Source organism: Mirounga leonina, unplaced genomic scaffold (assembly GCF_011800145.1).
Source record: "Mirounga leonina isolate KUSES-001 unplaced genomic scaffold, KU_Mleo_1.0 Mir_173, whole genome shotgun sequence".
Taxonomy (NCBI): Eukaryota; Metazoa; Chordata; class Mammalia; order Carnivora; family Phocidae; genus Mirounga; species Mirounga leonina.
The window spans coordinates 74,934,845-75,006,118 of NW_023270447.1; the positions used below are offsets into that span (position 1 = coordinate 74,934,845).

At 47.2% G+C, this 71,274-nt stretch overlaps 1 protein-coding gene across 1 annotated transcript; it reads left to right on the forward strand.

Moving 5' to 3' along the window:
• Positions 1-12,216: 12,216 nt before the first annotated feature.
• PAFAH2 (platelet activating factor acetylhydrolase 2) lies at positions 12,217-42,881 on the forward strand. Its single transcript, XM_035019433.1, has 11 exons — positions 12,217-12,299; positions 18,624-18,764; positions 19,741-19,894; positions 20,466-20,562; positions 24,824-24,892; positions 25,266-25,407; positions 26,378-26,491; positions 30,532-30,623; positions 32,849-33,019; positions 34,804-34,958; positions 41,318-42,881. The coding sequence occupies exons 2-11, from the start codon at positions 18,675-18,677 to the stop codon at positions 41,410-41,412; spliced, it is 1,179 nt and encodes a 392-aa protein (XP_034875324.1). The 5' UTR covers positions 12,217-12,299; positions 18,624-18,674; the 3' UTR covers positions 41,413-42,881.
• The last annotated feature ends 28,393 nt before the right edge of the window (positions 42,882-71,274 follow it).

The window sequence follows — 71,274 nt, forward strand, 5'->3', positions numbered from 1 at the left end:
CCCTTACAGACCTCGCCTCGTTTAATCCCTGCCACCACCAGAAGAGCTAGGTGCTTGCATCTCTGCTTCCAGATTAGGGAAGGGGGATGCAGAGAGATGAAATCACTTGTCTAGGGTCACCCAGCTAGTGGTGGTAGAGCCAGGACCAAACCATGATCTCTCCGACATCAGACCTGCAGGACTTTATACTTTCCCTTATGGAAGAAAAAACGGTCTGTTGAGTACCTACTATGTGCCAAGCACCGTGTCGGACATTTTATTTCTTTTTTTGAGATTTTATTTATTTATTTATTTGAGAGAGAGAGAAAGAGTGAAAGAGAGAGAGAGAGCAGGGGGATAGTGGCCCTGAGCAGGGAGCCCGATGTGGGGCTCGATCCCAGGACTCTGGGATCATGACCTGAGCCGAAGGCAGATGCTTAACTGACTGAGCCACCCGGGCATGCCGGACACTTTATTTCAATCTCTACTCTGGAAGTATCATTTTCTAGAACGTCTTTACTGTGCCATTAACATCAGAAGAATGAGACAGTACAGTCCATGACTGGAGGAGGAAACACAGGCATGAATCCCAGAAATAAGGACAGGACGGCCCCCTGGCAAGTTGCCTCTTGTAATCCCAACAGCATCCTCATCAGGTCCCTCAGGTCCTGTTGGCCCCACCTCCAAACACACCCTGACACTAGCCTGACTCCCACCCCCTGCCCCCACCCAAGTCCAGGCCGCCATCATTTTGGGTCTGGAGCATTGCGTTGACCTCTGGCGTCTGCTTTGCTCTCGTCTCACTAAAATACTATTTCCTCACGGAAGCCAGAGGATCTTGTTAAAGTGTAAACTCCATCCCTCCTTGGCTGTAACTCTGTATTAACCATATCTTTTAATTTTCTGTACTTTGATGCTATGACATGGAGGGAGTGGGGGGCTTGCTGACCCCCAAGGGACTGCCCCTCCCAAGGCTAGCCGTTCCTGGAGATAATAAACAAGACACTCTTTCTTCTTCTTCTTTTTTTTTTTTTTAAAGATTTTATTTATTTGACAGAGAGAGAGAGACAGCGAGAGAGGGAACACAAGCAGGGGGAGTGGGAGAGGGAGAGGGAGAGGGAGAAGCGGGCTTCCCGCAGAGCAGGGAGCCCGACATGCAGGGCTCGATGCGACATGCAGGGCTCGATGCGGGGCTCGATGCCAGGACCCTGGGATCATGACCTGAGTAGAAGGCAAACGCTTAACGACTCTTAATGACTGAGCCACCCAGGCGCCCCTAAACAAGACATTCTTGAGCTCACCTTTCAAATGCAAGCCGATCAGTCCAGAGTCCATACCCCCAGACACCTCCTGGAGGGCTCTCGGGCACAGGGCCACTCTCCCCCTGCACTATTCACCCCAGGGCCAGGTGCTAGACAACTGGGGACTGCCCCTCTCGCTCAGAGCCTGCGGACATTATTCATACTAGCCAATCTTAAACCACCTTCCCCTACTTTATCCATTCCTCCCACAGAAACCACAATAAAGGCTCTTGCCCAGGCTTTCCCCTTGCCCCCTCTGCCTCCTGACAGACCTGATGCTTCCCCATGTGACCCCCTGGAGCATGTCATGGCTCCTTCTCTCGGGATCTGTGAGTTTCACAAACCGTCTTTTCAATCGTAGTTGTCTCCTGATCTGTTGGTCTTGCCATACCTCAATAATAAAACCTTTTTTAAAACAAACTCCCACCCAGTGGTTTGCATCACACAGAGTAAAATCCAGGCTTAGGCTTCCTTCCACGGCCTAGAAGGCCCTGTGTGATCTCACCGCTGCCGACCCCCCCAGGACCTTGTCTCCCGCCCCTCCCTCGGACTCACTGCACTCCAGCCCCCTGCCTGCTTGCTACTCCTCAGACCCAGCAAAGCCACTTCCCACCTTGGGAACTTTCCTTGGCTCTTCTCTCTGCCTCGAACATTCTTCTTCCAGGGTTCAGCATGGGTTCCCCCATCCAGGGCTCTGTGTACACGTCGCCTTCACGGAGAGGCCCTCTCTGAACTCTTGCCATCACGGAATCATAACAGTCGCGCTTCTAGGGTGTTTTCCACAGGCCAGGCACCATTTCACACATTTCCCATGTGCTCACTCTTTGAATCCTCATGACAAGCCTCTAAGGTAGGTGGTATTATTTCCATTTTGCAAGTGAGGTAACAGGCTCAGAAAGGTTAAGTGACAGGACCCAAGTCTCACAGCTAACAGGCAAGAGGGCTGAGACGAACCCGGCAGCCTATTTCCAGAGTCCACATCCTGAACCACTGCACCTTATTCTCTGGTGCAGAGTCAGTTTGTAATTAGCCATTATTGTTGTCATTGTTGTTAACAGAGGCTGCATTTCACTCTCCAATTTTCTTTTTTTTGTTTTTAAAAATTTATTTATTTATTTGAGAGAGAGGGAGCGTGAGCGTGCGAGGCGGGAGGCGCAGAGGGAGAGAGAGAGAAGCAGACTCCCAGCTGAGCGCGGAGCCCAACCTGGGGCTTCATCTCACAACCTTGAAATCATGACCTAAGCTTAAATCAAGGGTTGGACTCTCAGCCGACTGAGCCTCTCCTATTTTCTTTCATGGAATTCAAATTCCTTTAGGCAAATCACTCTGTCCAGTTTGCCACCATCCTTCCCATTCCCCAGCATCTTACAACAATTCACTTGACTTGCTTGGACCACGAAGTCATTCATGTTTCCAAACCCCCTGCTCTGGGTGTCTCTTACTCATTCGCTCATTCTCTTAACCAACACCCACTGTGCCGGGTGCTGTGCTAGGCCCACAGAGAGGAATAAGATGGCATCCTTGTCCTCGAGGAGCCCATGGCCGTGTGGGGAGGCAGACTTGTCACGGGGATGTCGATGCGTGTCTGGGAAGCACCCAAGAGCACAGGGGGGTTCAACCAGGATCCGCCAGAGGAAGTGACATCTCTGCCGGGTTTTGGAAGACCAGACAGGAAGCAGATGGGAACGGTACCGCAGGCACAAATGGAAACAGCCTGAACCACGTGGAGGTGGCTGAGCACATGCATGTCTAGGGACCAGACAGTCTCTTTGTAGGAGAAGGAAGAGTGAATCTGACTTGCTAAAGGAAGCTGACTCAGATCTTGAAGGGCTTCTGGGCTTTTTGGTGAGGATGGTAGGATTAGTCACAGAGGCTGAAAGCAGACCTAGAAGAATTTTGAGCAGGGACTGACGTGGCATTCATTATGTTAGTAAGGGTTCCATCCCTACGCACTCCCATTATCCCAAACCTGCCAAGAACCTGGTACCCACCAGGCCAGCTCATGTTCTGCAGGCTGGCCAGTCTTTACCAGACATTTGATGGGCTTGATGATAACAAGGCTGGGGGCCAGGAAGAAAAGATTGAAAGTGGGAATTCAGGACCTCCTTGGCCTCTGGGCATCCCTGAACTGGCCTAGCCTCCAAGAACCATTTTTGATGAGAGATTCTGGGAAGCAGGCCATTGCCAAGGCCAAGTAAACTCCTGAAGGCATAGAAGGAGCCAGGAAATTGAAAGGGTAATGCCTTCACCAGTTTTCCCCCTCCCAGGTGGGGGTGGGCAAGATGCTCAGCCCCTTCCTTCGCAGGAAACCCCCTCAGCCTGGCCTCCTTCCTCTGGGCTCCATAGTCCCCGAGCCTCTCAGTTGGCACTCTAGGGACTGCCTTGGGGGTTGTCCCCTTAGCTGCAGAGTTAGGTCTGACAGAGGGGAAATGTCGGAACCACCTCAGAGACCCCAATGCCTCCCCATTCCCTCCAGCCAGGTACCAGGTAGAGTAGCAGAAGAGCTAGATCTGGGTTTTGGTCCTGGCTTTGCCAGTCATTAACTGTAAGACTTTGGGTAAATCACCCAGCCTCTGTGAACCCTGTTTCCTGACCTGCAAACTGAGAACGGCCCTACTGACCTCTCAGAATTATCGTATCAGTGGAATGAGATCGGGTGTGCCAAGCACTGGGCATAGACGTGATTCTTGTCAGTGCTGGGCACTTGCAGCTGGAGTTCATCAGGTGGAGGGCGCAGGGATGGGTGAAGGTAGACGTTAGATGGACCACCGTGGGTGGCTGAGACAGGGGACACAGCACTTGCCAAGGCATGGAGGGTGGCAGGGCATGGCCAGATTGGAGAATGTGATATCCCCAAGCAGTTTGCTTTGCCGGGAGCAAGAGGTGGCTGAAAATGAGGAGACGACAGGAGCAGGGAAGGTCAGGACGGGAAGGGTGCGGGGTGGGCCTAAAGGGGCTTGGGCTCCATCTTCAGGCTCACTGTCCCCTCGCATAGTGTTTAAGACTGTGGAATGTGATCCATGTGAACCTGAATTCAAATTCCAGTTCTGCCACTTGGTTGGGCAGCCTTGGGCGAATCACTCAGGCTCTGTCTTAGCTTAAGTCCCCTCCAAATCAGGCCCTGGGACTTAGGTGCTTGTAGTCTATTTGGGAGGTGATTTCAAGAAGCAGAAGTAAAGGCATGGAGGCAGTGAGTCGGGGAGAGGAGCTAATCCTGGCAGGGCCCATTTGTGGGAGGCTTGCTGCCATCAGCCCCTGGGTTCAGTCCCCCTGGGGACTCTCTGAGAGACAGTGTAAAATGCACCTCAAAATCATCTTGGCTCAGGATGGGGAGGCACCCACTTCCTTGATGGCTGAAGGTTGCCCTTGGGGTGTGACACCCTCTCGCCCTTCCTGGTTCATAGATCCCCAAGAAAGCCCTTGGGGCAACGAAGCAGGCAGAAGGAGGAGCTTGAGTGGATGGGCCCTCAGCGTGCTGGCAGGGGACCTCAGAGAAGGGATGAGGGGAAAAGAGGCAGGTATCAACGCTCCTGTTACATTTTTGAGCCTCTTTTTTTTTTGTCTGAAAAACAAAGACTATGACATACTTCCCAGGGGGATTAGATGAAGTAAAGTATTTGAAAGTTGCTAACGACACGTCTGGACATAGTAGACAGTCGAGAAACGGTGGGTGTATGGTTGGGCTCCCCACAAATGCCAGCTCGTCATAGAATCCTTCCCAGACCACTGTTCTCCACCAAAGCATCCTGTCTGTTTTCTGTAGAGCGCTTAACATAGCATGTGATTATCTCGGTTACATGTTTGTTTATCTGCCTCTCTCCACTAGAATTAAATCACCGTGTGGGTGGGAAATTAATTTCTCGATTCACCACTTGATCTCCATGTTGAGCATAGTGCCTGGAACATACTAAGGGCTCGGTATTTTTTTTTTTTTTTTAAGATTTTATTATTTATTTGACAGAGACAGAGACAGCAAGAGCAGGAACACAAGCAGGGGGAGTGGGAGAGGGAGAAGCAGGCTTCCTGCTGAGCAGGGAGCCCGAAGTGGGGCTCGATCCCAGGACCCTGGGATCATGACCTGAGCCGAAGGCAGTCGCTTAACCGACTGAGCCACCCAGGCGCCCCCAGGGCTCGATATTTTTTTGAATGAAAGATTCGTTATGTTAACAATAATGGAGAAGGACAGTTACTATTCTTGACCTTTATTAAGCATCTGCTCTATTTGTTAACAGGACATTAGACCTAGCTGGATTCATCTGGATTCCAGCGGGGGCCCAATGCTGAAAAGAGTAGGTGTAGCTATATTCAGAGGAGGACCCTTTGACTCCTCTGACAACAGCCCACTAACTTCCAGGCTGTAAGACAAGAAAGAGCTAAGAGTACTCGAGCAGGTTTCAGCCAGGACAAGGGTGTTTGGGGAGAGCTTGTTTGAAGGCAGCGATTCGAAAAGAATGAAGCTACTGCATAATTTTGCCTCTTCCCAAAGTCAGAGTTGTAGAGAGAGTAATGAAGTTTAAACTTTCGAGTCCCTTCAGAGGCCCTGGAAGGGGATCTAACAATGTGTTCACATGGCCACATGTTTTACAAAGCTCGAAAAAGTAAGATATCGAAAGTTCTTTTTTTTTAATAAAGATTTTATTTATTTATTCATGAGAGACAGAGAGAGAGAGAGAAAGAGGCAGAGGGAGAAGCAGGCTCCCAAGGAGCAGGGAGCCCGATGCGGGACTCGATCCCAGGACCCTGGGATCATGACCTGAGCCGAAGGCAGACGCTTAACCATCTGAGCCACCCAGGCGCCCGAAAATTCTTTTTTTTTTTTAAAAGCAGTCTCTCCAAATTGTATAAGCTTCAAGCGTCACTAAACCTGGATCCACCCCTGCCCCCTATCAGATCCAAGCCATTTAAGTAACCAGTGATCCGTGGATAAGCTCGCTTGATCCTTGCGTCAACTCTATAATGTAGATGCTATTGTTGTCCTTGTTTACAGATGAGCAAACCTAGGCCTAGAGAAGAGTAGCTGCCCAAGATCTCAGTTAGTCAGTGGCAGATCGGGATTTAAATTTCATAGCCAGGGCACTGGGTGGCTCAGTGGGTTAATCATCCAATTCTTGGTTTCGGCTCAGATCATGATCTCAGGGTTGTGAGATCGAGCCCTTTGTTGGGCTCTGTGCTCAGTGGGGAGTCTACTTGAGGATTCTGCCTCTCCCCCTTCTCCCCGCTCTCTCTTTAAAATAAATAAATAAATCTAAAAAAAAAAGGTTCATCGCCTATCTCTGGGGCTCAGACCCTTAACTAAGTGCCTTCCAGTGTTACATATTTATTCTCTTGTCCATTTTCCCTACCAGCCATGAGATCCCCAAGGACACGAAGGCAAGTGATTTCTATACACCCAGAATCCAGCCCAGAGCAGACATTAACATATGTTGGTATATAAGAAAGAAGGAAGCAGCCCCTGATCTCCAGGAGCTGGCCTGGGACTCTCAGTTGAGTTCCTAAGCTGAACAGAAACAATTTCACAGAACATCAACATCAGTGAGGCCACCATGTCCGTGATGGATCAAGATACAAACAGGACCGTGGCGCCTGGGTGGCTCAGTCAGTTAAGTGGCTGCCTTCCGCTCAGGTCATGATCCCAGGGTCCTGGGATTGAGCCCCGCATCCGGCTCCCTGCTCAGTGGGGAGTCTGCTTCTCCCTCTCCCTCTGCTGCTCCCCCTGCTTGTGCTCTCTCTCTCTGTCAAATAAATAAATAAAATCTTAAAAAAAAAAAAAGATGCCAACAGGACCACTCCGTAATCACCTCTGAACATAGACAAAATGAACATTGAACATTGTCCAAGCTACAAAAAACACCAGCCAGCCCCTATCCTGGCTAATAAAAGAGACTATTGCTTCTTACTAATGGCAGCTTTCACCTTAGTGAAATCTTCCCTCCTTCTAGATAAAATTAAGATCCCCAGTCATAGACACATGAAAAAGTGCTTAATATCACTCGGCATCAGGGAAATCCAAATCAAAACCTCAATGAGATACCACCTCACATCAGTCAGAATGGCTAAAAGTAACAAGTCAGGAAATGACAGATGTTGGCGGGGATGCGGAGAAAGGGGAACCCTCCTACACTGTTGGTGGGAATGCAAGCTGGAGCAGCCACTCTGGAAAACAGTATGGAGGTTCCTCAAAAAGTTGAAAATAGAGCTACCATACGATCCAGCAATTGCACTACTGGGTATTTACCCCAAAGATACAAATGTAGGGATCCGAAGGGGTACGTGCACCCCGATGTTTATAGCAGCAATGTCCACAATAGCCAAACTGTGGAAAGAGCCAAGATGTCCATCGACAGATGAATGGATAAAGAAGAAGTGGTGTATATATATACAATGGAATATTATGCAGCCATCAAAAGGAATGGGATCTTGCCATTTGCAACGATGTGGATGGAACTGGAGGGTATTATGTTGAGCGAAATAAGTCAAAAAGAGAAAGACATGTATCATATGACCTCACTGATATGAGGAATTCTTAATCGCAGGAAACAAACTGAGGGTTGCTGGAGTGGGGGGTGGGGTGGGAGGGATGGGGTGACTGGGTGATAGACACTGGGGAGGGTATGTGCTCTGGTAAGCGCTGTGAACTGTGCAAGACTGTTGAATCTCAGATCTGTACCTCTGAAACAAATAATGCAATATATGTTAAGAAAAAAAAAAGAAGAAGGTAGCAGGAGGGGAAGAATGAAGCAGGGGAAATCGGAGGGGTAAACGAACCATGTGAGACGATGGACTCTGAAAAACAAACTGAGGGTTCTAGAGGGGAGGGGGGTGGGAGGATGGGTTAGCCTGGTAATGGGTATTGAGGAGGGCACATTCTGCATGGAGCACTGGGTGTTATGCACAAAAAATGAATCATGGAACACTAAAAAAAAAAAAAAAAAAAAATCCCCAGTCATAGAATTACCCCTACTTCTGGATAGCATCCAATCCAGAGCAAAGCCCTGCTTCCTTCAACCCTCCCTGAGATCATCTAACAAAGCCCCAATTCTAGTCTTTTCTGATACCCTCTTTCTGAGATGGCCCACAGTTCCTGATCATGTCTGCTCTCCCTCACTGCAATGAGTATCCAATTTATTCAATTACAGCTCTGTTTCTGGTGGTCTTTTACTGCAGGGCATTTACACAGGTATCACCCATTGATGGGTCGTTGAGCATGAAACGTCACTGTCAAAAGTTACAAAGTGTTGCTCACTCAAAACTAATTGATGATGATAGAAAAATCGTGGCTCCCTCTGGGGGATGAGTGGTTATAAACAGGGAAGGTACACGAGGCAACCTTTCAGAGTATTAGAAATGTTCCACATTTCAGACTAAGTGATGATTACATCTATTTTTTTTTTTTTACAGATTTATTTATTTTAGAGAGAGAGTTTGGGGGCAAGGAAGGGCAGGGGGAGAAGGAGAGAGAGAATCTTGAGCAGACTCCCCACTGAGTGCGGATTCCCGACTCTACTCAGGGGCTCAATCCCAGGAGCCTGAGATCATGACCCAAGCCAAAACCAAGAGCTGGATGCTCAACCAACTGAGCCACTCAGGTGCCCCTATTTATTTATTTGAGAGTGAGAGAGAGCGAGAAAGCGAGTGAGCTCATGTGCACGTGAGGGGGGAAGGGGCAGAGAGGAACAAGCAGACTCTGAGCTGAGTGCAGAGCTCCACTTGAGGCTCAATCTCATGACCCTGAGATCACGACCTCAGCCAAAACCAAGAATCCGACGCCCAACTGACTGCGCCACCCAGGTGCCCCAACCTACATCAAATATCTAAAAAAAAAAAAAAGATTAAGCTGTGTCCACTTACTAGTAGTGCACTTTACACACTCTATTGTATATATATTATAGTTTGATTTTAAAAAGTGTTGTCCAACAACTTTGACAGGTAGTGGAGAGAGCAGTAGATCCAAACTGGTCACTTAAATATCAATTTAGTAACTTAGCAACAAGGAGAAGGCTGGAGTGGGATAGTAGCCAACTGGAAGGGAACCTTGGGCTGTTGGAGGACAGGATCTATGATGAAAGCCTGGAAAATCAACTGCTTGCTAAAAGCTTAAAACATTTGGGTTGTTTATCCCAAAAAAGACTAGATTGGAAGACAATGCAATTGAACTCGAGCATTCTATTTTGCAACAGGAGTTTGGGCCCAAGACGGATCTTCCTAACAGTGACAAAGGAGGTAAAGGAGGCTGTGACGTCCCTGTCCCTGGGAAGTTTAAAGTCCAGTTGCCTAGCAAATACCCCCACCATAGGCTGGACAGAGGAGTGACCCCAGCTGCTCCTTTCATGACTGGGGACTCTCGTTAGTCCTGGGTGTTCTGGGCCAGCTGCAAAGTACCGATCAATTAGTGCCGAAGAGAGCATTCTCGGATGTGTGCTAAGCTTTTTATATTCTGCTGTCACTGCCACTAACCACAGCTTTAATTAAATCTGGGGCTTAATTACCACTGTCTGGTGCTGCCATCACTCTTTCCTGATGACTTTATCGTGGCTCCTGGAAGGATGGTGGGGGTGACAGTGTCAGGAGCAGGGGTGAGCCTAAAGAAGACCCAAACAGGGACTCTGGACCAGCGATCTGAGGGTAGGTGAGACGGGGCTGGGTGGGGATCACCTGTAGGACTCAGCACCTGACCTCAGAGAGCTCGCAATTTCTTGCAGAGTTAAGACCTGCCACCTAGGAGATGGCACAAGGCAGTGTGAGGTAAGCCCCCACATGAGAGGTACACACAAATATCCCAGCAATTGAGAGGGGGCAGAGGTCCTCTGGGACTGGAGGAATCAGGGAAGCTTCACAGGGAGGAGAGCCTAGCTGACTTTTATTTATTTATTTTTAAATTTTATTTATTTATTCATGAGAGACAGAGAGAGAGAGAGGCAGAGGGAGAAGCAGGCTCCCAAGGAGCAGGGAGCCCGATGCGGGACTCGATCCCAGGACCCCGAGATCATGACCTGAGCCGAAGGCAGACGCTTAAGCATCTGAGCCACCCAGGCGCCCAGCCTAGCTGACTTTTAAAGAAAGAACAGGATTAGACAGGCCACCAGGCAGGGCAGCATCTAGTGGAGGAAAGAGCATGAGTAAAGGGTTGGAGGTAACAACAAAAACCCGATACATCTTGAGAATGGCGAGGAGGTGAAGGTAGCTGGAGGCAGAGCAGAAGAGAGGAGATCCCTGTCAGAGTGAGCAACACTTCTGGGGAAGTAGTGGGGGGCCAGGTTGAGGAGGACCTCCAATGCCAAGCTGAGGCAGGGAAGCCAAAGAGATCACGTGAGAGGAAAAGCTGTTTTTTTTTTTTTTCCTTTGCTCCTTTTTGGGCTTCTATTCTTGCTAGACCTGCACCCCCGCCCTACACAAACATGCTTTATCGTATGTATGTCCTCCTTGTAAGGCACAAAGAGTTAATGATATCTTTGGAGTCTTCCAGCACAATAGATAATATCTAAGGAACTCCTGGGCAAAGCCATCATGTGCATATTCCAGACCACTGGCGCTAGACATCTCAACGCCAAGACCAAGGAGTGAGTGACTCCAAGGAGTGAGTGACTTAGGATGGACATCTGGACCCTGACCTTGTTCTGACCAGTTCCTGGATGCCTGAGAGGACACGTGCATCAGACCATGATCATCAATAAATCCCCCAGATCCCAGGCAAAGATAAGACTCATGCTCCTTTCCTTTCTGAGTCCCCCAAATGTTCTGTATCTGCTGTTTCTATATCCTCAATAAACCACTTTCACCTCCTGCTGGATCGAGTTTGATTTCCATCCTGCATGAAGCCAAGGACCCTCTTGGCTAGTCCTGCAGGACCCCCTTTGGGTCCTCAGACCCCGCTTGCCTGCATCAAAGCGAAAGAGTTGGGACCTCATTCAGTAGGTAATTGGAAGCTGTTGAAAGTTTTTAAATCGCTTGAATGATCCAAATTTCTTACAGAAGCTTACAAGACTCTTGAGGATGTGGCTCTACCTACCTCCTCAGGTGTCTCTCCATTCCATCCCTCACCCTTCTGTGCTCCAGCCTGAATATAAGACATTCTTCACAATCCCTGTACTCCTGGCTGAGTCCTATCCCTCAATTCTCAATTTTAATATCTCTCTAAGATCTCTAAGAAGACTTGCTGACACGGTCCCATTTCCCAGAAGCCTGCGCAGGTGCCCCCTTTCAGGGTTCCCACAACCCCCTTTTCCCCCTCTTAGAGCGCATATCGCTGTGCTGTAATTCTTCATTTGTCGGAATCCTCCGCTAGGTTGTGATTTAATTTGAGGCTAGGGACAGTATCTTGCTCACCACCGTGTCCCTAAGAACCAGCACAGGGGCAGTAAAGTGATGACGGATGGAGGGGCTGGGCTGGAGGCCGGGAGGACCGGTGATCACTCAGGTTCCTCCCCGTTCTCTGTCGGCGAGCTTCTGAAGGACAATGGAAAATCACAAGTGTCAACAGGTATGGGTTGGTAGAAAATGTGCGCTGAACTTGAATGACCAGTTTCATATTCTCACAGAGCGCCGAGTGGGGGTAATCAAAAAAGGCTCAGACCTTCCCCCCAATCCCCGGACCTCCCTGAAAATAAAAAGAAACCACGGCTATTTGTAGGCACGCCCGGGGATTATTTGAGGAATGGTGAGGCGGAGGGTTACTAGCCGGAACTCTAAGCAATAGCCCTCCGCCCGAGCCTTGTAATCGTGGCGGCGACGCCTCAGACCACCAGGGGGAGGAATCGCGCCGCATCCCGGGCCTTCGGCGGTTTCATCCAACAATGAAGGGCCGCTTGGAACTCTGGGGATTGTAGTCTTAGGGTCGCAATGCTCCATCTTGCGCGATGCACCTAGGGAATTGTAGTTCCCGGCGAGAGGAGGGGAACGCTTTTAGGCGTCAATGATGAGTTCTGGAAACTACACCTACCAAAGGGCCACGAGCACCGCAGTAGTTTCTGGTTTCCGTGGAGTTGACCTTCTGGGTTACTTCTGAGGGCTCAACTTGACTGGGTAAGTTGGTTTGGAGAGAGCTCTTGTTCTGAACTGAGCTATCAGCCGACTTTTTCATCCTCCAGCCGGGTTTGGGGGCTGCTCGTCTCATTCCCAGTAACTCCGCATTAATCCTTCATCCTTTTCTGTTTCCTATTCAGACACCTCCAGTATCTACCCGCACCCTTAACACTCCCACTGTCAGCTCGCGCCTGCACTGCCGGCGCCCCTGGACTCCCACCGTGAGCTCTGGTGGTAGAACCCAGCCCCCCACAGCCCCAGCCGCAGCCCACAACGTGACCTCCGCGAAACCGGGGCTTCTTAGGCACCACGCCTCCTGTGGGCTGCTCTCTTCCCTTCACTTTCCGCTGTTTCCTGCTAGTGGAAGAAGGGTCGCCATTCCTTCTTTCCACTCCGTGGAAGAGCCCGGACTCAGCCGACCCGGGGTCTAGTCCACCTCTGCAGCTCACTCGCTATGTGACCTTGGGCAAATCAAGCAATCTCCCTGGGACTCCGCTCTTCATTTACAAAATGGAGATGGCAGTTGCTCTGTCAGTCTTAAGATGAGGCTCTTTTGCGGAGCCAATAAGCTAATATGTATGAAAGAGCTCTTTTAAACTGTAAAGCATCCACAAGCGAGAGAGGGTTTTTTTTTTTTTTTAAGATTTTTATTTATTTATTTGAGAGAGAGAATGAGAGAGAGCACATGAGAGGGGGGAGGATCAGAGGGAGAAGCAGACCCCCCGCTGAGCAGGGAGCCCGATGCGGGACTCGATCCCGGGACTCCAGGATCATGACCTGAGCCGAAGGCAGTCGCTTAACCAACTGAGCCACCCAGGCGCCCGAGAGAGGTTATTTTTATTATCATTATTAATGCTCTCGAACACTCATCTTGGGTCCTTTTCTATCTCTGCCCCCTTGTTGCTCAAGCCTGCCCCTTGAGTGCTTGGTGTCTCCATTATCCAAGAGCAGGATATTTCCTTACTTCTTCCAGACTAATGAGCTTTAAGTCTCCAGAGAGCTTTGTCTGAAAGGAAGCCCCCGAGAAGTGCTTCTCTTGGACTCTGTCCTGAAATAGCCAGTGATGAAAAGTGCACACAGCTGGTGAAAGGGTGGTTGGTTTCAGCCCACTGGAAACAGGACCCTGGCAGGAGATAGGACACAGCTGCATGGTAGGCACTGTCCATCTCCTGGTCTCTTGTGGGCCTTTTTAGTACACTCTGACTTTCGCTGCGGTGTTTCAGACTCAAAAAGGCTGGGAGGAAAGAATCCATTTTGTCAAAGGGTTTTTTTTTTTTTTTTTTTTTAAAGATTTTATTTATTTATTTGAGAGAGAGAATGAGATAGAGAGAGCATGAGAGGGGGGAGGGTCAGAGGGAGAAGCAGACTCCCCGCTGAGCAGGGAGCCCGATGCGGGACTCGATCCAGGGACTCCAGGATCATGACCTGAGCCGAAGGCAGTCGCTTAACCAACTGAGCCACCCAGGCGCCCGTCAAAGGGGTTTTAATACAGAAAAAATGGAAGAGACCTTGACCCCTTGGCCGGGTATGATGCAATAGCATTATTAATTAATTTCTAACATTTTTGAGCACTTAAAATGTACCAAGCCCTAGACAATATCACTTTTCTTATTTACTTATTTTTTAAATTTTTTATATATTTCCTCATTTAAATTTAACTTTTGAAGTGTCATCATTTTACTTATAAGGAACTTAGGCTCAGAGAGGTCATGCTATAACTATTGTAGTTAGAGCTACCATCTCTCGTTATAGTGCCTTCTACATGTTAGGGGTTTTATATACATTATTTCATTTAATCCTCATCGACAACTTCATGAGTGCTATTATTTCTGTCATATGGTTAAATTCTCAGAGGCTTAGAATTTAAGGAACTTGCTCAAGATCGCAGCCAATTAAGAATTGGAATTCAGACTGTCACCAAAGCCTTTTCTTTTTACACTATACCATATAGTGTTATTTTTGGGTAAAAAAGACAGATTAAAGAATTGAGAGGGTTTAAATCAAAGCCAAGTAAAGGAGCATTTCGTGGGTCCTTACTATATAAGAAAAGCATGAAGGTAGATGGTTGGGCCTACAAAGAAGTATAAAACACAGCCTTTATATGGTATGTATATCCAAATAAATGAGGCATAAGTGTGTAAAAATTAAATCAGATTCATTGGATAAGTTAATTATTGAGACCAGTTCTATGCAGGGCACTACATTAAGCCTTGTGACTGGCAGGAACATGCTTCTAGGTGGCCATGGGGATTGAACCAAGTGAAATCATAGTCATTATCATTTCATTACTATAAAATGGTGGGCTGGAACATTGTATACACTTAGTAAATGTTTGTTGCATGGATGCATCTCTGAATAAAAAGTCCTATGTAACATCTGGACCAGAGGTTCTCAGACCTTGCTGGTGAGAAACATGGGAAGCTTTTAAAAACTGACCTCTGGGGGCGCCTGGGTGGCTCAGTAGTTAAGCGTCTGCCTTCGGCTCAGGTCATGATCCCAGGGTCCTGGGATCGAGTCCCACATCGGGTTCCCTGCTCAGCAGGAAGCCTGCTTCTCCCTCTCCCACTCCCCCTGCTTGTGTTCCCTCTCCGCCTGTGTCTCTCTCTGTCAAATAAATAAATAAAATCTTAAAAAAAAAAAAAAAAACAACTGACCTCTGGGAATGAGGGCCCTAAAATCTATATTTTTGAAAGTTTCCCAGGTGACTGTGACAATAGACTCAGGAGCCTCTGAACTGGGTTCTACTTGGACCACTTGTAGGCAAGTCACTGATTGAAAACTGCTAGAATAGGTAATTATCCAAGAGCTATCCTAAGGCAGCCCATGATTGGTTAGCAGATGAGGGATGGGGACAGTGCTTATAGTTGAGAGGAGGGCAGGTGGAAGGACTTGTTAAAGCACAGAGAACTAGAGATTTCACCGGGCCTTGATGGGTGGGGCAGGCTTGCATGGGTGGAGGGGCTTCTAAACAGGTACCACAGTGAATTGTTTGGATGAGGTGAACAAAAGAAGGTAGAGACACGTGGGCTGATTTCCTTGGAAAATTCTATGGCATTTATTAGAAATGACTCTGGATACTCTGGGTGTGTGTCTCTTAGGCAAAATTGAATTTTCCCATCTCCCCATCTTCCTTGGGCATCAGTTAATGTGAGCCCAGGGAATGCAGATTCATTTTTGTGCATGCCTCATTCTGGCCAATTATAGTTTGTATTTATTTCCAAACTTAAAGATTCTTCCAGAAACTTTCCAGGAGTACTAGAGAGTTCTACTCCCTTCTGTTTAGCCGTTTTTTACCTCCACTCATCTTGATTCCTATCCCAAGCACTGTTCTCTATATGGGGTAAGACTGAAATCTCTTCCCATAAGAAGTTACTATCATCTGGTCACCCAATCCTGAAACCTGACTCATCTTTGGCTCTTCTGTCTCCCTTGCCTCCCCAAATCCACTCATTTGCCAATTCCCATTGTTTCTACTTTTTCACTCGATCAACAAATATTTCCTGAATACTTCATGAGAGCCGTACTACACGAGGTGCTTTAAATGCATTATTTCATTTTATCTCTTGAGCAACCCTACGAGGATGGCTAGTTTCCTATTGTACCCATGAGGAATCAGGTTCAGTGAGGTCAGAGGATCTGCCCAAAGTTAAAGAGCTAGGCAGTAAAGGAGCTAGGCTTAAACATGGCTCCTTCAGACTTAATATCGCCCGTTTCCAGGGTAGATTCCAGCTCCTTAGCCTAGCGCTAGAGAGATTGCTGCCCTCTAAATCTCTCACACCTTTCTCTTCTCACATGTGCTTTCTTAACTCTGTGCCTTAGCTCATGCACTTTCTTCTACTTGAAAGTCAACTTTTGCCATCTTCCTCTGCCCTCCGCTGCCAAGCTACAGAAGAAGTGTGCTTCTCAGAACTCCTGCATCTGATCCTCTTATCTGACCCTCTTTTTTGGCAGTTAGAACTTGGAGCTGCTTCATTGTCATGTGCGTGACATGCATCATGCGCCCCTGCCCTAGGTCTTCCATGTGTGTGCCCCCCAGTGGCGAGGGGTCAGGGTTTGAGACTAAGCAGCACATATTCAACTTCACTCTGGCTAATCAGTCCGCTGACTGCATCAGGATCTTAGTTTGTTTCTTTCTCTTTTTCTTTCTTTCTTTCTTTCTTTCTTTCTTTCTTTCTTTCTCTCTCTCTCTCTCTCTCTCTCTCTTTCTTTCTTTCTTTCTTTCTTTTTCTTTCTTTTTTAAGATTTTATTTATTTATTTGAGAAAGAGAGCAAGAGAGCACAAGAAGGAGGAGCAGCAGAGGGAGAGGGAGAAGCAGACTCCCCTCCCCCCGAGCAGGGATCCCGATGTTGAACTCGATCCCAGGACCCCAGGATCATGACCCGAGCCAAAGACAGATGCTTAACGAACTGAGCCACCCTGGCACCCCAAGCTTGGTTTCTTTTTACAAAGAACTGCGTTCTACAACTACAGGGTAGTAGAAAGAAAGTCATTTGTTATATTCCAAAGTTAAATAGAATGATGTTCAGATTATTGGTTATTTGGGGTTTGCCACTGGACCAGACAGTTCAAAGTTGGCAACCAGGAGATCTATGTGTAATAGTAGTTCTGCTTGTGATGTTGTGCAGCTCCCTTGACCTCTGAGGACCTACGTGTAGTGGGGAGGGTGAGAGATGATTCTTCACAAATATGACTCCATATGTTTGATTCTCTCTGCTCTGCCATCCTCCGTGGGTAGCTTCATCCTCGAGGTAGCAAAGCGGCTGCAACATTTCAGGGCTTCCTATCTGCACATCACTCTACCTCAGAAACAGAAAGAACGTTTCCATCTTCAACCATCAAAGTCCTGGGCTTTACTCTGAATGGATCAACTGTGTCATGTGCCCACTCTTCATCTAGAGACTGACCAGGGGACACAAAGGGCTGATCGGTTCAGGTCAATGAAGGCCCAAGTCTAGAAGTTGGGGGGGCACAGTCAGCCCCATCCAAGTCAAAAGGGTACTGCATAGGAGGGCAAGATAGACTGGATATGGAGAAGTTTGGCCATATTCTCCACTGTTAGAGCCACGTTGCCCACGATCAAATTCTGGCTCTGTTAGCTGTATGCCTGACTTTGTCAAGCATCAATTTCCTCATCTCAGCTTTTCAATTAATAATGTATTGAAGCACTTTGTGTAATTCCTGGCAGTCCGTAAGTGGGCCGCTGCTGCTGCTGGGAATGATGAGATTGAAGAGGGATAGAGAGCAATGGCATTGGCCCCAATTTAGGGAGCAGACAAGTTACAGGAATGTTGGCTAGTTAGGAACACGCACACCTGCCATGTCGAAGGCTCCTGGTTGATCTAGAAGGCTCCTGGTTGATCTACTGCCACATCATACTCTTCCCCATCTCTGCCCTTTCTTGCTCTTGTGTCCTGTGTAGAAATGTTCTCCTTCCTCTCCCCGTCTCTAAATCTTCCTCATACCTCAAGGCCTAGCCTAAGTGCCACTTTTATAGTAGTTTAGGTCCATGTTTGTGTAGACCTATATCTGAGTCTCCCCCATGAGCAGGATCAATAGGGGTTAAGAGCTTAGGTCTGGATGAGACAGACCTGGTTTTGCTGCCCCGAAGCAGGATAACTTCAGGAAAGTTATTCAACTATTCTGTGCCTTAGTTTCCTCATCTATAAACAGGGTCTTCATAGGACCTTCCTCAGAGAGTTGTGGAGAGAATGAAATGATGTACTGTATGGAAGGAGCTTAGTTCAGTGCTGACACAGAGTGAATAATACATCTTATTATTATTCCTGGCCTCATGAGGATATGGTCTGGGTTACATTCTCTGCAGAGGTTACTGCCACGCTGGGCATGTGGTAGGTGCTGAACACTTTGCAGTGGGTTTTTTTGTTTTGTTTTTTTAAGATTGATTTATTTGAGAGAGAGAGCGTGCGAGGGGAGGGAGAGGAAGAGAATCTCAAGCAGACTCCCTGCTGTGTGTGGAGCCCGACATGGGGCTTGATCTCAGGATCCTGAGACCATGACCTGAGCTGAAACCAAGAGTTGGACCCTCACCTGACTGAGCCACCCGGGCGCCCCCTTGGCAGTGGGTTTTGGGGGGCATGGAAGCTCTCTTTCCCCAACTGTCTTCACCTGCTCCCAACAACAACAAAGCAGCCCTTAAACCTTGGCAAAGTCAGTGTAGCAAAGCAGATGACGTGGAAGACGGAGCGAGTTCCTGGCAGGGAGATGGGGTGATAAGGAGCTGTGGACACGGGTGACAGATAACACAGAAGCAACAAGAAGCTAAGAGGAAACCAGCAAGAGGCTCTTCTGTGTTCTGCCCTCAGCCATCAAGTTCAGCACTGCCCAGTTCGTTGTTTGTTTCAACTGGTGATCAGATGGGCGTGAACCAGTCCGTGGGCTTCCCACCTGTCACAGGACCCCACCTCGTAGGCTGCGGTGATGTGATGGAGGGCCAGGGTCTCCAGGTAAGTGCCTCCAGCTCCGTCCCTGCACATCCCTCCTGCTGCTTCTGCACCCTGACTTTGCAGTAGCCAGTCTGACGGTGTGATTGTCAGCGGGGGGGAAACTGAGTTACAGCTGGTCTGGATTTGGTGCTAGAGCCCTCAGGTCTGTCTTCCCTGACCACCTTCTTCCTCTTTCCAGGTAGAAACCTCTCAGTAGCCAGAGAGGGGTTGTTTTGCCAGCTAGGAGGAAAGGGGGGCTCGAGCTCCAAGGGTAGCTCTCAATCCCCTGCCCGGTCTTAAGAGCAGATGCCTGATCTGGAAAGGGTTTCCGGTCTCATCCCAATTTGAAGGTGTGCGAGGGGGAGCAGTGGACCATGTGCTGTTAGCCTTTGACTCCCCAGCCTGGGTAGGAAGACCTGCTCCTCCTTTTCCTCCCCTACCTTTATGCGTTTTCCTCCTGCACTGGTTCTGGACTTTGCCTCCACCAGTTCCTAGGTGCTTCTCTGCTGGCCCTTGGACTCGCCCTGTCCCTTGTGAGAGGCACATACTTCCTGTTAGCCCATCACCTACTCCCGTGTGAAACGAGCATGTGCTGCTTCCTAAGGGCCAGGCGTGAGAACGGACCCGGGGGACCCCCGGCTGCCACCCCATCCGGCCTGCGGGCTGATGCATTCCCAGGGCTCCTACAGGCCTGGGCACCGGGCCAGATTTAAGTCTCTCTGATCCAAGCGCTGAAAATATTTTGGTGTCCCCCAGATGTCATTTAAAATACAGTCGGCTATTTGAAATAACATAAGCCTACGTGCATGCTCAAAATAAAATTGCTTCTTTCTGGATTTTCTGAATGCAAAATTCAGGTGTATGAATTGAAGCTTAAGTGCCCCATTTCGGTGGCCTGCTTTGCTGGCACCCCACGTACCCACCGGATGTGTCTGTTGGGAAACCTAACCGAGCTTGGGCTTCTTGCTCTGAGCAGTTGCTCTCTTCTTTCCTGTAGGGGAGCTTCTTTCGACTCTTCTACCCCTGCCAAGAGGTGGAGGAGACCATGGAGCAGCCCCTGTGGATTCCCCGCTCTGAGTACTGCACTGGCCTGGCCAGTTACCTGCGCTTTAATAAGCGCTGGGGGGGGTTGCTGTTCAGCTTGGCTGTAGGTAAGTGCTGGCCTCACCCCCAGATGCTTTCCCAGCTTCTTGGTTATGTTCCTGGGAGATCCCTAGGCAGGCACAGTACTGTGTAGCTGGCATCATCCAGCCCTCTTGTAGCGGGGCGTGCATTAGCCAGTGTGGTGTGGAGAGTCGGGAGAGGATTATATACACGAGAGCTTTGGTTACAGCATTAGGTTGTCCCGGATTCGAATCCAGACTTTATCATTGATTCCTCCTTAGCTCTCCTCTCTCCGGGTAAAGTCGCCTTGACTCATCCACTTCCCCCGCAGGCCCCACCATGAGGAACTCTAGCCAACTGTCTTGGCATCTCAAGATGGTTTTCCCCATAGTTCTTCAGTACTTCTTTGCATTTATCTTCCCATTTTCTATCATATTTGTACTTTCTAGGGAAGATAGGGGTAAAGGGAAGGTGATTGATTGTCCTGGGCTGTTCAGGGGCAAAAGGTGCTTCTCCATTGAGGAGGGGCACATGTCCCCACCGATGCCTCTGTCCAGGCTGCCCCTGGGATTACGGCGTTGGGGCAGCCAGAGATTCTATAGCCCCTGTCTCTGTTAGGATCTTGTCGCCTGCCTGTTAGCTGGAATGGCCCCTTTAAGACAAAGGACTCTGGATACCCCCTGATCATCTTCTCGCATGGCATGGGGGCCTTCAGGTAAGAGCTTCCTCCCGCAGACCTTGTCCTAGTCCTTAACTAGTGACAACTGCGGAGAGGGCAGAGAAACAGACATTTCCATCCCCAGCTGTCTTCTCCACCACCTGCTTCATTCCGGAGCGCTGGGTCCACCTCTCCGTGAGGGCTTCCCCAAGCCCCTTTCACTTGGTGGGGTCTTTCCGCGCGGGCTTCACATCCTTCGCTTCTCATGTTCCTGCATTGATAAATAAACCTGATTGATTTTATGTTTGTGTTATATTTAAAAATAAGTAAACATTTATAAATAAAATCAACACTTCTGGTTCTCTTTCCATATAACAGCACAGAAGTATCAGAAGGAGCTTGAGCTTTATAGCCAGAGTCATTCCTTCAGTGTCCGTGGATGGACAGCTCTTCTGTGGCGTGCATGTAGTGGGTGAGGTGGGGCTCACTCCCAGCAGGCCCACAGCTCAGCCTCACCTGGGAGGCTCAGCCACACCGCCTGTGCTCCGTGTGAGCTCGGGACAGCTGTAGAACTCTCTGAGCCTAGATTTCGTCGTCTGTCAGATGGGGATGCTGCGCCCTCCACATGGGTTGTGAGGATTCGGTTAGACTGGCACCTAGTAAATGTGCACACACACAGTGCTCTGTGTTTCTCTGCATAAGGAACACGAGATGGTGAACTGGAAGACTTTGGGACACGCTGCCTGATGTTGTAAGAATTCTGAATTCTTCCTGGGGATCCCGATTTCTCCACCTTGCTGTGTTATACAGCTTAATAACTAGTCCATCTGTTCCTGTTGAACTTTGTGAATATTCTGACTATATGTTCATTACCAACATGTAAGTCTAGTTTATGTCCTAGAGTGTCACACCTCCCAAAGGTGTCTGTTTTTGCCTCCCCACTCCCCAAACCATTGTCCACACTGGAGCCAGGGAGATCTGTTTTTTGTTCTGTTTTTTAAAGATTTACCCATTTATTTGAGAGAGAGAGTGAGCGTGAGCAGGGGGAGAGGGAGAGGAAGAGAGAATCTCTAGCAGACTCCCTGCTGAGTGTGGAGCCTTATGTGGGGCTCGATCCCAGGACCCCGAAATCATGACCTGAGGCCAACCAACTGAGCCACCCAGGGACCCCCAGGGAGATCTGTTTTAAAAGCAAATATGACCTTGTCATTGCAGCACCTAGAACAGTGCCTGGCGGATAGCAGGTGCTCAATAAATATTTATTGAATAAATGAATGAATGTTGCTTCCCTACCTGGTCTTTTTAATAGCCCTTTGAACTTATTTCAGCTCCTTTCATGGTCTTACCTGGATGCAGGTCCCAAAGTCTCCAGCCTTGTTTCTTACTACTTGCCCCATTCCAGCTCTCTAGACAAACTGACCTTCACTTCCATAAAGGTGCTACGTTATTTTCTGCTTCAGAGTTTTTATCTGTGCTGTGCTTTGTGGCTATTCCCTTTGCCTGGAATATTTGCTGTTCTGCTCCTCTCTTCCTCCCATGCCCCCACCCCTTCATCTTTGCCTGGCTAATTCCAAATCACCCTCAAGGTCTTAGTTTGGATGTAACTTTCTTAGAGACACCCATCCTGACCCCTGTATCATATGACGTTTTCCAGTAATGTGCTTTCGTAAGATACCTGTACTTTCCAGTAGTTAACATAATTGAAATGAATGAATTACATGTGTGATTATTCTTTAAGGTCTGTCTTTCCTGCTAGACTGTAAGCTCCATGAAGGCAGAGACCATATCTGTCTTCTATCTCTTCCAGTGCCTAGGACAATACCTGGAAAGTAGTAGTTTCCTAGTGAATATTTTTTAAGCAAATACAAGGGCTATGTTTTGCTAGGTTTTCATTCATTTAGCAAATATCTGTTGAGCACCTGTTCTGTACCAGCGCCATGGCATGAGAAAATGATTCCTGTGGCGAGAAATCAAGGAATTGCATCCAGTAGGGGAGCCCGAACATGGACTCACATAACTGTAGACTGTGGCAGGAGGGTAAATGCAGAGATGAGGCCAGTAAGGCAAGTAGATGGTGTTCCATGTTGCTTTCTTATTCAGTAAATTTAGTACCTGCCATATTCTGGGGCCGTGCTGGGGTTGTGTACTCAGTAGTGAATAAGATAGAGTCCCTGCCTTCAGAAGGACTGTAGTCTAGCAGGAAAAAGAAGTAAGAAACATTCTCTCCTAAGCTCACAGTTATTTTATACAAAGAGCAGGTGAGCACATGACTTTGGAGACTGGTCTTTTTGGTCTAAGAATCTGTGTTGAGACTTTGCACCTCAGTTGACCTGGGTAAGCCAGTTATAAATACTCTTCATTCACGAGCATGAAATTCCAAGCCAGAGGGCAAGGAGGGAAAGGGACGTGGTTTCCTCTTGTTGCATGTGTGGTTAATTCAGGATCTGAAATCCTTCCAGACCTCTGGATTCCCACCCCAGGGAGGAGTATGTGCATTTAAATGTTCCCTGCTTGCAATGTGTTATTGTTCCTTTGGTTTCCACACAGTCCTGTGAGGTAGGTCATGGGGGTGCATATTTTACAGATGACCAAACAGGCTCTGAGAGGCAGACTTGCCCAAGGTTACACAGTCTGAACTAGGAAGGGATCAGAGATCTCTCTGGTTCTTATGCCCAGTTCACTGCCTCCCTCAGAGAAATGAGAGAAGGTGAAAGGAAATTTAATGCCTGTCCTTCCTGACCTTCCTGAATCAGTTAGGATCCGGGCAAGTTGTATTAACAGAAAAACCCCAAACCATAGTGACCTAAGCAGTATGAAATTTATTTCTTGCTCAGATAAAAAAACGCTAGTGGTAGACAGAGACTTCTTTTATCATCTTGCTCCGCCCCTTGTGCCTTCCATTTCTAAGGCTATCTAATGACCTCAGGGGGCTGCTTTAGGTCCTGCCATTACATCCACATTCCAGGCAATGGGAAGGGAGAACTCTCCTGAAAGCTTTTTATTTTTCCCCCCCCTGAAAGTTCTATACAACACAATTGCTTACGTCCCAATGACTAGAGCTGTTCTGTCCTTCCAGCCACATGTGGCTATTGAACATTACAAATGTGGCTGGTCTAAGCTGAGATGTGCTGAAGTATAAGATACACACTGGATTTCAAAGACTTCATATGGGAAAAAAAGAACTTAATAAAATATTTCATTAATTTGACACTTTTAATTTTTTTATTTAATTTCTTTAAAAGATTTTATTTATTTATTTGAGAGAGAGCGAGAGAGAGCACAAAGGGGGCAGGGAGGGAGAAGCAGGCTCCAGCAGGGAGCCCGGCATGGGTGGGGCTTGATCCCAGGACCCTGGGACCACGACCGGAGCCGAAGGCAGACACCCAACTGACTGAGCCACCCAGGCACCCAACATTCTTTTTTTAATGTAATCTCTGTACCCAGTGTCGGTCTCAAACTCATGACCCCAAGATCAAGAGTCAGATGCTCTACGGACTGAGCCAGCCAGGTGCCCCCTAACTCAGACATTTTGATTATATGTTAAAATGATAATGTTTTGGCTCTATTGACTTAAATAAAATATATTATTAAAATTAATTCCACTTTTTTTTTTTTTTACTTTAAAAAATGTATCTACTAGAGAATTTTAATTACTTATGAGGGCAGCATTATATTTCTATTGCTGGGCTGGAACTTAACCACATAGATAGCCCTGGCTGCAGGGGAGGCTGGGAAATGTCATAACTGATGCCTGTATCTTCAGCTGAAAATCAGATTCTGCTACTAAGGAGGAGAGAAAAATAAGTGTTTAGGCAGTTAACAGTGTCTGCCATATTCCTTTTTTTTTCTGGGAAGTTGGAGGACAGACAAATTCACATGCTAAATCACAGGTGCATATTTGCATATTACAGAAATAGCCAGAGTGCCTGTCTCCAAGGATCTGGCCAACTAATTTGGGAGATATACAATAATATATAGATAATAAAAATGCAATTGTTAATGTACCAATTGTTAATAATAATAATTGATAATAAAAATGTAAATGTTAATGTATTGGGGGTAGGTGGAGGAGATGGATGAGTCAAGGTTCTTGTGGGGTTGAAAACACCATGGATCGATTTACACATGCTTCTTGGAGCCTTGGTGAGACGAATGGTCTGCTGACCAGAGAAAGCACCTTGAGGAGGAAGGGCTGCTACAGATGAAACTTCCTCCATTCAATCTTTTGAGATGGTCACTAGCAGAGCATGGTTGGAATGGGAGCTGCAGGGGGGCAATTCTTTTGACTACTTCTCTCTGTTCCTTCCTGCATCTCTAGGACACTGTATTCAGCCTTCTGCATGGAGCTGGCCTCCCATGGTTTTGTGGTTGCTGTCCTGGAACACAGGTGAGGGGGTGACGGCCATAACAAACTCTTGGATGGGTTGCTGCCAGTGGGCTAGGATATAGGCTAGTCCTTTATTGATAAATTATTTTTAACCTTCACAACGACCATGCAAGGCAGGTATTCTACTCATTTTCAAGGTGAGGAAACCAAAGTTCAAAGGTTCACTTGCTAGAAGTGACACAGCCGAGTTGGGGTAAACCCAAGTCGGTCTTCAAAATCCATGTTTTTTATACTCTCTTATGTGTGCCCCTGGATCTTTCTCCCCGCTAGCCAAAAGATGATCCAGTGTTTTGGTGGGAATGGAGGATTTAGTAAAGGGGAGAAATAAGCTCAAGGGTATCCTCTAGTTTCTCCGGCGGCATGTGTATTTCAGGGACGGGTCCGCCGCGACCACCTGTTTCTGCAAGCAGGCCCCAGGGGAGAGCCAGCTGACTCATGAGCCACTGGAGGAGGAATGGCTCCCTCACCATCAGATTGAAGAAGGGGAGAAGGAATTCCATGTCCGGAATTGCCAGGTAGGCTTGTGCCAGTTGGGGAGGGAGAGTTAATAAGCCCGTCCTCCTGATACTACGGTCACTAAGAAGACTTTGAACTAGGCTTCTGTCCTGAAATCTCACTCATAGTGGGTCTGAGCTTGTCACAGCAGAGAAATGGGGTATTAGTCAACACTCTTAACAATTGCAGGTGACAGAAACTCAATTTAATCTTGGTAGGCAAAACGGAGAATTGCCTGGCATATACAGGCTGAGTTTAAGAGGGGCAGGGCCACGGAAGCCAGACTCAAATACCATCAAGACATTTTTTCTCTGTCGGTCTCTGCTGGTTGGTCTTATCTGCAAACTGGCTTACCTTACAAGGTTAGATGGACTGAGTTTGCACGTGTTTGGCCTCACCACCTGAGATTATAGGGCTGTTTGGGTGGTCGTCCCCCAGTTGTCACACCTGCCTCAAGCTATGAAAAATCCTGGAAGGAGGCTCCTGGGCCCGGGAGAAGTATCCAAATGGGAAATTTTCATCAGAACTAGGTCAATAGATTTGAGGGGGTCACAGTCCTCAAAAGTCAGGGGTAATGGGCTAAGTGGGGGCAGGTAAATGCTAGGCAGACAAAAACAATAGATGTATGCTATGAATAGGCAAGTAGAGTCCAGTACTGGGTTGGTTAAAAAAAACACTCTTCTTTCTTTTGTGTTCAAGGCTTTCATATATGTTGTCTTATTGGGTCCTCCTGCCCGTGCCCCCCCCCCAACAATGGGGAGGTGGGTAGAGTCTGAATAGCAGTGCTGACCCCAGTGGACTGTTAGGTGGCGCTTATGTGAGCTGCTAGGAGGTTGCCGAGCCTTTCTCAGGATATGGAGCCCCCAGTGCTTGCTGAGATCCAGGTGGCCACACTCTCCCTACGTCCTCCCTTGGCTCTGTTGGAGAGTGATGTTCTTGCTGGACAGTTGTGCTGTCTTCCAGCCCCAACCGTGACTGTCTCTGTTGCAGGTACATCAGAGGGTAAGCGAGTGTACACGGGTGTTGAGGATCCTGCAAGAGGTCACTGCTGGGCAGATCGTCCTTAACATCTTGCCTGATGGGTTGGATCTGATGACCTTGAAGGTACGGCAATAATTGGTATGACCTGGAGCTCATGTATTCATCAGGACTTTTGGGGTTACAAATAACAGAAACCTAACTTATTCGCTTAAACCAAAAGAGAATTTATTGACTCAAGTAAGTGAGGAAGTCCAAAAGCAGACTGGCTTTAGGCTAGCATAGCGAGATCCAGGGTCTCAGACATTGTCATCAAAGCTCTGGCACTCTCTCTTCCTTCTCCTGGCTCGGTTCCACTCTGTGTGTGTGGGCTTCATTCTCACCGTTCTCTCTCCATTAGGCAGGAAAGATGGTTGCTGGCAGCCCAAGCCTATATTTCAACACAGCTCCAAATTTAAAAGGAAAAGAGATTCTCTTGGCTTCCACTATTCTGGGAAGGCGGTGGCCCTACTTGGGTTACATGTCCCTTCCAGACCAGGCACTGTACCAGAGGGACAGGGTATTCTGATTGGCCTGCCTACATTATACACCCACTTCTGGGTCAGGGGATCCTAAGCACCAGGATTGGCATCCCTACGGGGCCACATGGATAAGGGAAAAATGGTTAATTCCCCAAAGGAAGGTCTGTTGAGCAACAAACAACCTGTGTCTACAGCAGGCTAATTCCTTCCTTTGAGGGAATCCCAAAAATCTTCCTGGGAGGATAGAAACTGTCCCAGCTATGGAATTTGGTACCTATGCAGATAACATTCCCAACCCCCCCGATCTTTCCCACCTAATTGCAAAAGTAGCTCAGACTCTATTTTTTTTTTTTTTAAGATTTTATTTATTTGCGAGAGAGAGAATGAGATACAGAGAGCATGAGAGGGAGGAGGGTCAGAGGGAGAAGCAGACTCCCTGCTGAGCAGGGAGCCCGACATGGGACTCGATCCCGGGAGTCCGGGATCATGACCTGAGCCGAAGGCAGTCGCTTAACCAACTGAGCTACCCAGGTGCCCCTAGCTCAGACTCTATTTAGAGAACCAAGAAATCACACAAAAGCATGAAGAAAAAGTATTTTTTTACATGTTGACGTTCATCTTTTCAGTTACTCTAAAATGCATAACATGTGTATACATTTTTAAAAACAATAATGTTATCATTTAATACAGGCTGTTTTGTGGCCTTTTTTTTTTTCACTTAGCGTAAGTCTGAATGTCTTCTTATACCAGTTAATATTTTTCTATGGCATGATTTTTTTTTTTAAAGATTTTATTTATTTGAGAGAGAGAATGAGAGAGGAAGAGAGAACACATGAAGGGGGGGAGGGTCAGAGGGAGAAGCAGACTCCTTGCTGAGCAGGGAGACTATGGCATGATTTTTTTTTTTTTTAAAGATTTTATTTATTTATTTGAGAGAGAGAGAATGAGAGAGAGAGAACACATGAGAGGGGATAGGGTCAGAGGACCAAGCAGACTCCCTGCCGAGCAGGGAGCCCGATGCGGGACTCGATCCCGGGACTCCAGGATCATGACCTGAGCCGAAGGCAGTCACTTAACCAACTGAGCCACCCAGGCGCCCTATGGCATGATTTTTAATAGCCATGTGTATTCCATTGCATGAATGAGAATGGTGTGTGTTTATATGTATATAAATACGTATATATAAATATGTATAAAATAACAATTACTGCTGTATGAGTACTTACTATGATAAGAGCCCCTCACACAAACTTATGCAGCAAGCATTATTAGCTCTTTACAAAGAAAGAAACCAAGGATCAAAGAGGCTACACATAGCCAAGTAAGTGGTAGAGTCAGACTTCATACTGGGGCTTTTTGATCCCAAAGCCTGTGCTGTGTGCCCCAAAACCTTGTTAGGAAATGCCTTGTAAAGGCTCTGGTCAAGTCAAGGCCATCCAGGGCACAGTGTCCACCTGGACGGTCAGCTGGAAAGGCAGACATCTGAAACACTTTTCCAACGATGTGATGTGTGCCGCCAGCCCCCAGCAGACAGGCAGGGTCCCAGGCACTGAAGTGCAGGGCTGCGTGCCTTTGAGCCTAAGACAGGCAAGAGTTGAGTTGGATTATTATGATTTGGAGAAATACAGAATAAAAACAGCTAAGAATGGGCGCCTGGGTGGCTCAGTCAGTTAAGCGACTGCCTTCGGCTCAGGTCATGATCCTGGAGTCCCGGGATCGAGTCCCGCATCGGGCTCCCTGCTCGGCGGGGAGTCTGCTTCTCCCTCTGACCCTCCCCCACCTCATGCTCTCTCTCTCATTCTCTCTCTCTCAAATAAATAAATAAAATCTTAAAAAACAACAACAACAAAAAAACCCAGCTAAGAACATTTTCATCTAGCAGATAAGCTCTGAAAATTGATTACTCACTCTTGTTGGCAAAGCTGTGGGGAAGCTGCTGTGTTGCCCATGAGAGTACAGATTGCACCACGCAGGGCAGTTTGGCAATAGCTGTCAGCAGTAAAATGTGCATATTCTTTGACCAGCAATGTCCAGTTCTGGGAATTTATTCTATAATCTGCACATGCAACATGGTACATGTACAAGGTATTCATTCCACCATTGTTTGTAATAGCAAAAGATTGGTAGTATCCTAAGTGTTCTCTAGTAAGGGAAGTGGTTTAATAGATTACAGGACAATGGATGTATTAGTTTTGGTAATGCTAATTGCTGTAACTCTTAAGTCCCAGATCTCAGTAGCTTAACACAATAGAAATTTACTTCTCTCCCATGCAAAGTTGCAAGTGGGGCTCCTCTTGCAAAGGGTGACTCAGGGATCCAGGCTCCTTTCAGCTTATAGCTCAACCCTCTTCCATTTGTGAATCCCAACTCCACTGTGTGCATTAAACCAAGAGTGGGGAAGGGCGTGGAGGTTTGAACGAAACACTCTTTATGGGCCAGGCCTGGAAGTAGAGAGATAGCTTTCACACTCCTTTTGTTGGCTAGCACTCAGGCCCAAGGCCACATCCAACTGCTGGGAAACAGTCTAGCTGTATGTCCGGGAAGAAGAGAGACAGATTTGGTGATCAGCCAGCCGCCTACATCATGGGAAAACCAGATGTAGCTTTAAAAAGATAAGGAAGGTCTTTATGTAACTAATACTATTATGCACAAAGGTAAGTTTTGTGTAAAAAGTGGGGATATACAGATTCACATTTACCTATGTGCGCATAAGTAAGCTCTCCAAAGACACTGAAGAAACTGGCCCCTTCTGGGGGTAGGTGTTGGGCAGCTGTGTGGAAAGGGAATGTGGTACGTGGGTGACTTCACTATGTGCTCCTGATTTTCGGCATATATAAATATATTAACCTATCAAAAAAAAGCTGAAGCGGCCATCAACCAAGTTGTTGGTCTGAAGGTACTAAGCAAAGGGAGAGGATTTAGGTACATAGCCTCAGGGTGGAAACTGGGGGGAGCAGAGGAGAGCAGGGGTTCAGGGCAGAGGCTGGGCCGCAAAGACTAGAGAGGTTTCCCAAGCCCCTCGGAAGGCAGCTGCAGTGGCTTTTTATAGAACCATGCCCTGCAGGCTTCTGGGGACAACTCGAAATAGATTCTTGCAGAGCATGGAAGAGCAAGCAGACTCACTCTGCTGGATCAAAGTCAGGACAGATATCCAGGGGCAGTTGAAGCTGGGTTTGTTTCTGCACGAGCAGGCCTTGCTTCAGAGGGAAGTGGAGGCAGCAGGAGCTTTCCATTTTGTCCTCAACTTGGCGCCTTGTCACCCTTTGGACCAGCTGTAAGGCAGCGATCTAGGGGTTGGAGACAGTTCTTGTTCCTAACGTGCCCTTACACGGATGCATCTATGTGGAATCACATCACTTATGCCCAATCATTTACTCATGTATATTTGGATGTCTCCCCTGGTCCAGGTATTACAGGTGGTATGATTATAAAAACAGAGATGAAACTGACTACAGAATGTTGTTCGGCCTGGGAATTGCGTGACTGGCCGCTCTATGGTGAGCAAGAGGTTCTTACCGTGCAGGCGGGAGCTCACCCCCTGTATGGTGCTTCTGCCTCATTGTCTCACTCTTTGCCTCTTGCCTCTGAAGAATTCCTGAAAAAGCAGCCCCACTTTTCTGATTTGGTTCAGTTCTCTGCTTTCAGGGCAGCATCAACATGAGCCGCGTAGCTGTGATGGGACATTCATTTGGCGGGGCCACGGCGGTCTTGGCTTTGGCCAAGGAGACCCAGTTTCGGTGAGTGTCCCATAGATGTTCTGTGAGCTCCGTGCACCATTCATTCATTCAGCAAGTATTTGTCACGCAAGTGTTATGTGCTAGGCACAATGGTTTGGGGGGCTGGGGACTCAGCGGTGAACAAGAAAACGAGGTCTCTGATTTCATGGAATTATGTTATTGTGGGAGGAGACAGACGAGTAAACAAGCTAACAGCCAAATCCCCAGCACTCAGGTGTAGTGAAGAAAATAAACCAAGCTGGTATGCCGGAGTAATTGGAGGCGTCCTTCAGAAAGTGACATGAGCCAAGACTTAAAAAGAAGCCAACCATATGAAGGTCTAGGGGAAAGATCATTCTAGGCAGAGGGAACAGCTAATACAAAGGCCCTGAGGCAGAAAGAAGCTTGCCGTGTCAGTGTGGGAAGGGCACAGTGAATGGGGCAAGTGGGTCAAGATAATGATCAGAGAGATAAACGGGCTAGATCACACTGCCTTTGGCCAGAGTAAGCGAGTTTGATTTTATTCCAAGTATGATGGGAAATTATTAAGGGTTTTAAGCAGAGAAAAATCTTTTTTTTTTTTTTTTTAGTTTTTATTTATTCATTTAACTAATTACTACACCCAATGTGGGGCTCAAACTCACAACTCCAAGATCAAGAGTTGCATACTCTTCTGACTGAGCCAGCTAGACTCGGAGAAGAATCTTATTTACACATTAAAAGATCCCTCAAAGGGGGCGCCTGGGTGGCTTAGTCATTAAGCATCTGCCTCTGGCTCGTCTCCCAGGGTCCTGGGATCGAGCCCCGCATCAGGCTCCCTGCTCTGCGGGAAGCCTGCTTCTCCCTCTCCCACTCCCCCTGCTTGTGTTCCCTCTCTCGCTGTGTCTCTCTCTGTCAAATAAATAAATAAAATCTTAAAAAAAAAAAAGGATCCCTCAAGGGGGCACTTGGGTGACTCAGTGGATTAAGTGTCCGACTTGATCTCAGCGCAAGTCTTGATCTCAGGGTCGTGAGTTCAAGCCCTGTGTTGGGCTCCACGCTAGGCATGGAGCCTACTTAAAAAAACAAATTAAAAATAAAAAAATAAAAGATCCCTCTGGCTACTGTATGAAGAGTGGATCGTAGCAGGACAAGACTGAAAACCAGGAGGCTGGTTAGAGGAAGGCTGTTTCAGAGTCAAGGTCAGAGGTGAGGGATTGGCATTAGGATGGAGGTGGCAGGATGGAGAGAAACGAATTTGAGTCAGGATATGTTTTAGAATTTGAGTGGGAGATGATTGTCCTTTATTGAGATGGAGAAGACTCGAGGAACTCTGAGTAGGGGAGAGGAGCCAATCTTGGGGCCTTCATTTTGCCCCAGGTGACAGATTACTCCTCGACACTCTGGCCATGTCTTTTTTTTTTTTTTTTTTAAAGATTTTATTTATTTATTCATGAGAGACACAGAGAGAGAGGCAGAGGGAGAAGCAGGCTCCCAAGGAGCAGAGAGCCCGATGCGGGACTCGATCCCAGGACTCTGGGATCATGACCTGAGCCGAAGGCAGACGCCCAACCATCTGAGCCACCCAGGCGCCCTCTGGCCATGTCTTTGAGCTATGCCACCAAGGAGGCTTTTCCTGACCCCTGTGCCATGCACACTGTGGGCTCACATAGTTCCTTGTGCAGTCAGGGCACTAAGCTCCATTTTGTTACCTTGTCTGTTCTGTCTCCCCTTCTAGACTGGCAGCCCCTTAAGAGCAAAAACTATGTCATTTATCTCTGTATCCACAGCACAGGGCTAAGCACATAGTAGGTACTCAATGAATGTTGAATGAATGAAGTGCCTTCTGAGTAACCCAGGTCAGCTGCCTGAGGGTAGACCCAGGAAAAGGTCTGATCCTTGCTGCCAGAGAGTTTAAAATCTAGAAGGATCTGAGGTGCGTGGCTGGCCCATTCAGTAGAGCATCCACCTCTCGATCTCAGGGTCATGAATTCTAGCCCCACGTTGGGCATGGAGCCTACTTTAAAATAAATAAATATAAACAAACAAACAAATAAATAAAATCTGGAAGGATCTTTGGTGACAGGTGAAGGTGATCTCTATCCAGGATCCTAACTGAAGGGTCTGGGCCCTGGTATCCCCTTCCTGGCTTTCTGAGCTTTTGTCCCACCGAAGGGAAGAACCCTGCCCCTCCCCCTCCCCCACCAGCCTAACTATTCTTGCCTGGGTTTCCACATAGCAGTTCCAAATGTCTGGTCCTGTCACAGGTGTGCTGTGGCTCTGGATGCTTGGATGTTTCCTCTGGAACACGACTTTTACCCCAAAGCCCGAGGCCCTGTGTTCTTTATCAATGCTGAGAAATTCCAGACAATGGAGAGTGTCAACTTGATGAAGAAGATATGTGCTCAGCACGAACAGTCCAGGATCGTAACTGTCCTGTGAGTAAGCCCCAGGGTCATGATCATGATCCCCAGTGTCCTCTCCATTTGCTACTTAGTTGTGGCTCTCTTAATTTCTTCTAAATTATCCGTAAGTTCTACCCATTAATACAATACTTAAATACTTCCTGAAGTGCAAAGTCTTAATTCCTTTAGGATTTCCTATCTGTCCTCCTCCACTTAGCTCCACTTACAGCAATTCCTTTACTAGTTTATATGACTTGCTGACAGGATTTGCCTGTTGCTTTCTGGAAAAAAGGTATTGCAGGATTGTGAGTTGGAGAGGGAGAGTATGGGTCTGGATGGACTCCAGAGATGTCTAGCCTCATTTGGGAATCTTAGTGAGTCTTTTGAAGAGTGTAAATACAATAGATCCTTGACATTCACAAGATAGACTTTTGGAGACCTTGAATACCTCAGTTCATATATCTTCCATAAACCATATATATTCTGCCCAAGAGAAACCATATTCTCTTCACTTCAGTTGCTAGCACTATCAGTCGGTTTTCTCTCAGGAACCACTTATCACAGAAAGAAAATTTTGAGTGACCTTCAGATCCGTACCGTAGATCGAAAGTGGCACAGAGTTCAGGTGCAGGGCTGAGGGCCCACTGACACATCTTCGACTTGCTTCTGCCCTGCCCTCGGAGCCTAGCAGAGCCTGACTGCACATGCCTCGAGGATCCCAGGTTGTATTTCCGCAAAACAAGTAACTACATGTCACAGGCTCCTGGAATCACTCGGGTAGTTGAAATGCTGAATCCAAAGCGCCGGAATGCTGCGAGTCCCCTTGGTAAACAGTACTTCTTCCCTTGCTCCTCTTGAGTAGGCTATCTTCCTTAGGGCCAGCCCTCCCCTTTCCTTTTGGTCTTATGGCAGCAGGGGACTGCTTGACAGTTTCCCCACGCCAGTCAGTTTGAGGATAATGGTGACCTCTGGAGGGAAGGGAGGTGAGAGCAGTTGGGAAGGGGAACCCAAAGGCAATTTAACTCTTAAATTGTATTACTTCTTAAACCGACTGCTGGATACTCACGTATCCATTATATTATTCTTTACACTTTTTCATGTGCCTTAAACAACACATTTTTTTAAAAAGTCAGGTATTCCGCATGATGTCAACCAAAGTTGAGCGTTTCGATTTCCTTCCCTCATTGAATTGACTAGTAAATATTTAGCTGTGAGTCATAGCCCAAAATGAACCTAGTGAGAATTTCACTTTTGAATTAAATGTATTTGATAGCTAGGAACTTAAATTCTAATCCGGAAACCCTCTTTTATAGGCGTTTGCCCTTACTTTTCTGATTACTTCAATAAAGGCAGGTGATTCCTTTTCCTGTTCACTTTGTGGCACGGTTCTGATGAAGAAGGAGCTGATATGTTTTGTGACTGTTCAGAAGTCACCAGGGAAAAGCCACAGTGCAATAGTTTATATTCACAGCAAAATGGCAGGGATGGCAGGCCTCGCCTCCTTGCCCTGCGCCCGCCCACTCCACCTAACTCACCCTTCCCTGGCACTGTCAGACGTTGTGGCCTCGGGGTTAGGGCAGCTTTGAAGCCAGGCACACCTGTGTTCAAGTCCTAACTCTGTCCCTTCCTGGTTGTGTGACCTTGGGCAGATCATTTCCTCTGATTCCGTTGAAAGGAAAATGCTTCCCTTCCGAGATTGTGATGAAAACTCAGAGATAATGCACATAAAGCCCCTTGCACATGGTAGGTGCTTAGCAAATATTTGTGTGCCCTCGCCTCCAGACCCGTACCAGTTATTTGTTTCTCTTTTCCTCTAGTGGTTCTGTTCATCGGAGTCAAACTGACTTTGCTTTTGTGGCTGGTAACTGGATTGGTAAAATCTTCTCCACTCAAACCCGTGGGAGCTTGGACCCGTATGAAGGTCAGGAGATTATGGTGAGGGCCATGTTGGCCTTCCTGCAGAAGCACCTAGGTAAGGAGAGAACTGGGCTTTGTGGGCAGCCGTGGGGGTCTCTTAGATTTCCCTACCCAGTGGCCTATCCTGACATGTCCCAGGTCAGGAATATATATGGCAAAAGGAAAACCTGAGTGAAGGAGAGAGTTGCACAGAGTTATAGAAAGAACACTTAGCTGTTAAGTTTGGAGACCCTGACTCTGTTTCTTACTACCCAGATGACCTTGGCCTAGTCATTTAACTTCTGAGCCTTGGTTTCCTCACTGTAAATGGCACTTTCACCTCTCTCTTTCCTCCGTGACCTGTGTCCTAACTCATTCTCACTCACCTCATCTGTACTGCAGAGGAGGTTATGATGATAAATGGGCTAAGTTTGTAGAAGTGCTTTAAACGAAACAAAGCATGGAAGGCTTATGACCAGTGTCCTACATCACAGACCAGCTAAATGGCAAGACCTGTAGAGGTCTTTGGCCCAGCCTCCCACCCAGAGGAGATCTTCTCTTCCTTCTTCCCACCACACGGTCAAGCAGCACGGAGAGGGCGCGGCTACGAGGGTCAGCCCTCTCCGCCTCTCCGTTTTATGACGGATATTCTAGTTAGGCTCATTTTGGTTACAAGGACTAGAGATTCCATCATCTACCTTGAGAAAAAAGGAGAGTTTGTTTATGAAAGTGCACCCAGCCACGTGGGAAGTGAAAAGTTACGGGAACCAAGGAAACTTACAGACTGACCTCTCTCTCTCTCTGGTCTCTCTCATGGGCTCAGTCTCTCTGTCTCTTCCTCTCATGACAGCTGTTTCTGTTGCCTCTGGTCTGTATTTTTCTCCCTTTCTACTCTAGTTTTTCTCTTGCTGATAGCATCTACTTGTTCATAGTTACTGGTTCCTCATAGCTTCGGTTGGCTCGAACCACTCATGGCTTGGTCTTCCTGCCTTGTGGCATCCTTTCCTCTGTGGCTCCCAGTGCTCACTGCCATATTTTCTTGGATTTCTTCGATCAGATTCGAGAGAGACAACTTGATTCTCCCATCTCATCTTTTCTTAGCAGCACACTGTAGGCCAATGCCCCCTCCCCAGGCTCGGAGCTATCCTGACCAGATGCCCCTTTCTGAACCAGCCAGAATGGAGGCGGCTACCACTGTGTGCACCAGACTGATCCCTCAGTGGTGTTGTGCATAGTGCAGTGCCCTTCAGAAGGGAGCCAGGCCAGCCCGAGTTTCCAAGGCCACCTCACTCTAGCCTAAGAGCAAGATCTGATCCTTTCTGACTCCTCTCCACTTGCCCTGGTCATCCTCACAAGGGCTGCCCAGAGAAGCCTCAGACCCCTTGCACATGGCAGCTCTTTAGATACTCGAAGTCCCCAGTGGTGTCTTCTCTGCATTTTCTGTTCGGTAAGCTAGATGCCCATGGTACCTGCATCTGTTCCCCGTGCGGCTCCCCACGTTGCAATTCATTATCCCCTTTGGACGCACTTGTTTGTCGGGGTGGTCTTTTAATGTGTGGTGCCCTGACTTGAACGTGACATGCTGGATGTGGTACATACAGCAGGACGGTCACCTCTGTGCTCTGGACGCTAGACATCTAGTTGCATGGCCTGAGTGCATTAACAGTTCCAACAGTTGCCAGACAAATTTGGTGTGGAGTTCAGTTTGCCTTTTTTTTTTTAAAGATTTTATTTATTTATTTATTTGACAGACAGAGAGAGAGAGCACAGATAGGCAGAGCGGCAGGCAGAGGGAGAGGAAGAAGGCTCCCCACTGAGCAGGGAGCCCAATGCAGGGCTTGATCCCAGGACCCTGGGATCATGACCTGAGCCGAAGGCAGATGCTTAACTGATTGAGCCACCAGGCACCCCTCAGTTTGCTTTTATTTATTTATTTATTTATTTATTTAAATTTTTTTTTTAAAGATTTTATTTTTATTTGACAGAGAGAGACACAGTGAGAGAGGGAACACAAGCAGGGGGAGTGGGAGAGGGAGAAGCAGGCTTCCCGATGAGCAGGGAGCCTGATGCAGGGCTTGATCCCAGGACCCTAGGATCATGACCTGAGCCGGAGACAGACGCTTAATGACTGAGCCACCCAGGCACCCTCCTTAGTTTGCTTTTAAAACATATTTGTTCTGGGCGCCTGGGTGGGCTCAGTTGGTTGGGTGACTGCCTTCGGCTCAGGTCATGATCCTGGAGTCCCGGGATAGAGTCCCACATCGGGCTCCCTGCTCGGCAGGGAGTCTGCTTCTCCCTCTGACCCTCCTCCCTCTCATGCTCTCTGTCTCTCATTCTCTCTGTCTCAAATAAATAAAATCTTTAAAAAAAACCCAAAAAACAAAAAAACAAAAAAAACATATTTGTTCTGTTATGAATGTATTGACTTTTTTAACCTAAATTTGCATATCTACATGCCTGTTCATTTCAACTTGCTCCTGTGAGCCATTATGCCAGCCTGGGTATAGAGACTGCAGGGTTAATAGAGACTTTAGGGCATCACCCTATCACTTCGTAGGAGAGGAATGGATCCGTGACTCTAGACTTCAGTGGGGACTGACTACATGGTCCTCGGCCCACTTTCCCTGGTAACTGTTAGCATCATGTCATTAGGTAAAGAGCCAAAGATGACAGGGGAGCCCCCCATGGCATGATTGGGCTGCAGTTAGGAGCAATGTCTGTTGAGCTAAAATGCTCATTAGTGGAGACCAGCAGAAGAGGAGATGCGAAGGAGAGTCTAAGACTATAGGGAGGTTATCGAGAACTTGCTTTATGCCAGGCCTTCCACTAAGTACTTTAGATTCACCATCATATGTAATCCTGAAGACGACCCTCTCCAGTAGGTACTTTTATTATTAATTCCATTTTATAGATGAAGACATGAAGCTTAGGAAATTTAAGTAATTTGTCCGAGGTTATCTGGTTACTAAGTGGCAAGGCCAGAATGCAGCCTAAATTGTCTGATTCCAAAGCCCCCATACTTAGCTGATACACTGTCCTGCCAGCGACTCTTAATGACCAAGGTATGGACTCAGTCTTGAGGAGACACAGAAAGCAGGCGCCTAGCTGGCAGAAGGGACAGGACAGTCAGGAGAGGAGGCTCCCTGGACAAAGTGATGCTTGTCTTTAACAGATGAGTCTGGTTCACCAGGGAAGGGGCAGGGGTCTTCTAAACAGAAGGCACCAAGGCTTGTGTGGTCAGTTTGGGGAAACTGTGTTTAGTGCATCTGGCGCTCAGGATAGTGAACTGGTAGAACATACGGCAGAGAAGTGGGCAGAAGCCAGATGTAGAAGACGCGTAGTTGCTGAAATGAGTGTGGATTTTAGTCCACTGGCAAGGGAATGTCATGATTAGATGTGTGTGCGCGGTCTGGCTACATCATGGAGGACAGGCGATGGGCCTGTCTGAGAGGCTGAGGGCCCCGCTCGAAGGCTGTGGTGTAACCAGGCAAGAAGAGATGAGACAGAGTCTGAAAAGGCAAAGACTCTCCACTTGGGGCAATTAGCTTTGTAAAGGGAGAAAAGCATTTTGGTGGCCACATGTCACACGGGAAACCAAAATGGGTTGCAGTGAGCTGTACCTCTCCCCGCTCCTAAAAATACCTCTGGGAGCACATCTGCCACTGACCCCGGGATATTCTTTCTCTTGGTGCTTCTGTCCTGTGAGCTATAGGCAGCTTTCTGTCTCCCTCTTCCGCTCTCCCTTCTCCTTTCTCTGCAGACCTCTGATACCCTCCCGTCCCCTGTATCTCCGCTGATTAACTTCGCCTCCCACCTCATTGAGAAAATGGAAGTAGTCAGTACTTCCTTGAAATCCCAGCGCCTTATCTACCCACCTTTGTGCAGACACTCAGCTCCGCATCTGGTTACCAGCTCCCAGTCAGTCGTCTGTCTAAGGCCAAGCCCTCCACCCGCACACAGCTTCTCTTCTCTTCCGTGGGCTCAAAGTGATTGTGCCAGCAGGTTTTTCCTCTTATTTTCGATCATCAGTTTGCCCCTCTCGACTTGGTTCGTTTCACCCTGAAATTTCTCTTTTTTTTTTTTTTTTAAGATTTTGTTTATTTGAGAGAGAGAGTGAGCCAGAGCGAGAGAGGCAGCACAAGCAGGGGCTGGGGCAGAGGGAGAGAGAAGCAGGCCCCCCACTGAGCAGGGAGCCCGATGCAGGGCTCAATCCCAGGACCCCGGGATCATGACCTGAGCTGAAGGCAGACGCTTAACTGACTGAGGCGCCCAGGCACCCCTCACCCTGAAATTTCTCTTAAAAAGTACCTCTCTTGACCCCACTTTCCCCTCCAGGTTACCACCCCGTTTCCCTGTTCCTCCCAACAGCAAAACTCCCCAAAAGAATGTCCGTCTTTACTCTCTCTGGTTCTTCTCTTAGCATTCTCTCTTAAACCCACTCCAGTCAGGTGTTTGCATCCCAGTTCCCTGGGAGAACTGCTTTTGTCAGTGTGACCGGTGACCCTCACAGCCCTCAATCTGGTGGTGAGTTCTCATTCCTCGTCTGCTGGGGTGCTCAGCAGCTTCTGACAGAGTTGGTGACGCCCTCCTCCATGAAACCCTGTATTCACTTCCAGGACACCCCCGCTGTGGGTTTTCTCCTGTCTGGATGTCTGCTCCTCCTCGGTCTGCTTTACTGCTTCCGGGGCTCAGGGCTTGGACCTCTTCTCTCTCCGCATCCCCTGATGTCATCCATCCACTCTCATGGCTGACAACGCCCCATGTCTCCAGTTCGATCTCTCCCGTGAACATCACATTTGTATAACCTGCCACTCAATGTTTCTCTGTCCAGTAGACATCTCCAACAAAACCCGATTTCGATTTACTCAAGCTGACATCTTCTTGTCTCTGCTCGCCTTTCCAATCCCTTAGAAATCCTCTTGGTGGGCGCCTGGGTGGCTCAGTTGTTAAGCGTCTGCCTTCGGCTCAGGTCATGATCCCAGGGTCCTGGGATCGAGTCCCACATCGGGCTCCCTGCTTGGCAGGAAGTCTGCTTCTCCCTCTCCCACTTCCCCTGCTTGTGTTCCTGCTCTCACTATCTCTCTCTCTGTCAAATAAATGAATAAAATCTTTAAAAAAAAAAAAAAAAAGAAAGAAATCCTCTTGGCTCTACCTTCCGGCTACATATGGAATCTCGTCCCTTGTCCTCACCCCCATGACTGCCACCCTGTCCAAGTCATCTCTCCCTGCCCTTGCTTCCCCACACGGTCTTTTCTTAATCGAGCAGCCAGAGTGATCCCGACAGAAACTAAGTCCGATCTCTCACGCCCCTGTTCCGAATCCTCCAGTGGCTCCCCATTTCTCTGAGAGTCAAAGCCAACATCCAGTGTCCCGCTGGTCCCATATGATGCGGCCCTCTGTTTTTTCCCATAGTACTTATCACCTTTTCCCATCCTATATAATTTATTGTGTTTATTGTTATCTCTGCCTATTAGATTATGAGCTCTATGAGGATAAGGATTTCTATTTGTGTTGTGGATGTATTTTTAGCACCAAGAACATACTGGCTCATCATGGGTGTGCTCAATAGTTTTTGAATTAATGAATATGTTAACACTTACTTGATGAGGACCTCTTCCATGCCAGGTTCTTGGCGGGGCACTGGGGATCCAAAGATGGAGAGTGGCCCCTGCTTTCTGTCCCAGCTTTTGTTTGTTTTGAACAAAAGTACCATTTGCCTGTTCAGCTGTGCCCTGCTCCCTCAGCCTGAGGACTTGGACCCTTTTTGACTGTTCTTGCTGTGTTAGACCCATCTGCCTATGACCCCAGGGCCCTCTCTTGAATCCTATCCAGTGTTAGGCTGCCTCATGATGTTGCCATCCTGTTCTCTCCCGCCCTTCACTGAGGTGGCCCTGAATGTGCTTCCACCGGCTGACATGCAAAAGATCTCTTCCTTCCTGCTCAGCAGCTTCCCTGAGCTTAGATGGAGGCTTTCCATATTCTCACTCTTTCTGACCCAGGTTTGAATTCTGTCTCTACCACTTCTCCACTGGAATGACCTTTGGTGAATTGGGTAGCTTTTCTGAGCCTCAGTTTCCTCAGCTGTAAAATAGGGCTAATATAGGACTTAACACATAGGGATATTGTGAGAATTAAATGAAACAGTGTATGTTTGGCACAGTCTCTAGGATGAACTACTCTTCAGTAAATGCTGCCTTCTGTTGCTATTACCCTTGTTGAGTTGTTATGGGGTAAGCAAGTCATGTATGAAGCCCATTTATAAAAGCACTCAGTGAACAGTAGTTACCATTCTGCTGTCACCATCACCACCACCTAACCAGTCCTTTTAGTATCCCTGATGTTCCTCTCCAGGATGACCCACTGAATCCACAGTAGCTATTCTTTGATCTTACCTTACAAAGATTTCCCTAACCTTCCTGTTTTTTCCCCACTCAGAACTGAAAGAGAACTATGACCAGTGGGACAGCCTCATTGAAGGCATCGGACCATCGCTCACCCCAGGGGCCCCACACCATCTGTCCAGCCTGTAGGCACAATCGGTCATTTGTGAAAGGTCACTGAGCTGAGTTCCCATTTGGGGCCTGCCCAGGGATACCCGTAGCCTCCTGTCAAGAAGTGGTTGGCGTGATCCTTCTTCAGATTGAGGATATAATCACGCTGCTGATTGGATAACTGGGTACTTTGATCTTGGACTTGTTGATCTTAATTTCACACTGGGACTTGGATCACTTACTCATTGGCAAACTGACTTTCTGGGAACCGAATGATGGTGTGGGGAACAAGCAGTGGGGTAGAGTTCGGGGGCAGGGGGTTGCTTCAAGCTCCAAGCTGTACAGTATTAACCCAGCAGCCTACTCCCTCCCCTTGGGCCATTGTGGCTTCTGTCATGGAAGAAATGAAGCCAAAGGATGGAGTAAAATTCCCACCTTCAGGACCTCTAGCCCAGCTTAGCCCTATCTCTTCATACCTCTCAGCCTTCTCCCTCCCCAGGGCCACTTGGTAAGTTCTGAGCACTTTAGGTAACTTTCTAGGATATGGACCACCATCAGATTTTCTGTTTATTTTCTTATTGCATGAAACATGGTTAGGACTCAGACCTGTGAGCCCATGGAGGAGGGCAGAAGCATTATCCTCACAGCATAGGTGGAGAAGCTGAGGTCCAGAGTGGTATCACAGAAGCTCTGGATGTCATGGAGGTTTGCCAAAAATGTACCTTGACGAGAATCAACACAAGTTGGTAGAGATAGAGAAGGTAGATTAACACCATTAAATGGCCATTTGAACAGGCCCTTGCGACAGGAGAGAGGCAGTTTGGTTGGTTAGAATTCAGGTGGCCACCGCTGGAGATGTCTAGGAACACTTTGGTCTTGCCTCTTAACCTCAGATATCATGAGTCTCCAACTTGCTCAGAATCAGGGTGCTGTAATTGTTTTCTGGCTCTGAGGCCCTAGCCTCAAATGTATATCAAGATATAGACTGAATTTCCATTCTGTTCCATTTATAATATGAATGATATTAATACTCATGTTTGCCTAATGATATGTTGGAATATTTTCTTTATTTAATCTGCATTAGAGCAAGATGGCGAGCCATCTGGAAGTAACTTTTCCTTCTGTCTTTCTTTGTTCGCTTACCACTTATGCCCATGTGGAAAAAAAAACTTTAAAAGGAAAGGAAATCTTCTTGGAAATCTAACTCAAAGCTGTCTGGGAACATCAACCTGAAACTCTCCTCTCCACTCCTCTAGACTTCATACCTCAGCCCAGGTAGGGGACCCCAAGACAAGGCAGGAGCAAAAGGGAAATGCATCTCTACACAGTAGATCCAAGGTCAGTGCCACCAAAGCAGGCTGGGACCATGTCTCCCATCTCAACAGCTATTCTTTCTAAGACATGAAATATCAGATCCACTGAGACTGTGGACCTTGGGAGGATCTGAAGAATTCCGGTGAGACGGAGTGTAAGGAGAATGTCATTCATTAAAGCACTGGGCTCTAGAATTCTGTATCCTGGTTTTGAGTCCCAGCTCTACCACTACTAACTGCGTAAATTTGAGCAAATTGTGTTCTTTTTCCATTCTCAGTTCCCGAATTTCTAAAACGGGGATCTGCATCATGAATCGTTAAGAGGATTAAGCATAAGGATGTGTGACCCATGGATTATTTAAAAGTATGATTCCTACTTTCTCATTATGTGAGATTTTATCTTATAGCTTTTGTTTTCTGGCTTTATTGCTTTGCGGTCAAAGAAAATAACCCCTATGGTCTTCATCCTTCAAGATTTGTTGAAACTTGCTTTTTGGCCCAATGTAAGGTCAGTTTTGTAAATATTCCATATATGATTTAAAAGACTGTATATTTTGAAGTTTTGGGCTTGCCATTTTACTCAGCGGCACATTATGGACTTCCTTCTATGAGTGTGCATACGGTATTTAATAGAGCCTTCAAACCCCCATATGGGGACCAGAGCCCCTCTGCACTTGCAGAACCAGTAGATGCCACTTCCTGTGCCTGGGGCTGGTTCTGCAGATGCTGGGGGCCAGTCCTGGCAGCATTAGCTCATGAGACCCAGCAAATATGTCCAATGTCTGTGCAGCTATGTTTTGTAAAGAAGGTACTCCGAAACTGGATCCATCTCCTCCTTTCAGTTCATGATCTGGTAATGACTCATTTATCTGGCAACACTGGAGTAGGTGAATCTTTACATAATTGAAAATTATCCTATAAGCCACAAAATATAATATAATATTGACTATTTTGAATGGCAATCTACCAAAAAGATAATGCACCCATTTTCTTAATGTGAGCTGACGTCTAACTTTTTTAGGATGTCTCTATTAAGATAAACTAGATTATGTGGTAGTTAACAGGCAGCCCCCAAAAGTAACAAGTGTGTTTCTTGCCCATGTCCTTGTTCTCTGTTGGTTGGGGAAGCTCTGCCTGGCGTCGTCTTTATCCTTACTTGGGGACCCAGGCCAGCAGAGCTGCCGCTGCTGAAACCGTTCATTGCCAGTTGCCAAGATGGAGCACTCACTAGCTCTTGAAGCTTCTTCCCAGAAGTGCCACCCACTCACTGTTTCCATTCACATTTCATTAGCCACAGCAAGTCATCTGGCCTTACCTAATACCCCACAGCACCCCAGGAGAGCCGACATATCTGCGGGCAGGTCTGAGGTCTGAGCAGCGCTGCCCTCTGGTCTGGAAAGGCGTGGAGAGCTGTTTGCACCGACCCTCTGTGGCCCCAGTGGCTGTCCTCTGAGCTCTCTTGATTGCTCTTCAGAGCTTGTGCTGTCTCCCTTGCAGTCGGGCTGCCAGCCATCACCCTTCATTGTCTTAAATGTGCCACCCCTGGTGGCCCTCCCTGTTCACTTCAAGTTTGTGACTTCTGATCAGCCACCTTATTTACAACTGTCTAAAGTAAAACTAGGTTGGGCACCTGGGTGGCTCAGTCGTTAAGCGTCTGCCTTCGGCTCAGGTCATGATCCCAGGGTCCTGGGATCGAGTCCCATATCGGACTCCCTGCTCCACGGGAGGCCTGCTTCTCCCTCTCCTACTCCCCCTGCTTGTGTTCCTGCTCTCACTGTGTCTCTCTCTGTCAAATAAATAAATAAAATCTTCAAAGTAAAACTAGGTAGTCGGAGAGGGCTTTAGAGACTCTCCTGGAGTTAAAATGCACTGCTTTTAGCACTGGGACTTTATAATCCTTCCTTTGACTGCTCAGAAGGGATATCACAAGACCTTCAGTCCTTTGTCCTGGTTTTTTGTTTGCTTCCAGGGAATCGAAAGACACCAGCTAAATGGGCCTTTAGATAAGTAAGGTAATTATGCATATTATTTGGCATTTGCTGATATATTACCTTCTAGTGAATCCTTTCCAAAAGCAAAGAAGAGGTCTTGGGTTTCTTTTGCATCTTGTTCCCCATCCCATTCTAGGACTACCCATGGAAGCCTCTTGGTGGTACATGTTAAACCTTCTGTGCATGGGATGGTGCAGGAGGAGGGAAGATTAATAAACACAGACTGGAATGAGATTCCTCATCCCTCCCCCTTCCCGGACTTGTCAGGCTGAGGCCAATCGGATTCTCACTGTGCCCCCAACACAGTCCCCAGATGCCTTTCTCGTGTACGTCCTGACATAGCTGCTTCCTTGCCCATCCTCAGGAGGACTATGAGGCTCTTAAAATGTCAGTCGATGGACTCCAACTCCATGTCTGGGCCTTGTGGGGACCTACATCTGCTCCCCTTTTCTTCTGGGGCACCACTTACCCCTGGGCCTGCAGAGTGACAGAGGGACAGGAGAGGCCGCACTCTGTACTCAGGACCCATCCTCATTAGGAAGCTTACTTTGTGTCCTGTCAGAACCACACACAGATGCCAAGTGTCCCCATCCGTTGCCACATGACAAAGGAACGGAGATGGTGATGCTCATAGCCTGTGTTTACTGGGCCCTTCCTGGGAGTCAAGGACTAGCTCAGGGCTTCACACACATCATCTCGCTTGCTTCTCACAGGAACCCCCTGAGCTCAGGTGCTGTTGGCTTCATTTTACGTATAAGGAAACAGAGCATTAGAGAAGTGACTTGATCAAGAGGTCACAGCAAGAATTTGGCAAAGCTGGCATTTTGGCATCAAAATCCAAGCTAATCACTGAGCCATACTGTTGGATACACATACTTGGTTTTGCACCTTCCTCTGTCTCTTTAAACTCTCAAGATATGAAGAATGTAATTTCATGAGAAATTGAATCAAAAATACCAAACTCCATGGGGTGCCTGGCTGGCTCAGTCAGGGGAGTAGGTGACTCTTGATCTCGGGGTTATAAGTTCAAGCCCCACATTGGGTATAGAGTTCACTTAAGAATAAAATCCTTGGGGCGCCTGGGTGGCTCAGTTGGTTAAGCGACTGCCTTCAGCTCAGGTCATGATCCGGAGTCTCAGGATCGAGTCCCACATCAGGCTCCCTGCTCAGCAGGGAGTCTGCTTCTCCCTCTGATCCTCTTCCCTCTCATGCTCTCTGTCTCTCATTCTCTCTCTCTCAAATAAATAAATAAAATCTTTAAAAAAAAATAAAAATAAAATCCTTAAAAAAAAAAAATCAAACTCCGAAAAAAAAGTCTAACTCCAGCAATTTCTATATGACTTGTATTTAGACTCAGTGACACCCTCAGCATTATTGAGAGATGGGTTGGGGAGGGAAGTGCCCCTTACCAAGGACTGTGGACGCTCTGTTGGTTTGATACATGAGACAAGTAGCTCGGGTTGAGAAGATGGTCTTCGAAATTAGACAGCTCCACCACTATTAGCCCTGTGACTTCACGCTGTTCATGAACTTTGGTTTCCTCATTTGCAAAATAAGAATTCTGATCGTATTTACCTCTTTGAGTTGTTGTAATAATTAGATAAAGTAATGCGTGTAAAGCACTTTGCACAATCTGTACTAAGGGCTTAAGACTAGCTGTGACCTGCACTGTGTTCTTTGGTCCTCCTTACACGCCTGTACGGTCAGATATCACTTTCCCTTCCCTGAGTGGACCCCAGTGGTCCTGGCCTAAGCTCTTACTGCAGCTTGTCTGGTTTCCCAGGTATTTCCCTCACAAGAAGCCTGCTCCCTGCCACCCAACTGCTCTCATTGTGCGAGGGTGGAGCTAGATGAAAAGACAGTTTTTCTTTCTCGTGGCTGTGATTTCCTCACATCAAAACTCAAAACCCACCCCGCAGTTCTAGCCTGGCAGGTTCTCTTCACCACCAGGAAGGGTCTACACTCTTAGGTTCCAGTTTGGGTTTTAATTTCACTCCTGATCATCCAAGCACACATGTCTATGCACCGGATGTAACCTGGAGGTCCTAAAATGTTGAGTGGGAAACTCAGAGGTCTGTGTAGACGTTGGTCAGAGGGAGGAGGACCTGGGGGGTGGGGAGTGTGTAGTAGAGGCTAGTAGTGATTGTCTGCTGCCTCTGAAGTGGGCATAAAGGGGTTCAAGTGCCCCATGACCACCTCAGGAGAACAGCCCCCAGGCCTGACGAGGGCCTGCGAATGACCTCAGCTCTCCCCCTCACTGCCAGCTCTGATTTCCCACCAGCTCCTCTGTGTCCCCCCACTGCTGGTTTCCAGGTCTTTTGAGGCCAGTCTCATCAGCAGCTCTCACCCCTGGACTCATCTCTTTCCTCCTGCATCCTGCTGCCAAATCTTCCTAAAACACTACTTTTGTATCAAAATGCCAGTCTGGCAAGGTGGTCTGATGGGAAGAGGACCAAACTGCTGGTCTGGAGCCTGGATTTTTTTTTTTTTTAAGACTTTATTTATTTATTTGACACAGAGAGAGAGATAGTGGGAGAGAGAGCACAAGCAAGGGGAGCGGCAGGCAGAGGGAGAGGGAGAAAGAGGCTCCCCGCCAAGCAGGGAGCCCAACACGGGGCTCGATTCCAGGACCCTGGGATCATGACCTGAGCCGAAGGCAGATGCTTAACCGACTGAGCCACCCAGGTGCTCCATGGAGCCCGGGGTTCTTGTCTCGTCTCTCTGTCATGGTCTCTCTTGCTTGGTGACCTCATGGAGGTACATTTCCTCTTGTGACTTCGGTTTCCCTGTCTACAAATTGGGCTATGGGGTGGTGGTTGTTGAATTGGCTGATCCCTGAGGCCCCTTCGGTTCTGCCATTCTGGGGCTCTGGCCTGGAGTTGTCAGGAATATGCAGGACTTCATTTTCCCTGTAGGATGGCATCTCGCCCCCTCACTCCGTCTGGTCTTGTCCTACCCCTCCTGTCCTCTGCTTCTTGCCACACACTCTTTTTCCCCAGTCCCCCTAATAGGCCCACCCATTCCCCAAACCAACACACATGCCCTTTCTCACGATGTTTTCTTGCTTGGGGAGCCTCCCAACCTCCTTCCTCTACTTCCAAGTACTGCTAATCCTTTAGGCCCCTTTCGAGTTCTCCTCTTCTCTGAAAGCCTTCTTGATTAGACTCAACTAACATTTGATCTCTTGGCCTCCTGCTCCCCAGGAGCAATACATTCATGCCATAATGGATTACATTATTCCAGGAGCAAGACCCATCTGTTGCACGGGAAAAGCATCCTCCTGTTGACTGACACAGGGGAGCAGGGATCACTGTCCCCACCCCGCTTGTCCCCCTCATCAGCAGGCTTCTTGTTCCCCAGCCAGACTTGGGAACAGCTGGTGTTCGCCTAGCCCTCTGATGGCTCCAGCTGCCCCTGCTTCCCTTTCTTTTGGTTTTCTCAGACCCCAGCTGTGCGGCCCAGGGCAGCTGGAGTGAACAGAGAGAACATGGATGTGGAGTGCCTGAGAGTTAGAAGGAAAGCAAAACTGAGCACAAATCACACCGATATTGAAAACGAGGGAAAGTTTGCCAGCTTAGTTTCCCCATCTTGCTTTCATCTAAAAAAAGAAGCTGCTCAGAAATCCAGTCCTCCTCAGCCCGCGAAGCCAGATGGTCCCTACATGCTCAGCCTGCCAAGTGTGCGTGTATAATTACTCATTTTCATGGTATCACACCCAGGTCTGAAGCCAGACACACTTTTTTGCCATTTGATCTGGAGCCAGTGAACCCTTCTGAGCCTTTCTTTTTCTGTAAAATGGGGTCACCAATGTCTGCCATGCCCACCTCAGGATTGGGAGTGGGGGGAGGGCTTCAGTGTCAGATATAGGAGTGCTTTGTAATTTACAAGGCACGAGACAAATATATATTGCTATTAATAACAAAAGTGCCATATTTTGTTTTTGCCAATGTGCTGCTACATAACGAGCACTGTTTTGTGCCAGGTTCTGTGCTGAGTGTTTCACATACATTGTATCATTTAATCCTAACACATTGTATCATTTAATCCTAACAACATCCCTGCAAGGTAGTGCATGTCCTCCCCATACCAGTGCCCAGGAAAATGAGGTTCAGAAAGCTGTGCTCACGCAGCCACAGTTACCCAGCGTGTGATTAAGCCCTGGAGCCAGGAGTTGAACTTAAGCTGTTGGGTTCCAAAGCCAGTGCTCTTAATTTCTGCTCATTCCTATCTCACAAAAAGAAAGCAGCTCTCTACCCTACGTAGGCGAAAATAACCCATGATTTGCTTTCCAGTAAATGCCCTCAACAGTTGGGTCATACAAAGAGTCATTTTTGTTGACGATCCAACAGAGTCCTGATAGTGCACCTGTGAATGCTTTTCTAGTAGTAGAGATGGGCTGGTTCCAAGAGTCCATCTATCATCTGTCCACCTCACAGAAAGTGAACAGTTGAGAGAACAAACCCATTAGCACTGTACTCTATAAACCATGGAGCCAACCAACTGGCAGAAAAAAATTTTTTAATCTCTGACTTATATATTGTAGATTAGTGATTCTTAGCTCTAGACACACATCTGAATCACTTTGGAACTATATACAAATACAGATGCCCTGGCCGTGTCTCCAGAGACCCAGAGAAGCTGATTCGGAAGGTATAGCGGTGGGCTCCATGGGTGTGTGTGTGTGTGTGTGTGTGTGTGTGTGTGTTAAAAGCTCCGGGGGTATTCCTGATACACAGCCTCATTTGAGAACCCCTGTTATGGTTTAACACTACTAGCCTATTTTTCTCTTCTTTATGGAACGAGAGTACTAGCTGAAAATATAGAATCATTACATTTTAGAATTGGAAGAGCCTTTTGGTGCATGAGGAAACCAAAGCTCAGAGAAGTTCAGCAAGTAGTTGGCAGATTTGAATTAAAATCCAGATCTGAAGGTGCTGGGTGGCTTAGTTGGTTAAAGTGTCTGACTCTTGATCTCCGCTCAGGTCTTGATCTCAGGGTTGTGAGTTCAAACCTGTGTTGGGCTCCATCTTGGGCATGGAGCCTACTTTAAAATCAAATCAAATCAAATTCAGATCTGAATTCCAGTCTCGTGCTTTAGATGCATCCATAGATGCCAGGGTTTTGTTGGATTATTAAGAAAATCCTCAGGACCCACGCACCATGACATCTATGGTTTCCGGCAATCATACCTTGGAGTTTTTGTGTAGGGAAGAAGCCTGGGCTAAAAGGTCTGTCAGAGTCAACTCAGATGGCCTTTCTCACATGTGTTCATTTACACTAATGGTTGGCCCTGTCCTCGTGGAACTGAATCTAGAGGGCAAGAAAGGCCAACAGTTAGACTCCATGTCATGATTGCTATAACAGGGGCTGTCCAAGGCCCAAAGTGGTACAGGGTGATTAGTTCAACTTCAGCAGAGGAGAAGAGCTCTCAGAGAGTATCATATACTTGAGCTTGGTATTTGTATTAGTTATCGAGGCATAATAACCCCAAATTTAGCAGTTTAGAACAACAAACATTATCTCACACTTTATGGCTCAGGAATTCTGGAGTGGCTTAGCTGGGTGGTTCTGGCTTAAGATCTCTCTTGAGGTTGCAGTCAGGATGTCAGCTGGGATTACTGTCATCTGAAGACTTGACTAAGACTGGAGGATCCACTTCCAAGCTGGCTCACTCACGTGGCTGTTGGCAGGAGCTCTCTGTGGGGCTGCCGCTTAAGACATGGCAGCTGGCTTCCCCCAAAGCAAGTGATCCAAGAGAGAGTAAGATGGAAGCTGCGATGTCTGTCATGACCCATCCTTGGAAGTCATATTCCATCGTGTCCACAATATCATACTGTTATTCACGCCAGGCCTATTCAGTGGGGGAGGGGACTCTACAAGGGTGTCAACACCAGGATGTGGGGATTACTGAGGGTCATCGTGGAGGCTGGCTGCCACAGAATTGAAGATGGAGTTTTCCAGATGGCCAAGGGAGAAGGCCTTCCAAGCACAAGAAATAACATGTAAAGATGCAGAAATATAAATAGCAGGGCATAGCATATTTAGGACATTGTAACCGGTTTGGAGAAAATAGGTGAAAAATGGGGATATAGGGGAGCTTAACTGAAGAAATCAAGGCCTATGTCAAGTGAAGGAGTTAAGCCTTTATCATTTGACAAGGGTTTTCAGATGTTTCCACATATTGGAATCATGTGAGAAGATTTTAAAATTTCCAATGCCAAAGCTACACCCATATCAATTAAATAAGAATCTCTGGGAGTAGACCTGGATATTAGTAGTTTTAAAATTTTCTCAGGTGAGGGGTGCCTGGCTGGCTCAGTTGGTGGAGCATGCGACTCTTGATCTTGAGGTTGTGAGTTCAAGCCCCACATTGGGCATGGAGCCTACTTTAAAAAAAAGTTTCTTAGGTGATTGTAATATGCAGCCAAGGTTGAAAACTAGTGCTGTAGGCCACATGAAGTAACCAGAAAGCTTGAAGCAGGAGAGTTATATGACCAGACTTCCCGTCTCTTCTCAGGGATGAAGAAGTGCAGCTGTACTTTCCCTCTCTGCTCACCTTGAAAGTTACTAGTAGAACCAGAAAGGCCCCTCCTCTGCACTCACCCCTCCCTCGGGTATTCTATGTTTCATCATCTTTACTACCGAAAATGGAGCAGAAGCATCTAAACTTTAGCAGCCCCTAGTAACTTCTCATCATCCTAAATTACCTATTTATAAATTTCCAAACCTAGTGTGGATGCCAACTTTCTTACATTAACATAATCACTCGAGAGTTTTTTTTTTCCCCCACTTCACACTTTCATATATCCATTTGTCTATTTCTGCACAGTCCTCCCATCCAACAGGAGAGTGTAAATTAGGGCCGGGGACTTCTGAGTCAGATGGACCTCTGAATTGGAGTCCTGATGTCATCACTTATTAACGTGTTGGGTGACCGAACCTCTCAGGGCTTCAGCTCACTCATCTGAAAAATGCAATCCTATCTGCTCAGAAGATGCTTGAGGATATTAGATGAGGTCATGCATGTCAAGACCTCTCCTCAGTGCCTGACACATAGCGTGCAATAAATGTTTGTTACCATTCAGCATCCCAAATGACATTTTAATATTCCGTCGCATCAACCACCACCCTTCCGTTTGGGTCTGCTTAGCAGTTCTCCCCATTGCCAGGGTTTTGAGCCACTTTTAGTTGTTTTTAGCTGTATTATTTTACATTTTTTTTTTTATAAATTGGTGGGATTTCTCTTTAGAGTTCTTTCCCTAATATTTTAGACATGGAAATTGAGATCAGAGAGATGAGGTAACTTGCCAAACGAAGGTCTTACTGCTTGTTAGTATCAGAGCCAGGACTAGGGCCAGGTCCCAGATACCCTGAGGCTTACCCTCGTGTTCTTTCTCCCCTGCCACCCAGATTGGAAACTTGAAGAGTGGCTCTTCTTGCCTTCTCTTCTCCAGGCTGAGCAATTCAGATCTCCCAGTGTGCCCTCTGACATGCCCTCTCCCACCCTTTCATCATCCTAGAGGCCCCTCATCAATCCACTATAATTGGAGCTGCAGCCCTGCTAGTCCCCTGGGGGGTGGGAGCAGACGATGACTAATGCTTTGGAGACCTGGACTCCTCTCTTGGCGCCTCTGGATCTCTGTTGGTTGATGTTGTGCAGTCAGATGGGGATGGGGATCCGTCTGACTCATACCCCTCTCTCCTACCTGGAACACTGTCTGATTTCATCAAATCCACCTTCCCAGAACAGTGGAGCTTAAAGGGACCAGAGAGATCATTCTCTAACCCCGTTATTTACAAAAGGAGGAAACAGACTCAGTGATGCAGATTAGTCAGTAGCAGACCTGGGACTAGGACCCAGGCCAGGAGACTCCCAGTGTGGTGGTGGCGAGAGGGCCCTGGAGCCAGGCAGGCCTGGATGTGAGTGAGTCCCAACTGTGTGAACTTGGGCAAGCAAGTTAAGTGATGCCCAATTTCCTCTTCTGTAAAATGGTGATACCCAGCTCAGGGATGTGATAAGGAGTAAATGAGATAACTAATGTAGAGTATGGAGCACTGTGCTCCATAAATGGTAGGTAGTTGGTAGAGCACAGGGGTTGAGTCTGGGCTTTGAAATCAGAGAACTCTTCAAATCCTAGACACCCACTCATGAGTTGAGCTATGTGATCTTGGACGACTTATTTAACAAGAGCTAATACTTAGTGAATTTACTTGCTCCAGGCATTATGCCAAGCACCTTAGAGAGATTATTTCATGTAATGTTCACCACACTTCTATGAGATAGGTGCCATTGGTATCCTGCTTTTACGATTGGGGATACTGAGGCATGCAGCAATTTAATAATTTTACCTCACCATCAGTATTTCTGATTATTCTCTACTTTAAATTCTTTTCTGCCAAGCACACCCACCTTCTTCCTTCAATGCTGTAGAATTTTCTCCTGCTTTTGAGCTTTGGAACAGGCTGTAGTCTCTTCTATCCCGCCTCCCCTCTTCTCTTCATCAGATTCTGTTCCTCCCTTCTGTTCCAGCGTTGCCATGGGCTCTCCTCCTCTGAAAAACCCACCCTCCAAGCCTCACACAAGCTGCTCCAGCATCTTCTCGGCCCTGTCTGCTGCCAGCGCCTGGGATCTACTCCTCAGGGCTGTTAGTTTCTCCTCCCCAGGTCCTCATGCACACTGGTTCCCCCATCACACAAAGGACTCCGTGAAGGACAAGTATCCCTGGCCAGTTCAGTTCAACCAGCATCATACCTACTTGTGTCGCTGCTGGACCAGATGTTGGGCACTGTCCTGACTGTTCAGCCAGGCTGACAGATCACATCCTGCTCACCCCTACTCTATAAAAATGAAACTCAGATTTCACACCCCAAATGTGGAAGTCTGAAAACACGAATGCCAGCAAAAACGCGGAATTGGGGGGGATACTCATTGGGAATATTCATGCCCTTCTGGTGGCACACCAGTCAGTTGGTGCAACCACTTTGGAAATATCTTCCAGAGTGGAAGATGCATATACCCTACGAGCAGCAAGTCTACTCCTAGGCAAACCCAAAGAAACCCTTGCTCACGTGTACAAAAAAACACATACAGAATTGTTCCTTGTGGCACACAAATGTTTCTTCATCACAAAAGTTACTGTTTCCCCAAAAGCTCCAACTAGGGTTTTAAAAAATAATGAAAATGCTGAATTTTTCAAAATCACACTTCTTTTAAAAAGGTTTATTGTGGTAAAATATACATAACATGAAATTTACCCTTTTAATCCCTCTTAAGTGTATGGTTCTGTGGTATTAAGTGCATTCACGTTGCATAATCTAAAAATCCCATGTTTCTTGAGGAGCACAGTTTTAATATCTAGATAGTAGAACATAGTAAGTTAGGAACCACCTGTGTTGTTAACAAAACATTAAATAACCTATGTTTTAATTTATCCTGGCATTTATTTAACTGCCCTTTCTCTTGTCGATGCAAAAGATATGTGCCGTTATTTTGTTGTTGTTGTTCTCGATCCTTGTGATTCTATTTTTTTTCCAACTTTGTATTATGAAAAATTTGAAACATAGAGAAAAGTCAAAATCATAGTACGAGGGACACTTGTAAACACACCACCTGGATTCAATAATTTGAGACTCGTACTCATGTAGTTTATAAAACATTGCCTTCATAGGTCTCTTGGGTTAGTCCTCTGTTTCCTGTATCCCATTCAGGTCCATTTCCTTCTGGGCTTTCTTTTTCCTTTTGCTTGAGTATGCATACTGCTTTGAAAGGTTGTGTGACAGGGAAACTTGGGGTCCTTGTAGGACCTCAGATGTGTATGTTGATTTGGCTGGGGAGTAAATTCTAGGTACAAATTCATTTTTATCCCACAGACCTTTGAAGACCTCACTCCTTTGTCTTCCAGCATGCAGTACTGTTGGTAAGAGCTCTGAAGCCAATCTAAGTCTTGATTCTTTATCTCTGGGAACTCTGGAGGCCAACTTTTATCCTCAAAGGTCAGACACCTCACTAATATGTGCCTAGGTATGTATCTCTTTTTGATTGAAAGACATTTATGAATAAAGGACTTGGTTGATTAGTATAGATAGATAGCTGGTATAGGTTCCTCTGAAGCATGAGAGTTTTTTTCCCACAGGGGATCTCTTTCCTGCGTGGAAGGTCTGACTATGGGCTCTGAGAAGTGGGCAGGGCCTGTCAAAAAGCAAGCCTCCCTTTAGGCAATCTCGGGATCCCCGAAGTTCTTTTTTTTTTTTTTTTTTAAAGATTTTATTTATTTATTTGAGAGCGAGCACATGAGAGGGGGGAGGGTCAGAGGGAGAAGCAGACTCCCTGCCGAGCAGGGAGCCCAATGTGGGACTCGATCCTGGGACTCCAGGATCATGACCTGAGCCGAAGGCAGTCGCTTAACCAACTGAGCCACCCAGGCGCCCCCCGAAGTTCTGAAATAAGGAGTGGAACAATATGTTACTGGCCTGTTAGTTGCAATGAACAGAAAATAGGCATGATCCCGCTTAAGCAAAAACAATTTATTGGCTTAGGAAGTTTGAAATAGGGTTGCTGACTATCTGCATGGTGGCAAGATGGCTGTCAGCAGCCCCAGACTCCCATCATCTTTATAGTCCACAATCCCAGAGGAAGATCCTAGAGTGTTCTCTCCTAGGTATCATATTATTAGACCCCGAGGAAGGAGGCTGACTCTGCTTGGGTTCTGTACCTTCCTCTTAGACCAGTCCCTGTGGACAGGAGATAGGTACTAAAGTTGGCCAGGCTTGAGCCATGGCCCACTTCTTTCACCTGGGGCAGGCATGACACTGTGACTGTTTACCAGAACCATATGGGATGGCAGAGGGGCAGGCAGCCCCGCAAAGGGCAGAATTCCAGGCAGGCAGACCGCCCGTACCCTCATAAGGATTCTAGCGTTTTTCGTTCCTGGATGGAGCGGTCTCTTTTTCCCTTCTGGGACCTCTGGCTTTTTCACCTGAGAACCCTCCCTGAGATCTCTCGCTTTGTTTAGAAATCACTTCCAAAGCCTTTAGCAGTTTTGAAAGCGGCCATTCAACCCTGGAATGCATTGGCACAGCACTATTCCTATGAGGACATCTACCCTAAAAACCAAATCATTAAATTTATAACTTTTTTTTTACTGTCAAGTGGTGCATGTAAAGCAGACATTGTCGCTTCCCCTCTGAGCCCCACCCAATACCAGCTCTCACTTCTGAAAGTCAGGAATGATCTGCAGTGGAGAGGGGGTCAGAGGCATGGTAGAAATCAGGAATGGAGTCAAGGTTGGGGGTGGAATGAGGGTCAGGGGAAGGGGGAGGGTCTGAGAGAAAGTAAGGGTTGGATAGGTCTTTCAGAAGTTACTTGGTGATTTTTTTTAATGGCAGTTTTCTGTCTTGATTCAGTTCTATCAAAATGTCCCCCGTATCGAATTGGCTTTGCCAAACTGCCCTGCTTTGAGGCCCCGTTTGGAATGAGACTCAGATAGCTGACTCCCAGGCCAATACTCTTATCAGATGGTGCACAGTCTCCTTGCAGAGAGGGCCCAGACCCAGACAGGGCAGATTCCAGCCCGGCTCTGCCCTCATTTGTCTCCCGTGGGTTACTGCCTGAGCAGATGCTCCACCCATCCTGTATCCCGCTCCCCACACCCCCTTCCTCTTCCTCCTGGGTTCAGATCAGGAAGGGTTACACTCAGTGGAACAGGCAAGGGTGAGCTAACTGGCTGCTTCCACCTCCTGCCTCTGCCCTTCAAGTCTCTCCAGCCTCCTTGTCTTTCATAAATAAAGGCTGAGGCCCAGAGGATGCCCTCACCTCCTTATTACACCCTGTTCACAACCAGAGCTGCCAGAGCTGCAGAGCCTGTGGACTCCTTCTGCACTCCCGTGGTGCCTGGGAAAGCCATAGGCCAGAGTCCCCGGAGCCCTGGGGTCCGGGGGCAGATAGAGCAATTGTTTCCCAGGGAGCAGTCCCTCCTCATGGTAGGGTCTCAGCCTTGAGTCAACATTTTTGGTTTTAATTTGGTTTCTCTTCCCTTTTCCCCTCTTGTATTCCCGCCCCCCTCCCCTGACACACACACACACAGCCACCACCCCTATTCTTTGAGTAAGAGATGCTGTCCTAGTTAGCTTGGGCTGCCATGACAAAATACAGACTGGGGTGCTTCAACAACAGACATTTATTTTTCACAGTGTTGGAGGCTGGGAAGTCCCAAAAACGAAGGTGCCAGCTGATTTGGTCCCTAGGTCCCTCTTCCTGGCCTGCAGACAGCTGCCTTCTCCCTGTGTCTTGACAGGGCAGAGAGAGAGCAGTCTTTCTCTTTGTCTTCTTTTCCTGTAGAGCCACTAATTCCATCATGAGGGCCCCACACTCGTAATCCCACCTAAACCCTTTTACCTCCCAAGGGCACCGCTTCTCAATGCCTTCACATTCCCAGGTAGAGCTTCAACGTATGAATTTTAGGGGGACACAAACATTCAGTCCATAATAGATGCTTATTGTAGAAGTTTTTGACAAATACAAAAAAGTAAAATGGAAGAACAGTACAACCTATCCTACCAGCTAAAGGGAAATAGTGTTTAGAAACTTCTAGCATATTTTCCTCAAGTATTTCTCAATACTTTATTTTTTTCAACACTTTAAAAAAATCATATGTGCAACTTTGCATCTCATAAGCATTTTCCCATATTAAACAATCTCTATAAACATTTTATAATATATATGTATTCACCCTTTTAAACGACTGAAAAATATTTTATCCTATAACTGTGCCATAATTTATGTGAGCAATCTCCTAATGTTGGATGCTGAGGTTTATTATTTTTACTTTTTTACTGTGATGAAACCTTTCTGTGTCTTGACTATGGTGGTGGTCCCACAAATCTACATGTAATAAAATTACATAGAACTAAATACACACACAAATGAGTACACATAAAACAGCGAAATCCAAATAAGTTGTGTGGATTGATGATTATATGAGATATTCTTGCCATCGAGTGAATATGTGCACTCAAAATTCCTATGTTGAAACTTAATCCCCAGTGTGATGATGTTAGGAGGTGGGGGCCTTTGGGGTGATTCGGTCAGGGGGGTGGAGTTTCTTCGCCCATTCTGCCGTGTTGAGGACAGCAAGATGCCCACCTCTGAACCAGGAAAGGGGCTCTTACCAGACAGATAATCTGCCAGTGCCTTCAGCTTGGACTTCTCAGCCTCTAGAACTGTGAGAAATAAATGTATGTTTTTTAAACCACCCACTTTTTGGTGTTTTTGTTATAGCAGCCTGAACAGACTGAGATGGTTACCACTGGGGAAAACTAGGTGAAGGGTATAGGGAGTCTCTCAATATTACTTCTTATAACTGCATGTTAATCTAAAAATTAACTCAAGGGGTGCCTGGGTGGCGCATCAGTTGAGCGTCGGACTCTTGGTTTCGGCTCAGGTCATGATCTCGGGGTCGTGAGATTGAGCTCTGTGTTGGGCTCAGCGCTGAGCGCGGAGTCTGCATGAGATTCTCTCTCCCCTCTCCTGCCCCTCCCCCTGCTCATGTGTGTGCTTTAAAAAATAAATAAATAAAAATTAACTCAAAAAGTTTTTAGAAATCCATTGTAGTGGACATCTTCTGTATGTGCCTATATATGTCTCAACTTCTAATTATTTCCTTTAGGTCGATTGCTATCAGAGAAATTGCTCATTAGAATCTACTCATTTCTACTCAGTAGTAGAAAATAAGAGCTCTTGATCTCAGCACACCGGGGCTTCCTGGCTATCACCCAAGAAGCCTTGTGGGCACAGGAAACTGATCTGTATGTCAACAGAGGAGGAGGGACCATTGCCACCAGGGACAGACGAGTAGGTTCTTGGACCAGGGCACCCCTCCCTTAGCAGTGCTTGAATGAATGGGGACAGCCTATATTTGCCATTTCTGTGCTCCCAAGGTTGATTAACCTCTGTTCCAGTTAGCACATTGTTTCTTTAGGTGTATGATTATATTCTAGTGAATTACAGCCAAATCTTGTTGACCCTGGAGCCCTTCTATCTCATTAAGGCACTTTTTCTTAGCCCCTTATTCAGTAGACCTGGAAGGTTCTGGAAGGCTCCTAGCCCCTGTGAAATTGTATGCAGAATTTTGAGTGTATAGTCAAATGTGCATTTTTCTGGAGAGGGGGTGTGTACATGTATCAGATTTTCAGAAATGGGTATTGTACTCAGAGTCTTGTACTCAGGGTTTCACATACATTATCTCATGTTATCCCCACTGAGTTAAGAACCTTGCCCCAAGTTATCAGTTTGGGCAAGTTAAAGAACCACTGCTTTCTTTCTTTCTTTTTTTTAAAGATGTATTTATTTATTTGAGAGAGAGAGAAAGAGAGAGACAGAGAACATGGTGGGGAGGGGCAGAGAGAGAATCTTAAGCAGACTCCCAGTGCGGGGCTTGATCTCCAGACCCTGAGATCAGGGCCTGAGCTGAAAACCAAGAGTCAGACGATTGACCGACTGCGCCACTCAGGCGCCCCAAAGAACCACTGCTCTGTGAATCTTTTCTCTGGTACAGTTGATGCCTGTCCTGTAGGGAGGTCCTGCACCCCCCATCCCCACCTTTTTTATCTTCCTAAATGAAGAACACGTTATTGACAGCAGTATACCCACAACCCACGCCAAGTGAAGCTGTGGAATGGCTTTGTTGATTCTTCCTACAGACTGAGCTCCACTGTCTGTCTCAGCATCTCTAGTTACCTGTTTTATTCTCTTATTTACAGATCCCTGTGTGTGCTCAAATTAGCTTGTGAACTAGTGCCTTGTGTCTGTGTCTTGCCCTCTTGCCCACCGTGGTGGCTTGGATGACATCTTCTGCTCTCCTGTCTTCCGAGAGGTAGGCCTGCTGTCTCTTTACTCTCCCTTTTACACCATCTGAGTCTAGAAACTTCAGGGTTTTTTGTTTTGTTTTTTTAAGAGGGCCCCACGTCCTCTGGGCATCCTCCCTAAGCCATCCTTGCTTCCCATCTTGGCTTCCGTGGCCTGGATCACGCTGCTGTCACAGCTTTTTTCTTTTCTTTTTTTAAAGATTTTATTTATTTATTTGTCAAGTATGAGTGTGTCAAGCAGGGGGAGTGGGAGAGGGAGAAGCAGGCTTCCTGCGGAGTAGGTATTCGGGGCTCGATCCCAGGACCCTGGGATCATGACCTGAGCCGAAGGCAGCTGCTTAACTGACTGAGCCACCCAGGCGTCCCTAACTTTAGGTTTTCTGAAGGACCATTGGGTTGCTTTTTATCAAAAGCGGTATGCATTTCAATGTTAGCTTTCCAGTAGAAAGTCAGGCAAGAGGCTTTTTAACATTTGTTTATTCGCTGAATATTCGTTGATTTTCCACATACTGTTCTGGGCACTACAGGTATGCTGAAAATCTTCGCCTTGGTGGAACCTAGGTTTTAGGGGAAGAAAACAGATGGTAAACAAAAAAGTAAAAATATAGTAGGTCAGAGGCTTTTAGGTGCTGAGCAGAGGAAGAAAATAGGGGCAGGGCATAGAGAGTGCCAGGGACGGGGCGCTGCATGTTTACTTCGGGTGGTCAGGGAAGGCCTCGCAGAAGAGTAACAAGTGAGCAAAGGCCTCTTGTGGTGTAGTGGAGAACATGTGGGTTTTGCGGCCAGACAGGCCCAAGTTCCAATCCTGACTCTCCACTTTTAACTGTGTGGCCTTGGGCTAGACCTTAGTTAGACCCAGCTTTAGTTTCTTCCCTTAACAGCATGAAGATAAAAGTACCTGCTTCATGAGAATGCTGTAGGATTGGAACAAAAGAATATATAAAATGTCTGGCACCAAATGCATGAATGGGAGCCACTGTCCTAGCTTTTGCTACATGATCCTGAGGGTCCATCCAGTCCAGGTTCCCTTCGTTTTGGAGGAGGGTCTTACTTGGATCCAGAGTCCCCAGGGGAAGGGCTGGAGTCTCCTCCCTTCCTGAGTCCAGCACCAAGAGGAGGTCTGAACCTTCTCTAGTGATGATTTAGATGCACGCTGCTCTGCAGCAATAATGTGAACACTCCTCTCCGAAAAGAGAGGCTTTTTGTTCTTAAGGAATATTCTTTGTATTTTTTTCTTTTCCCTTCCTGACAAGGGTGTGGTCTGCCATCCGTTCACTGATTGCAAAAACCTCCACTGATTCCACACCCTTGATCTATTTCCATCTCTCTACCATTTGTTTAAAATAAGGAGCTCATTGCTATTCTGCCCACGGCTGCGTCTAAATCATAACTGGGCTGGGAGTTGAATACATTTTTCTCTCTTCTGCTAAATACCACTTTTATCTTTGTGAGCCCACAAGCCCTCGGACCACAGTCTGCTTTAGCAGTCCAGGCGAGGGCCGGAGGACCCCTCCCTAGCTCAGAGTGAGCCTCCCTCCCCATGACCTGTGTGTCTCCCCCTGAAAATCCTCCCACACCTGGAGCTAGCCAAAGCCACCTTCCAAGCAGTCCCCTCCTGTTTTCACTGTCCTTCACTCCTTGGTGAGGGTGGGTGCTCTGTGAGCCTTTGAGTCTCCAGTCTGTCCTGTGAAGACTTGAGTCTCAGCACCCTCTGGACTTACGTCTCCCCTTTTTTGACTCCTGTTATAGGAGGTAGAAGATTGGCAAAATGAGGGATTCAAGGAACCACAAAAAGCAATTTCATAAACATGACTTAAAAGCGACTTTTGATTCTAAAAAGAAATGATGTCATGCTCTAAATTCAGCCTGAAACTCATGCTTTTTCATCTCTAATCTTTTCCCGTCTAAGCATTAACTCCTCCCACGTACCTCCTTTTCCTTCCCATGAGAAGGGTCAGCATTATTATCATCATTTTATAGACCATCAAATCAGCCCCACTGGGGAGGAAGGCAGTGGCTTGGCCCAGATTAGGATGTGAGGCTCCCCTGAGGACAGACGAGCCTGGAGTGTCCCTTGACTGCCTCATTATTTTAATCATTATGAATTTTTCCTTTTCAGTTAGCACTTGTGATAAGAAATCCTTGCCCCCACCATCGAAGTCATCGGGTCTAAGGAAGAAGATTAAGTGCCCCATTCTGTTGTTGGGACAACTGAGGGTCACTGGGAAAACAAAGGGTGAAGGCCCCAGAGAGAGTCGGGAGTACAGGATGGAGGATCAGAGCCAGCCTCTGCCTCAGCTGCAGAAATGGCCCTCTGAAGGAAAGGCTTCCCCAGCAGGGGAGGTGGGTGGCCGGAAACAGGCTCTGAAGCTAGTCAGCCTCTATTCAGTCCTGATTCTGCTCTTTCCTGGCTGTGTTCACCCTGGACAAGCTATTTCACCTTTCTGAGCCTCAGCTTCCCCATCTGTAAAATGGGAATCATAACATTTCTACCTTGAGATGTTGTTGTGAGGATTACACGAGATGATATGTAAAAAAGTGCCTAGCGCAGTGTGCGACAAACAGTAGCTGTAATTATTAAATGCCTCCAGTACGCTGGGCACTGTGCCGGTCACTGGAAATAGTTATATGAATAAGGCAGATTCCTCCCCTTTGAGGAGTTGACTGTCTTGTGGATGGAACAGGCAAGCATTTACCACGCAGCGCATTGGGAGTGGCACTGTCTATGGCGGTGGAATAGATCTTCCTGTCTCTGGGCGAAATTATATGTGTGAGAACAGAGGCTGAACCCATGACCTTAATAATGGAAATGTAAAAAAAATCATAATAGCAAGTAGCAACTGGCCATTTCTGGGGAGAGGGTGTAAAATGTCACAGCGACCAGTGACTTCATTTTCTCCCCGGCAAGTCTGGTGATGAAAAACGGAAGCGCTGAGTGTGGCTTTTCTAGGGTCTTAATAAAAGTAATTGTCCCTAAGGCCCTGTGCATACCAACCCCTCCTCCAGCAAAGGCCAGCAGGGTCGGAACTGGTGTGGTATGGGCTCCCCACCCACCTCTTGGAGGGGAAAATAAGTAGCAAAATGGCCAAACGGCGATTTGGGAAGAGGCTGCTGGCCAGAACCTGGTGAATCTAGTAAGCAGATCGCCGGGGCGCCCGGCTGGCTCAGTCGGTAGAGCATGTGACTCTTGATCTGGGGGTTGTGAGTCTGAGCCCCATGTTGGGCATAGCGATTACTTAAAAATAAATAAAGTGATTGCAAAGTAAGCAGATCATTTTTATGAGGTCAAGGAATTTAGGAAAATGCCTTTTTGCAGGTTTAGGTTAAAGTAGAACCCTCTCCACTGTGCTTCCTTCGGTTGCCTATGGGACGTGGCAGGAGAGGTGGGACTGATATGACAGAGGGCAGTTTGCCCTGTCGCCCTGCCAGTGACTTCTGCCCACACATAGAGCTGCATCTGACGGCATGTCCTCGTGCGGGTTCAGACTTGAGGCCTTGTCCACCGTGCTTTGTTTGCCCTGTCATTTTTGTTTCTCCCCTCACATGCATATGATACTTTAACAGGGTCTGAATTCTTTTCAGCACTGGAAACCCACAGATTCTATAACACCTCTGTGAAGCAAATACCTGTCACTTCTTAGGAAACTGAGGCTCAGAGAAAGTAAACAATTTATCCAAGATGAAATCACTAGAATGTGGAAATCCCAAATCTGGAACCCAACTCTGCTGGCTATGAGCCCAGTGCTTCCACAGTTCTAGATGCTTCCTTCCCTAGGGCCATGGATTTGGGCTTTGCCAAGAAGGAGAGCGTCCCCCAAAGGGCCGAAGATTTGTGTGGCCTCAAAGCTCCCTTCCTTGTCTCAGTGCCCCCTTTCGTGTGGGAGGCCACAGGGACATGAGGAAGCCAGTGGTGGGGGGTGGAGTGAACCCCAGCTTCAGAGGCAGGAGGTCTGAGCCATCTATCTCACCTGTGACCTTGAGCAGGTCACTGTCCTTCTCAGAGTCTTGGGGTCCTTCTCTACTGTGGGGAGTCTCTGCCCTCTCCCTGCCTACCTCTTGGGTATGATGAGAATCAAAATGACAAGTAACATCAGAAATGCTTTGAGAGTATGAAAAGCGTGGTAACAAATGCCAGGCACGATTCTGAACATCTTCATACAAACATGAGGGCTGGCGGCGCTCAGATTGTTTCTCTCTAGCACTCACTCAGTGCTGGAGAAAATGCTTACAGAATCCTTCCCCTGTGCCAGACACTGTGTTCAGTACTGAGGACCCAAGGAAATGTCCAGGCTTTGAGGAATTCAAAGGGAGAAGAGACAGATCTAGACAAAGAATGACAGGACCTAGAAGTGAGGACTTTAAAATGATGTCCACAGTTGAGACCTCTCATTGAGGTGTCCCAAGGTGCTGTGGGATTTAGAAAGGGGTGTGGTGAGCAGCGGGTGGGACCAGAGAAGTCCCCACAGAAGGAAGATGAGTAGGAAGGTTTGTGGATGGGAGTGGAGAGGAAAGGACACGCACGAGTCTGTGGGTGGTGCAGCGTGCTTGCAGCGGGGGCTGCTCGAGGAAGCGTGGTGGCTGTTTCTTGTTGTCGGAATGGAGCCTCGTGGTCACCCTGGAGTTCTTTTTGCGGGGTGTTTAGGCAGGTATGTCTGTGTGTATCGGGTTGCCTTTCTGGGTTACAAGAAGCCCGTGTAAATGAAATTCGGTGATGGAACTTTGTTATGAGGGTCCCCTGGAGGGGGAGAGATTTTCTGTTGCTGTTTTAAACTGTCCCAGCTGCTACCCGGACAAGCTCAGGGTCCCTCGCTTCCAAGTCAGTGCAGTGCTGTTCAGGTTACAGCCTGAGCTGTAGCGTCCCGCCAGCTCTGCGAGCTCCTGGTGGTGGTTCCTCAGAGAGAGTCTGGTTGCATTGGTTGGCTGCTGACTGGCATAACTGGCCCCAGGATGCGGTGTTTTCAGCCAAGCCCCCAGGGCAGGAGTTGGTTTCCCTTGGGTCCAGCATCCACCAGCCATCCCATCCCAAGTCCAGACATGACTGGTTTTGATCACAGTCCACTACAGCTTTATACAGAGAGAACTCAGGACACCTCCCTCAGAAGGAGCTGTGAATAGGGAAGGTAACTTCGCATTCCAGAATTCATCTCAGGGATGGCATTTAATCTGCATAGACTGTGTTATTTATCCTGTGAGCCCTTTTCAGTTGGGACATTAGGGACCAAAGTTACCATTTCATGATTTCTTTTTTCTTTGCTCAGTCCTGATCTTGACCCAGTTTCCCCTACGGAGAGCTGTGTGGATTTCTGTCTTGGACAGAGAGAGTTGGAGCGGGGGAGCAATCTTTAGAGATCACAGTCCTACCTCACAGATGGGGAGAGTGGGGCCCAGAAGAGGCAACAGACTTGCTCAAAGTTGCACAGGAAGTTAGCTGCAAGGCTAGGCCCAGAACCAGGTCCTCTGACTCGAGTCAGATTTTTTTGGTTGGTATATAAAGGTCCTTCTGTGCTTTGGAAGTGTTCATGAACCCATCTGCTGTGTACGAAGCAATATGTCATATCCTGGGAAGAGACAGCCGTCTAATCCCTGTCCTCTAGGAAGTTACAGCCAGGGTAGCAGAGCACAAATAGAAAAAAGATAGCTGTTTGATTTAAAATGGCCCTGGGGGAAGCCAATATAGTTAGGCAAATTTGACTGTCTCCGGGAGAGATCTGTAAAGCTCCGAGTGCCCGCCTAACCTTCCATGAGCTTCTGAGAGAGGTGATCATCAAGATTTTTTGTTTAGAAAAGGAAAAAAAAAAAAAAGATTTCAGTCTTGTTAGAACCAGACAGCCACAGCAGGACTTCTGGCCCAACCATAGGCCAGCAGAGAGCAGTGAGGAGCCTGAGGGAATGCAAACGAGTAAGATGGGGAACCTTCTTACAAGTGAACCTGTTCCCTAAGCCATCTGTTCTTGCAGATCCCTCCTAGCAGCCCAGAGCAACTAGGGAGCAAGACGGGGGTCTCTGAAACACAAATCACCAGTGGCGACAAGGCCATTGGGCAGGAGGCTGTTTGTCTTTCCTCTCTCTCAGTGGGTGGAGTTTATAAAGGACACACGGAGGATTTTTTCTGGCTGGCCCACTGTCCTTCCCATGCAATGGCTAGGGGATGCTATCAGAGGCTCCAGGGAGTGGCAATGGATTGGCTTCCAGAAAGACAAGTTAAAACCCTGCTCCAAGGTAAGCTCCGGAGCCTGGACCCTGGCAAATTAGTCTTTTGGCCTGGTTGCCATGGAGACAGACAGGCAGCAGCTGCGCTGGGAAAGGGACCAGCAGCTTCACCAACATCTAGGATCCTGAGACAGCCATGGAAGGGGAGGGGGCTTGACACCGCCCTTTCTCCCCCAGATACAGAGGCTCCTGTCTGTCCCCCACCCCCCCCACCCCAGTACCCAGACTCAGAGGATCTGGTGAGTTGCCAGGGTCACAAAAGGGGCCACAGCAGCGCTGGCTCCTGAAACCCTGCTTTTCTTCTTCCAGGCCAGTGCCCTCCTGCGGCACCATAATTGTCTCCTGCTCAGCTTTTGGAGCAAACAGATCTTCCAGTGCTGAGCTCCTGGGCCCTGGGAGGGTTCCCCAGCTCCCTCCTTGGAGGTGAGTCCCAGAGTGTTGGCCACCGGAGGCCAATTGGGCCCCATGCTCTGTCGCAGTCTCTCTGGAAAACCTGGCAGAGGCTATGTGGGGATATGACCAGTCATTGTCTGGGAAAGGAGCTTGAAGCTGAGCCTAGAGGGAACTCGGCAAATGATGGGGTTTATTGTTCCTTCATTTGATGCTAACTGATATCATTAATGTGTGGCTTGAAGCCTTGTCCTCCCTCGCCTGGTGGAAAACAGTCCTTGGCTCTCCCTTCCAATGGGTTATCTCTGGAAATTGAAGGTCGGAGAGCAGGGGCCTGGGATCCAGGTCACCTGCATCCACTTTCCCAGCAGAGCTGCCAGAAGGTTCTGTCTCAGCATCTCGGTTTCCTCTTTGGTAAGAGGAGAAATGAGCCTGGTATTATCTGGGGCTTTGCACGCCTGGGTGGTGCCTGTGACCAGGCTTGTTACCTAAGAGACCAGAGCCCTAAAACAGGGACAGTGGAGAGCTGGAGAAATCCAGAGGCTGCTACCCATCAGCCAGGACTTTTGATGTTGCTGTTTTAATTATGAAGGTAGTTCATGTGTGGGCGTGAAGAAAAAGTCAGTGCCAAAGTATATAAAGTAAATTGGGAAAATGACCCATCACGTCAAGCCCCAATCCCTCATTCCTGCTGAAAACCATGCATAATTTTGTTATGTATCTTTTTAGATCTTTCTCTATGCGTATACGTTCCCCCTATATTATGTTTTAATTACACAAATGATATGAGAATACATTGTCATTATAAGAGAAACAAACACCGCAGATAAATGTAGAGTCCAGAGCAGAAGTCTCCTTTTCAGCATATTCCCTTCCCCAAAGACAACTATTGGTAAAGTTTAACATCCTCCGTACATTTATGTACAAACACAAACACCGAGTTTCAGCTTTCCTTTCTTTAGCATAAATGCAATCATAACATCCATATTCTTCTGCAAGTTGCTTTTCCTATCACAATAATACGTTACCCTGGGGCGCCTGGGTGGCTCAGTTGGTTAGGCACCAACTCTTGATTTTGGCTCAGGTCATGATCTCGGGGTCATGGGATCGAGCCTCACCTCAGGCTCCTTGCTCAGTGCGGAGTCTGCTGGAGATTCTCTCTCTCCCTCCTCCTCTGCCCTCTCTCTCTCAAATAAATAAATAAATCTTTAAAAAAATATATGTTACCCTGTAGATTTTTCCACGTTGATATACCTACCCCATTCTCCATAACTGCTGCTTAATATTCTCCATTATGGATATTCTTTTTTTTTTAAAGATTTTATTTATTTATTTATTGGAGAGCAAGCGAGAGAGAAACAGCATGAGAGAGGAGAGGGTCAGAGGGAGAAGCAGGCTCCCCGCTGAGCCGGGAGCCCGATGTGGGACTCGATCCCAGGACCCTGGGATCATGACCTGAGCCGAAGGCAGTCGCTTAACCAACTGAGCCACCCAGGCGCCCCTCCATTATGGATATTCTGTACTAATTAAGTGGTCTCCTCTGATAGACACTTGAGTTGTTTACAATCTTTTGTTATTCATATTATGCTCTGAGCATTTGTGCATCTATCTATTTAGGGTTTATTTCTAGAAGTAGAATTGCTAGGTTAACATGTTTTTGTATCTTTAGTTTTTCTAAATACTGTGGGGATTTATTTTTAAGTGTGTGTGTGTGTGTGTGTGTGTGTGTTTAATTATCCAAGACATGGATGCTCATCGCAAAAAAGTGGAAAAGTATAGAAAGCTGTGTAGGGAGAAAAAAATCACTCACAGTCCCTCCACCCACTTGCCACAACTGTTTACTTTTTGGCATGTTTGCTTCCAATTATTTCCTATGTCCTACTGTTGTTACAGTGATCAGATCATACTGCAGAGATCATTTCTGTCCAGCTTTTTTTATTTAACATAATACACATTTTCCTATATCACTAAAATGTTTTTGTAAGCATCCTTTTTATGATTTCATGATAGGCATTGCATGTACATACCATAATTCCTTAGCTATTCCTCTGTTGTTGGACTTTTGAATTGCCTATATCTTTTTCACTGTTACACCTCAGTGAATATCTTTTTGTATAAATCTTTGAAATCCAGTAATTTCCTTAAGCTAGATTCCCAAAAGGAGAATTACTGGGTCTAGAGGTAGGATTTTAGTGCATCTGTTTTTTTAAGTGGAACTTTGAATTGCTAATGGGCACGCATGGTACATAATTCCAAAGGTACTATTCCATTACGCAATGAAAAAAAATGTCTATATCGTATTTTTTCCCTCAGCTGTGGTGTTCCTCCATAAAGGCAACACTATTACCTGGTTTCTTGTGTATCTTTCTTAGAAAAAAATATATATATATACATATATATATATATTCTGTTTTCATTCTTAGAAAAAAATATATATACATATATATATATTCCTGTTTTCATTCTTAGAAAAAAAAATATACATATGTATATTCCTGTTTTTATTCTTAGAAAAAAAAATATATACATATATATATATTCCTGTTTTCATTCTTAGAAAAAAATATATACATATATATATTCCTGTTTTCATACAGAAATAGCATACTGGATGCATACTTTTGTACTTTCTCTCTTCACTTAATATTTTTTGATGATTGGTCCATATATGAAAAGAACTGCATCATTTTCTAGAAATATTGCATAGAATTTCTTTAAATGGATGTGCCATAATGAATTGTATTGAAATGTTTTTAGGTTGGTTCCCATCTTTCGCTGTTGGAGCTACGCACTAAGGAATGTCCTTACCTATATACCATTTTGACCCTGTGCTAGTTCATCAATCTGTAGAATAGATTCCTTTTTTTTTTTTAAAGATTGTATTTATTTATTTGAGAGAGAGAGAATGAGAGACAGAGAGCATGAAAGGGAGGAGGGTCAGAGGGAGAAGCAGACCCCCCGCTGAGCAGGGAGCCCGATGCGGGACTCGATCCCGGGACTCCAGGATCATGACCTGAGCCGGAGGCAGTCGCTTAACCGACTGAGCCATCCAGGCGCCCTGTAGAATAGATTCCTTTGAATGGAATCGCTGGGTCCATGGAAATGTGCATTTTCCATAATGCTAGCTGGTGCGGTCTCCTTAGAAGGTGCCAATTTCCTCATTAAAGGGCAAGGAAAGTTTTTTTTTTAATAGATTTATTTATTTATTTTTTTATTCTTATGTTAATCCCCATACATTACATCATTAGTTTTAGATGAAGTGTTCCATGATTCATTGTTTGTGCATAACACCCAGTGCTCCATGCAGAATGTGCCCTCCTCAATACCCACCACCAGGCTAACCCATCCCTCCACCCCCCTCCCCTCTAGAACCCTGTTTGTTTTTCAGAGTCCATCGTCTCTCATGGTTCGTCTACCCCTCCGATTTCCCCCACTTCATTCTTCCCCTCCTGCTACCTTCTTCTTTTTTTTTTTTCTCTTAACATATATTGCATTATTTGTTTCAGAGGTACAGATCTGAGATTCAACAGTCTTGCACAGTTCACAGCGCTTACCAGAGCACATACCCTCCCCAGTGTCTATCACCCAGTCACCCCATCCCTCCCACCCCACCCCCCACTCCAGCAACCCTCAGTTTGTTTCCTGCAATTAAGAATTCCTCATATCAGTGAGAGGGCAAGGAAAGTTTTTAAAGCTCTCAATTCAAATGGCCAAACTGCTTTCCAGAAAAGTATTACCTATGTACACTCTTGCCAGCAAAACACCAGCGCTCGGTTCCCTCCTCCCACTGAAGAAAAATAGCATGCCAGTGTTTGTGGGGTTTGTGCTCAGTCATCCTTTTTTCAAAAGGATCTGTGAAAGACTAGTGGAAGCGAGCAAATAGTTAATTTTTAAACCTAAAACAGTTTTGTTTTTTTTTAAAACACATATTTTAAAAATGTCCTAATCCCACTTTTGCCACTCTGTATGTGTGATCTTGGGGAACTGCGTGTCCTCTCTGAGACTAAGGTCTTAGAGTTGTCCAGAGGAGGAGATGAGATCATGCACGTAGTACAGTGCTTGACATATAACAAGGGCTCAAAACGTGGTCCCTAAGAAGAAAAGTTTGCTAAGGAAAAAAATGCCAGCCCTCCAAGTAATCCCAAGTGTGAGGGGAAGGGAGCCTTCCAGGCTCTGAAAAGAAGGCTGGGCAGTGCCAGCTTTGTTCTTTCCCTCAAATTCTCCCTCTGGTCTTTCTTGCCTTGAAGAAAAAAAGGGAAATCTGGCCAGCAGCCCCTGGGGAGAAGCACCTCACACCAAGACTAGCTCTTAAGAGGGGCTGGGATCTGGGACCTCACCCAGTTTCCCCTCGTGCACCTCGGAGGAGGAGCACAGGCAGGGTTAGTCTTCATCCTCCATGGGGGGTCCCTGTCGCAGAGCCTCCGCAGACCCGATCGGAGCCTGGGAAGTGAGAATTGCTGGCCCAGCCTTGTGTCTCTTACTCCGAGCTAATGGCTGGGCTCCAGCATCTCAGGGCTGCCCCGGTGGGCGCAGCCCTGTGGTCCTTGGGACTTGTCGTTAGTGCCGTTCTCTACAGCGTTCGCTCCCTTCCAGCCACTCAAGCGCTGGCTGTGTGTTGGGGGGGAGGGGGGCACAGCCAGCCCACCCTCTAGGTGCAAGTGGCAGGGAGGGGTCGCCGGGGCTCTGCTGGGTGCTGGGTGCTGTGCTCGGCTGGGCGAGCCTGGGATGCAGGGTGGCCTTCATGGGCTCCGCACCTGCACGAGTCCCAAGAGGCTTGCCCTCCCCCACCTCCCAGAGCAGAGCTGATGCACTGAAAAATCAGCTGCTTAGAGACGCCATTTCTGTCCCCACCCTTGTCTGGGCTGGAAGAGCCAATCACATTCCTGTGTGGAGCTGTGAAAGCTGCAGGTAGAAACCGCCTCGGGTGGGAGAGCAGATCCGTGGAGCACAGTGAAGCCATTTTCTGGGAGGATTTGGAGGCATTTCCACTCACAGTAAAATCAGCATGCTGGAGAATTTCAGCCATTCCCTCCCCACCCACCCCCTTCTACCACAGCCTTTCCCTTGATTTTCCAGGGAGAACGGACAGTGACCATATGGTGTGGTACAAACATTGAGCCCCGTGGAGCCAGGGG

What these genes read in the sequence shown, in the direction of transcription:
- PAFAH2 (XM_035019433.1), top strand. Translation starts at nt 18,675, where the DNA reads ATGGGCGTGAACCAGTCCGTGGGCTTCCCACCTGTCACAGGACCCCAC. An exon ending in GCTGTTCAGCTTGGCTGTAG is followed by an intron (nt 19,895 to 20,465) that starts GTAAGTGCTGGC and finishes TGTCTCTGTTAG; the next exon opens with GATCTTGTCGCCTGCCTGTT. An exon ending in CATGGCATGGGGGCCTTCAG is followed by an intron (nt 20,563 to 24,823) that starts GTAAGAGCTTCC and finishes CTGCATCTCTAG; the next exon opens with GACACTGTATTCAGCCTTCT.